At 36.2% G+C, this 72,089-nt stretch overlaps 5 protein-coding genes across 10 annotated transcripts; 1 reads left to right on the top strand and 4 right to left on the bottom strand.

The window, feature by feature from the left end:
* Positions 1-538: 538 nt before the first annotated feature.
* Positions 539-1,173, bottom strand: LOC109160176 (calcium-binding protein CAST-like). Its single transcript, XM_019308389.1, has one exon. The coding sequence runs from the start codon at positions 1,136-1,138 to the stop codon at positions 596-598; it is 543 nt and encodes a 180-aa protein (XP_019163934.1). The 5' UTR covers positions 1,139-1,173; the 3' UTR covers positions 539-595.
* A 14,277-nt stretch (positions 1,174-15,450) lies between these two features.
* LOC109160220 (F-box/kelch-repeat protein At1g55270) lies at positions 15,451-43,718 on the bottom strand. Of its 4 annotated transcripts, XM_019308459.1 has the most exons (5): positions 43,485-43,718; positions 43,262-43,403; positions 39,042-40,305; positions 18,426-18,429; positions 15,451-15,461 (listed from the first exon to the last, which is right to left on the bottom strand). In XM_019308459.1, the coding sequence occupies exons 2-3, from the start codon at positions 43,322-43,324 to the stop codon at positions 39,055-39,057; spliced, it is 1,314 nt and encodes a 437-aa protein (XP_019164004.1). In that variant the 5' UTR covers positions 43,325-43,403; positions 43,485-43,718; the 3' UTR covers positions 15,451-15,461; positions 18,426-18,429; positions 39,042-39,054. The 4 variants fall into 4 exon arrangements, 3 of the variants coding, with proteins under 3 accessions (XP_019164004.1, XP_019164003.1, XP_019164002.1); XR_002050712.1 differs by lacking the exons at positions 15,451-15,461; positions 18,426-18,429 and adding an exon at positions 38,582-38,823 and having other exon boundaries at positions 38,901-40,305; XM_019308458.1 differs by lacking the exons at positions 15,451-15,461; positions 18,426-18,429 and having other exon boundaries at positions 38,582-40,305; positions 43,262-43,392.
* On the bottom strand, positions 16,232-17,794 carry LOC109159858. Its single transcript, XM_019307967.1, has one exon. The coding sequence runs from the start codon at positions 17,792-17,794 to the stop codon at positions 16,232-16,234; it is 1,563 nt and encodes a 520-aa protein (XP_019163512.1).
* On the top strand, positions 25,824-28,108 carry LOC109160222. Of its 2 annotated transcripts, XM_019308463.1 has the most exons (6): positions 25,824-25,926; positions 26,017-26,109; positions 26,192-26,332; positions 27,639-27,723; positions 27,838-27,913; positions 27,970-28,108. In XM_019308463.1, the coding sequence occupies exons 2-5, from the start codon at positions 26,072-26,074 to the stop codon at positions 27,880-27,882; spliced, it is 309 nt and encodes a 102-aa protein (XP_019164008.1). In that variant the 5' UTR covers positions 25,824-25,926; positions 26,017-26,071; the 3' UTR covers positions 27,883-27,913; positions 27,970-28,108. The 2 variants fall into 2 exon arrangements, with proteins under 2 accessions (XP_019164008.1, XP_019164007.1); XM_019308462.1 differs by having other exon boundaries at positions 25,824-26,109; positions 27,973-28,108.
* Positions 31,647-33,079, bottom strand: LOC109160221 (INO80 complex subunit D-like). 2 transcript variants are annotated; one of them, XM_019308460.1, is made up of 3 exons: positions 32,897-33,079; positions 32,838-32,864; positions 31,647-32,603 (listed from the first exon to the last, which is right to left on the bottom strand). In XM_019308460.1, the coding sequence occupies exon 3, from the start codon at positions 32,566-32,568 to the stop codon at positions 31,834-31,836; it is 735 nt and encodes a 244-aa protein (XP_019164005.1). In that variant the 5' UTR covers positions 32,569-32,603; positions 32,838-32,864; positions 32,897-33,079; the 3' UTR covers positions 31,647-31,833. The 2 variants fall into 2 exon arrangements, with proteins under 2 accessions (XP_019164005.1, XP_019164006.1); XM_019308461.1 differs by having other exon boundaries at positions 31,647-32,684; positions 32,838-33,079.
* Positions 43,719-72,089: the final 28,371 nt, after the last annotated feature.

Below are 72,089 nucleotides of genomic sequence, written 5' to 3' on the forward strand. Positions count from 1 at the left end.
AGTTTACAACATATATCCACTCTCTCTACCTCACCTTAGCCATGTTAGGCTCCTCTGTCTTCGTTGTCGCATAGGAATAACTCAATCCTGTGCTTGTATTTTCTTCCAAAATATTCTATCGGGTTAAATGTGGAGGCCAACTTTTTTGGGGAAGAAATCATGCCATGCAGAATGAGGATAACCATAATCAAGCTGACTAAGAATACAAGCTTGTAATCATAAGATCACGAGTTCAAATCCTAATTTTTCGATCAACTATAAACACAATTTAGATTGATTTACTAGGATTTACTAGGATCAAAAAAGCTGAATTGACTCCATGCCTACCTTCGAATTGTGGCAGTAGCCGGTAGGTTTCCCTCATCCCAAAAGAAACCATGCAGAATTCATATTTGATCAAATTAAAACACGTAATAATTTTGATATTAATTTCCGGTATTACACCCTGAGTATAAAAAATTAAATAATTCAAATACACAAATCCAAAATTTTTACAAAAAAATTAATTCAAAAACAATATATATAGTAGTACGTGTATTTAATCCTATGTATAATCAATGATATGACAGATGTTCTTTTCCCTGATTGAGTTTGGTCAATTCTTTTGTATGACACAGCGCATCATATCCTTAAACTCATTGAAATCCACAAGCCCATCGCGATTCTGATCATACGACGCTATCATCTGCTCCACTCTATCGATCTCATTGCCGCCGGTGGACTCCAGCAATCCCAGCTTGGTAAGCACGGCCTGCAGCTCCCTCGCCGATATAAATCCATTGCCATCCTCATCAAACACCCTAAAAGCCTCCTTCATATCCGCCTCCTCCTGCGCCTTGGAGATCACCGCCTCGCCGTCTCCCCCCTCGTCGGCGCCGAAGAACACGTTGTCGAGGGAGCGGTGGAGGGCCTCGAAGTCCTCGAACGTGAGGCCCACATTGCCGGCCTTGATATACGACCGGATCATGGAGTCGAGCTCGGAGAGATCGGTCTCCAGGCCGAGGAGGTTCAGCGGCTGGTTCAGCTCGTCCACCGTGATCATCCCGTCGTTGTTGCGGTCGAACATGTCGAAAATGCGGCGGAGGCGGACGGAGTTCAGGCTGGGACTCCGCAGCCGGAAGGAGGTGGAAGTGCTCATGGTTTTTTGGCCCTGAACTTCGCCGTCGGTTTCCATTTTTGATCAATGAAAAGAGAATATGAGAAACTGAGAAAGTAATGAGGAGATTAAAATGAGTTTATATCAGAGGAAAAAAGAAGTAGAAGTAGAAGTAGAGATCCCGCGCATATAACGCTGTGTTTCACTGCTTGTGATCTTACACCACCAAATATTTGATAATTACCATCCATAATAATATAACTAATATTTTCTACTATTTTTGTTTTAAATTGGTTTTTCTCCAATATCTCAATTAAAGCTTATATGGTTTTAAATTTTTTTGTTAGTAAATTAAATCTTGTTTGCTACATGGTATAGGGAATGCAAGTAGTTCTAAAATATATAAAAAAAATATTACAAAAACATTATAGTATTCATATTATATGCATTACAAATTAAACATTTATTACATACGGAGTACATAGTGTATTTATTTTATAAATTATCTCTAATCATAAGTACTAATAATGATGTTATAAAAATGAACTTTTAATATACTAAAATGAACATTTAGGTCAGATTAACGATCATCCTTACAAAGTGAACCTGTCCCCGATATAAGATTGACCATATTCAAAGAAAAATTATAAGTAACACCCAATAGCAAAAAAAAAAAAAAAAAAAAAAAAAAAAAGTTTGTAAAGACATTCACAAATCAGTTATCCTCCTTTGTTTCTGAGTTCTCTAAAGCACCCTTCAATGCTCTCCTCCTTTTCTGAAGATATATTTGGAGAAAATTTAGTGGTTTAATTTGTTTTTGGAATCAAAATTATCCGATCCTCAGCATACATTTGCACCTATGAGTCTTTCAAGAAAACATGCAGAATTCATATTTGATCAAAGCACAAACCCATAAAACTTCAACTCATAATAATTTTGATATTAATATATCATTTCCATCCCTTCCAAGGATAAAGGCTACCGAAAATATATAATAATTTAATAAAAAATATTACATACACATTATGATCATCATATATTTATTATGTAGAATATCTGTAGTCACACAAATTTTAGATAAATCTTGTTTACTACATGCTATAGGGGTGCAAATAGTTTTAAAATATATAATAATTTAATAATAATATTACACAAACATATAATATTGAGTTCATTTCATTTTTGTCCTAAATTTATAGGTGTCAGTCCACTTTTAGTCATTCTTTTTCATAACATCTCATTTGATCCTAATATTATTGTGGCATGATCATTTTTTGTCATCCATTAACTAAATCGCTGAAATACCTTACATACAAGGACATTTTGATCGTTTTTATACAAAGTGGGTTGACCCACTATATTTTTATTTTTATTTTTTTTTAAAATGTATAATTGAATACCTAAATGACCTTGATTTTATGGAATTTAAATGATTTTGTTGATGGAGGCGTAAAAAATAGTCATACCACAATAATAATACTATGACCAAAAGGAGATGTTCTGAAAATAAAGGACTAAAAGTGAAACATCACCTATAAATCTAGAACAAAAATGGAATTAACTCTTATAATATTCATATTATGTACATTACACATTGGGCATATTATTACATACTATATTTATTTTACCGAATATTTCAAATCTTATAAGTTTTGAGTTCACTAGTGCAGATCATATTCAACAAATTATATCATGAATCATGATCCATATTGTATGTGGTAGATCGTTGATATATGTTCATTTTTACTATATTGTAAGTTTATTTTTAACTAATACATTTTTTTTTTCAAAAATTCAACGACATTTCAAAAAACCACAATCCAACAACTCAGCAGAAACATAAACACAATCTAACTTTCAAACAAAACAAAACAAGACAATATTTCAAAAAAACTTCATTCAAACAAATCTTTTGAAAAAATCTTTAAAATTGGGGCAGGTCCATTTGGGGCTTTTACCGGCCTCAGTAGCACCAGCCGCGACTCTTTCCACGATCGCTTTCATTTCCCGTCGACTAAGAAATTCATCTGGGCTGTGTGAATAATCTTCTCCGCGGTTTCCATGTCTTTTACCACATAACCTTCAAACACTTTTCGAACTCGCTTAGTTTCATTTATGACTCCCTTCAAACAATTTTTCACCTCCTCTAGATCAGGATCTTCAGCCTCCGCCTCCCTGGTCAAATTTGGTCAAGAAGGGTCAACTAATACATTAAAAATGAAAATTCAGTACACTCAGAACAACCTTATTAAAAAAGAACTACTAATACACTAAAAAATTAATCTTTAGAATACTAAAATGAACATTTAGATTAGTGATTCATGGTATAAGATTGACCAAATTATATATAGTAGCCAATATCTGTAAGCAAGAAAAAAAAATGTGTGAGTAAAAAAAATGATAATTCAAATTAGACGATCAAGATAATGTTATTCTTGTAACTGCTCTTTTCGCTATTTTCTTCAAGCTTGATGAATTTATACCATTTTTTTACATGATAAGAAGTAAAAACCTAACTCAACCACCAATCCCTTGTTCTCTTAATTTTTATTGTTGAACTCAAACACACTTACCATTTTTGTTTCAAATAACAAATATGCTACCAATTCAAACCAGGCAAGTTAAAGCCTTCTATTGTGATTTAAACTCTTAAAATTTAGTTTGGTAAAAAAGGTTAAAAAGTTTATTGAGTTCTTCCAAACTTTTTATTTGAACCAACATTATTGAAAAGTAAGAAACACACACTTAAAATCTCATTATGAACATTTTCAATTGGTTTTCTCCAATATCCCAATTAAACATACTAATTTAATTTTAAAAGTTGGTTCTCTGTCTATCCCCATTAGAGCCACCAAATAACATTTTCATTTCTAATCTCAAATCAATTTCAACCATTTAAAGAAATGGAAAAAAAAAAAAAAAAAAAAAAAAAGAGAGAGAGACATTGCATGACATTTTTACAACCACTCTTCATCCTCTTGACATGAACCACAAATTAAATACACAAAATAAGCATGAATAAATTTCAGGTAAAACCAAGGTGCAGATTGCAATGAAGCAAGATAGAAGAGTTAAAATCTGAAAGTCATGTGCATAGCAAAAACTCTAATTAGCTTATCTATGGAGTTTGGGAGATAGAAAATGGGATGTTGACAAAAGATATAATGGTCGACCTCACCTTATAGTACTTGCTCATGTTAAATGCCTGTAAAACTGATCAACTTACTTTTTGTATATTTTTTCTTTTTTAAAGTTCAGACAAATTAAATGTTATAGATTTGCCAAAGACTTGTGGTCAAGCGGCATGAAGTGATTCTTCCAAATGGAAGGTCATGGGTTCAAGTATTTGTATGGACGATATTGACTCGTTGGGCTTCAGTAAGTTGAAAAGTATATATGAACAGATACTATGTAACAGGGTAATAGTACTCAAAAAAATGTTATAGATTTAAGGGAGGGGTTCCCGTGTGGTTGTGCGAAGAACGAACTTTAAGCATTAAAATGACGCACCTTAAGAACACAAACCACGCACCTAAAGTTTTAAAAATGGTTCACTTTAAGTTTTACACAACCGACGCACCTTAAGCATACAAATCACGCACCTTAAGGAGGAAAACAACGCACATTAAGAAGGAAACACACGCACCTTAAGTTTCAACAACTACTCACATTAAGCACAAACTCACACACCTTAAGCACAAAATTCACGCACTTTAATCCCAAAAATCACTCACCTTAAATTTGACTTAGATACAAAAATTACAAAATTACCACTGCGTTTTTTTTTTAAAATTAATTTTGGTAATCTTGAACATTGACTAAGCAAGATCAATAGCTCAGATTTAACCGTACAACCGCACGAGAACTTAATTCATATAGTAAATATATATATGAGTATTTCAATTTAAGCATGTTACTAGCTAAATTTAAATAATATTTTGGGTGTTGGGGTGTTTAAATATTATTATTTGAAGTGTAGTACTAATTTATTAAAATTTGTTAAATAATTGGTCAGGAAGATGAGAACAAGAATTTTTAATTAAGGATAGTTTTATTATTGATAAATTCAATTTACCAATCATATGGATATATGTATTTATAAGAATACAAAGAAGTTTGTCTACTAACCCATTGAGTCGCCGTGATTTACATCCTCTCACATGCTCTGTTGGGTCGGAGTGTGGGGGCCCTTAGATTGGGGATTCAATTTTTGGGGTAAGAATACAAAGAAGTGGTTCTGAATGACAAAAGATAAATTTACAATAATACAGAGAGAGTGAAAAAAGAATTATATTATAACTAAAACACAAAATTCTAATAATTTAGGAGCTCTTTCATTTAAAAGTGTTCTAAAGAGCCATCTTCGGTTTAACTGGGAGGCCTATAAGCAACCCCTAACTTTTTTTTGAAAAATACATGGGTGCTTCATTAGAAAAACGCTGATATAATGTCTGGTGGGTGGCTATCCCAATTGGTAAGGAATATCCCGACCGAGATAGCTTCACCACGACCGAAGAGTCTGTCTCTTTCTCCTTGTCTTTGCAGGTAACAGGTCGGGCTCCACGAGAAGAACCCGGTCGTAGACCGACCGGAGTTGCCCGAGCGACGGTGTCGACCACCGAGCGGTAGCCCTTTGGCGAAAGAGCTGACGAAGGACACGTGGCGGCTCTTTACATCGACAGGCAGGGCACCCGGGAGGATGACACGTGGTGGCTACGTGGAGGACATGCCGAACGGCTGAAATCCTGTCCCCGGCATAGCGGCTATAAATACCCACAGTAGCTACAGTGTAAGGAACTTTTGGACGATCGATAGGCTGTTGCTAGAGAATCCCGACCGCAGTCAGTCGGTACTCAGAGCAGCCAAGTAGCCTGAATCTGGAAATGAGATATGCCCTTCAATAAACAAAGGAAACTAGATGCTTCGAGCAAAATGAATTCTTGTTTTTTTTACTAAAGAGTTATGGATGGCTTGACAATTCCCAATTCGAATCGACCAATCCGATATATTTTCCACGTTATAGGAGTATGTCTATGTTTCTACTTTACGAATATGATCTTTTTTGGGCATTTCTAATAATATCCAGCCTTATTCCTATTTTGGCTTTTTTTATTTCCGGGGTTTTAGCTCCGATTAGCAAAGGGCCAGAGAAACTTTCTACTTATGAATCAGGTATAGAACCTATGGGCGATGCTTGGTTACAATTTCGAATCCGTTATTATATGTTTGCTCACTGTACTTAGGGCCTTTACCGGGATCAATAAAGATTTTACTTGCTTTAATTGGTCTCGTGCTATTTTATATTGCTTACGTAGAATTAGCAGTATCATTTTGGCGCCGTCTGTGGGGACCCGTGCAAGAAACCAACGTCTTGACGAGCACCCGATCACCATATCGACATGTATCCGTGGGCACACAACAACTTCGCCGACGACCAGGCGGATGCGGCGAGCTCCTCCGACCACTATGCTACCCAACAGCAGGGTCAGACAATGGACCTCAACCTCAATCTCTCACCACCACATCCGTCGAATACATACCCGGCCGCCCAGCAGCCGGTGAATTACATACAACCGGGATACCCACCACCCGGTCTGCCATACCAGCAGCCGCCGATGATCTATCCCGCCCAGTATCCATACCCGGTCCCACCTCTACCGTATGGGTACTGGCCAGGCCAACCGATGTGCTACACTTCCCCGATTGGTTATCCACCATATACGCCAGCTTATACAGCTCCAGCCGCCGCCCCTCCAGTACAGCCGACCGCACAAGTAGAGCCGCAGCGTCAGTCCACTTCCCGGGCTCGACGCTCGGCTCATTCGCGGTTGGGGTCGGGGGGTGCTGATGCGATGGAGGCACCAGCTCAAGCCGTTCAAGCGGTGGACCCTGAAGAGGTTGCCCGAGCGGTAGCTTTCGATCGTCTCCGACCAGAGATGCGCCAGCGTCTGGGACCCCAAGACCCGAATCGCGGGCAAGAGGACGTACAAATGCAGGAAGCTAGCCATGAGGCTTCATCCGGGTATAGCGGGTCGAGATCTCACCGGCGACGACGCGCTCGGGATACAGCCCAAGCCGTTCAAGCCGTCGAGCTCAACGAAACCCGAGGATTGCTCTACAACCTCCAGGCGGAAGTTGCGCAGCTCAGGAGTGCGTATCCTACAGCACCCCCGGCCGACCGATCGACCCTACACCAGACGCCTTTCACAGCAGCGGTAATGGCTCAGCCTTACCCGCTCGACTTAAAGGTCTCGGGAGAGAAGAGTTACGACGGTCGGACAGATCCTGAGGCTCACGTGAATGATTTTTTCAGCAATATGATGCTGAAGGGCGTTTCAGACGCCGTGATGTGCAGGGCCTTCTACTCAACCCTCACCGGTCGGGTGGCAGAATGGTTCCGAACCCTGCAGCCGGGGTCAATCGACAAATTTGAGACCCTGGCGATCAAGTTTGTACGGAAGTTCATTACTTCCAAAGTGGTGAGGAAGTCCTATATGTACCTCGAAAAGGCCAAGCAGCTCGAAGGGGAAAGCTTGACCGACTTCCTCATCAAGTGGAAGGCAGCAGTCGGGGAGGTCGAGCCCATGGATGATGCGACCGCCACTCACATGCTTCACATCTCCCTCCGGGCGGGGTATCTATACCAGGATTTTATCCTCCACCCCCCGACCACATATGAGGAGGCCCTCCGAAGGGTCACTGATTACGCCAACGCAGGTGAGGCGAATGCCGTCAAGCGCTTGCAGGAGGTCGGCTCTTCGTCCCGTAAACCGGCCGGCCGGGCGGAACATCGGTCGGGAGATGACCATCCCCGATCCCGCACCAGGCCTGGCGAGTTTACGGCCTTAAACCGATCCGCGGCGGAGGCCATGCAGTACGCTCAGTCCTGCAATCTCATCAAACTCCCCCATCCCGATCGAGACGGCCCTGACAAGAGTAAGCACTGTGCTTACCATCGATGCGCCGGGCATGACACCGAGGAGTGTACCCACTTGCGCCAATTATTGGAAGATTTGCTCAATTTGGGAAAATTGGACAAGTGTGTGGGAAAGAGAGAAGACAGCAAGAGAAATACCGATCGGAGGGATCACAGACGATCTCATCACCGCTCTGATCGGTCGGGCCAGGACCGAAGAGACGATCGAAGGGACGATCGTCATGATGACCGACGGGACCCTGACCCTCCGTCCGGTAGCCGCCCGTCCGGAAAACCAACCATCCATGTCATTTTTGGTGGGCTGGAAGATGCTTCCCGACCGCGGACAAATTGCCCGGTCGCAGTAGTGGATTCCCGGGAGACCGGGAAGAGGCAGAAGATGGAGCCCATAACCTTCACCCTCGAGGACCAACCCACCAGCAGTGATCACGGCATGGAGGCGCTCGTGGTCACGATTGACGTCAAGGGGACGGATGTCCAAAGGGTTATGGTTGACACGGGCAGTAGCGTGAACATCCTATACTTGGACGTGTTTGAGAAGCTTGGCCTTGACAGGAAGGAGCTGACTCCGGTCGGTGTACCACTGTCAGGATTTACCGGGGCTCTTATCTACCCCGAGGGAAAAATAACGCTCCCGGTCGAGATCGGCACGCCTCCAAAGTCGATCCAAACGGAGCTGGAATTTGTTGTGGTCAACCTCCATTGCGTCCACAACATTATTTTGGGCCGACCCGCCATTATGAAGATCGGCGGGATAATTTCTATGCCTCACCTATGCATGAAATTCCCCACCCCCAACGGGGTCGGCGTGGTCCGTGTCGATGTCCAATCCGCCCGGAAGTGTTACACCCGAGCGGTCAATAGACGTGACTCCGGTCCGTCTTCCCGGGTGAACACTATAGCCAAGGAGGAGGCTAAGGAACGGAAGGAGCAGCCTGAGCCTTCCGAAGAAATTGAAGAAGTTCCCCTGTCCGAGGACCGCCCGGACAGGAAGATTAAGATTGGCCGAGCCCTCACTCCCGAGCTCCGAGCGGAAGTTCTGGCCGTGCTCCGGGAGTACGCCGATATTTTTGCATGGGGGCCTGAAGACATGCCCGGGATCGATCGGTCGGTCATTTGTCACAAATTGGCCGTCGATCCCGCAGCTAAGCCGGTCGTGCAAAAGACACGACACCTCTCCTCCGATCGCCGCGAGTTTGTAAGAGAAGAAGTAAAAAAGATGGCGGCGATCGAGCACATCCGTCCGGTGGTCTATCCTGAGTGGGTGGCAAATATTGTTCTTGTTCCTAAGCCCCCAGCATGGAGGATGTGCATCGACTTTACGGACCTCAACAAAGCCTGTCCGCTCGACCCGTATCCTCTACCGAGCATTCATCAGATGGTCGACGAGACGGCTGGGGCCGACTTAATGAGCTTCATGGATGCCTTTAAGGGATACCATCAGATCATGATGCACCATGAAGACGAGAGCAAGACAGCCTTCGTGACCCCGGATGGGCTGTATTGTTACCGAGTGATGCCGTTCGGCCTCCGAAACGCAGGAGCGACCTACCAAAGGATGGTCAACATGCTCTTTGCTGATCTGCTGGGCCGAACGATGGAAGCTTACATCGACGATATGTTGATCAAGAGTCGGGACCGATCCGACCACACTCGGGACCTTCGGGAGTGCTTCCAGATCATGAGGAAGTACCAGTTGCGGCTGAACCCGACCAAGTGTACATTTGCGGTTCAGACCGGCAAGTTCCTCGGCTATATGATGACCAAGAGAGGAATCGAGCCTAACCCGGCCAAAGTAAAAGCGATTCTGGACATGCAGCCACCTTCCACCGTTCGGGAAGTCCAGCAATTGACCGGTCGGTTGGCAGCCCTCAGCCGGTTCCTCTCCAAGCTAGCCGAGCGCGCTTTACCTTTCTTCAAGGTATTGCGGAAGGTTAATGGGTTCGTCTGGGACGAAGAATGCCGAGCGGCTTTTGACGAGCTGAAGGAGTATCTCATGTCACCGATCGTGCTCTCAAAGCCCGAGCTCGGAGAAGAGCTAGACGTGTACCTCGCCGTCTCCGATCGTGCAGTAAGCGCAGTTCTGTGCCGAACCGATCCGGAAGGGGTCCAGCGACCGGTGTACTATGTGAGCCACGCGCTACATGGTCCCGAGCTCCGGTACTCCCGACTCGAGAAGGTCGTCTACGCCCTTTACATTGCCGCGAAGAAGTTGGCTCCCTACTTCCAAGGTCGAGCAATTCGCGTGTTGACCGACCAGCCGATCGGGCCAGTCCTCCGAACTGCTTCATCATCAGGTTGCCTAGTCAAATGGGCGTTAATGTTGACCCAGTACGCGATCGAATACCGACCAAGACCGGCTATTAAAGGTCAAGCTCTTGCGGATTTCTTGGTTGAGTGCACCGCCCGGGATACCCGGCCTCCTGAGGTTGCGGATCCCGAGGCTGAGTGGTGGTCACTGGCTACAGATGGGTCGAGTAGCAAAAAAGGGGCAGGAGGAGGAGTGGTGGTCACGAGCCCGGAAGGATTCAAGATCTATTTTGCTCTTATGTACCAATTCCACCCGACCAACAACGAAGCCGAGTACGAAGCATTCGTTAATGGCTTGCAGTGCGCTCGGGACTTGGGGGCTGAATACATTCGAGCTCAAACAGATTCCGCGCTCGTGGTCGGGCAAGTCCTCGGGGACTATGAAGTCAATGGTGAGCGTTTGCAGTTGTATCGAGACCTTGCCATGGAAAAGCTCGCTCAGTTCCGGGGGTATACCGTCCGACACATACCCCGGTTGGATAACGCCGATGCGGATATCTTGTCTAAACTGGCCCAAGACGCCCCGGAGCACATTTCGAAGATAGCTCGGATCTTGGTGATCCCAAGACACAGTATTCACCGTCTACCGGTCAATCCCATCCAACCGGTAGATGACAATTGGATCACCGATCTGAAGGAGTATCTCGAGCACGATCGCCTCCCCCACGACCCGCAGCGTGCTCGAAAGGCCAAGCTAAGAGCCCCAAGGTTCCAAGTCTTGGACGGTCGTCTGTATAGGCGATCGTATGGAGGCCCCCTCATGCGTTGCTTGACCGCATTTGAGGCTGAGTTGGTCATGAAGGAGCTACACTCGGGAATTTGCTCTTCACATCAAGGAGGTCGATCCCTGGCCCGTCGTATCATGTTGATCGGGTACTATTGGCCGTCCCTCCAGCTAGACTGTGAAAAGTTAGCTCGGGAATGTGAGACGTGCCAACTATACGCCCGGATGCCTGGACGACCGGCAACGTTCTACCAGCCAGTCACGACCGCAATTCCTTTCGCAAGGTGGGGGGTAGACATCTTGGGCCCCTTTCCTCAGCTCTCCGGTCGGAGAAAGTTCGTGATCGTCGCCATAGATTACTTCTCCAAGTGGATAGAAGCCGAGCCTTTAGCCACGATCACATCTCAGCAATGTGCTCGCTTCCTTTGGCGCAATGTCATTTCCCGTTTTGGCGTGCCCGTGCATCTCATTAGCGACAACGGTCGCCAGTTTGTGAGCCAATACTTCCAGAATTTCTTGGCCACGATCGGGACGACTCACGTCCGGTCGTCGGTCGCTTACCCACAGGGAAATGGACAAGTGGAGAATGCTAACCGGACGATATTGGAAGGTCTGAAAAGGAAGTTACACTCGGCCGGTAGTAGTTGGGCCGATGAGTTGCCATATGTTTTGTGGACTTATCGGACGACCCCGAGGGAAGCTACTTTGGAGACCCCGTTCGCCCTGGTTTACGGAGCCGAGGCCCGACTTCCGATTGAGGCCTGGATTCCGACCGATCGAGAGAGAACCTATAATGCGGAGGAGAACGAGCACGCGATGGCCGTGGACCTTGATGGGATCGAAGAAAAAAGGGAGCTAGCCGCTCAACGCATAGCCGAGTATCAAAAGCGCGTCAAGAGTTCTAAAGATGTTCGGGTCAACCCTCGTTATTTTCAAGTCGGAGACTACGTTCTACGACGAAGGGAGGCCAGCCAACCTCTAGAGGGCGGAAAGCTAGCTCAGAACTGGGAAGGGCCGTACATCATCAACGCTGTCATACGGCCGGGTACATACCGACTAGAGACAACGACTGGTCGGCTAATCGAGGGGACTTGGAATTCCGAGCACCTCGTTCTTTTTAGGCATTAGCCTATTTTTTGTATTTTTAGACGAAGTGGGGGCTTGACCTGCGAGTTAGTCCCGGTCGTCATTTCTATGTAAATTTATGGTTGTAAAATTAATTCAACCGCCTGCGAGCGGGAAAGTTTAATGTATATACGATCGATGATTGCCCGACCGTCTGTATGCGGCGGCCCGATCGGTTATTTTCTTTCACCTTCGTTACATGCAGATCAGCTCAACATTCATCAACCGGGCGAAATCTATCGACCGGTCAAAACGCGCTCCACATTGGCGGACACCCAAGTCATGCCACTGATCGGGGAAGCCAGGAGCTCTCAGCATTATCCCCCGATCTGTCCAACTTCTGTCCACTATTGCACCCACTCGTGCCTCGAGCGCACAATAGTGTGGGGGCTGAGATAAGGAAGTATTCGCAGGCCCGTCGCTCGGTTACATCCCGACCGTAGAGGCTTGTTTCCAAAAATTTTTCGACAAAGGCCCGGGGATCGGGTACACCCGATCGGTTGGCCAGATTTGACGTCGTAATATCAAACGCACAACCAGGCCATAAGGTCGTAAGGTCGGGCGTCGAGTGGGTCGAACCAGCGCAAGATCGGGCCACAAGGCCGCGAGGTCGAGCATTAAGGATCAGCACTTACGCGATTAAAGATAAAAGTGCGAAAAGAAAGAACGAGCGACGCAAGATAGAACAAAAAATAAATTTTATTAACAAACAAAAAGGTGCCCGGTACAATTCGGGACCGGGCTCCCGATCGGTGTTTCTTACAAAAAAAAGGAGGCAGCCTAGCCTATTTCTTTGCCTCCCGGGCTCCAGCAGCCGCTTCCTTCCCGCTTGAAGGGGCCGCCGACGACGCTCCAGGCTCGGCCGCCTTGGCTTTTGGGGCGAACGGAGAAGGACCGGGATCGGCTAGGTCTGGGGGTAAGGCCGAGAGGACCAGCTGAAGGTCTTCCCCGTCCAGGGCCTGTTCCAACCGAGAACGGACTCGTTCAAGCATCTTCCGCTTCCCGGCCGTGAAGCCCCAGCGACCGAACGAGACGATCAGCTCTTCCCCGATCTCTGTTCCCCGGGCTGCTGTGAGGAAGGCCGAGCCCAAGTCCTTGTCTTTGAAGGCTGCCCGCGCCAGCTCGCTCGGATTCTCGAGCTGAGCCTTCAGCTCCTTGGCCTCTCCGATCGCCCGGCTGGCGACCTTCTCGGCAAGAACCCGCTCCTCGTCGCCCTTCTTCAGGGCCTTCTGGGTCTTCTCCAGCTCGGCTTGGAGGTCCTTGATCTCCTTCAAGCGACGGGCGGCCGTCTTCTTGTGGTGATCAGCTTCCTCGGTCAGCATGGCTCGACCTTGTAGGAGCTGGGCGGCCCGGGAAATCTGCAAAACAAGAGACGTTCGGTTAGCCCGATCGAAAACACTTGGGCAAAGAAAGATTATAAGTTGGGAAACTCACCTCAGCCAGGTCGTGGCCGATCTGTTCAGCCACCTGGGTCGGGGTCATCTTCCCCAGATCCGCTCGGGCTGGCGCGGCGTTACCGATCCGTGCCAGCACGGACGTAGACTCCCTCTCTCGCCCGACCGAAGGGCTCGGGCTGTGCTGCTCACGGCGGCGCTTCAGGCTGCCCACCTCGGTCGCGCCCTGGTCGGCGACCTTCTCCTTGCCCCGGGCGACCTCCACCCGGGTGACCAAGACGTCAGGCTGCTCGACGATGAAGCCCTCGCCCGTCGACACGGTCGAGGCACTCAGGGGTCGGGCAGTGGGAATCTCCTTTTCCCCGGCTGCTTTGGTCTTGGTCTTCTTCTTCCCGCCGAGGGAGATCTTGGCGGGCGGGGGAAGGGCGGTGTCTTCATCACCAAATTCTGCCATGGCTGCAATAAAGGAGCTAAGTTAGTTTGATCAAGAAATGAAGCAAGGTCGGGAGGAACAGCTCGAGCTAAACCTTTCTTCTTCCGTTTCGACGGCTTGGCGACCGTCACGCCCATCGGTACGGGAAGGTACTTCTCCTTTAGCTCGTACGTGGGGGGCGGGAGCTTGGCGGCTGCGAGACTTTCAGCCGTCCGGAAGATTGTGTATTCGTGCACCTCGCTCGAAATCCGGCTGACCGTGTCCCTCAGCGCTTGCGTCTCGACCGGCACCACTTGCTTTCTAAAGTGGCTGCTCCAAGTGCGATCGACCGGGAGGATCCAGGGGTCGTATTTGATGGAGAAAATTCTGTTCTTCCACCCCTTGTTGTTCCCGGGCAGGCCTTTGATGGAGCACATATCTGCTCGGGATTGCAGCATCAGGAACCCACCCCCGTAGCGGCCCGGGAGAACCTTGATCTGGTAGATGAAGTTGAACAACTCCATCGTGCATTCGGCCTCGTGCCGAGTGCATATCTGCGGGAAGCAGGCGAGGATCCGATGCGCGTTCGGGCAGATCTGGGCCGGGACGACCCGGTAATAGGCCAAGAAGGCGTTCAGGAGGGGGGTGAAGGGAATGGCGATCGGGACCATCAGGGAGTCGTAGTGCATCCCGATCCACTTGCCCCGATGCCTGTCAATCACGTTTCCCAGCTGCCGGCTTGTGTCGAATTCTACCCGACCCCGGAGTATTTCAGCAATCCGAGCCGCTTCGCCTTTGGTCAGCAGGCTCATCTCTTGCTCGACACTCTCGCTGTTCAAGAATTCGAGCTCGACGGCTGGTGTGGCCGGCCCGGCCGGGTCTTCTTCGGTCTGCTCGAGGGTATTTTCTCGGTCACCTCCTCGAGGAGCGGCTTCCGGGTGGTCCCCAACCACCCGGGTAGGCGTTTCCCTAACGCCCTCGGTCGGAGAACCCCGCCCGCTTGACGTGGTTCTCTCTTCCTCTTCTTCGCTAGGGCTCCCCGATCCGCTGGGGCTAGAGCTCGACGTCCCGGAGGAGCTTGATGCGCTGTTATGCTCGACGGCTCGATCGGGGGCTGGCGTTGCTCGGGGGCTGGCTTCGGGAGTGTGGGACATAATGTCCACTTCCTCGTCGCTGATACGCTCGACCTCCTCATCGTAATCCGTGATTGAGGCGTTTTGACTATCCGAGTCCGACATATTTCTACCTAAAGGTCGGTCGGGAGTTAGTACAGGGTTCGGGGAGTTAGCTCGAAGTTAGTGCTATCCTACTTCTACGCTAAGTAAAGAGTAAACAAAGAGTAAAGAACTAAGAGCTTACCGAGTGAGGAAACTTTGAAGAAGGTCTGAAGTTTTGCTTTGCTTGATCGCCTTGCTGAGATGCTCTGCTCGGGATTCTTAGAGGATACCGACTGAAGCAAAAGAGTGAGGAAAGTTCAAATGAGGGCCTCAAGGGCCTATTTATAGGAGGGCATTTAGGCGGGAAATGGGCCAACTTGCCTGACACGACCCGCGCTGAATCCGAGGCGACGGATGGGATCGCCGAGGCCGGCAGAGGCCGACACGTGGCGTAGGAAGGAATGACAGCTGGCAGGTCGGCTTGGTGGCTGACGGTTGGGCTTCTTCATCCTGTCCCGTTTTTTCCCGACTGATCAAAAAGGCCCGGGCTGGGGGGCTCTTGGTAAGGAATATCCCGACCGAGATAGCTTCACCACGACCGAAGAGTCTGTCTCTTTCTCCTTGTCTTTGCAGGTAACAGGTCGGGCTCCACGAGAAGAACCCGGTCGTAGACCGACCGGAGTTGCCCGAGCGACGGTGTCGACCACCGAGCGGTAGCCCTTTGGCGAAAGAGCTGACGAAGGACACGTGGCGGCTCTTTACATCGACAGGCAGGGCACCCGGGAGGATGACACGTGGTGGCTACGTGGAGGACATGCCGAACGGCTGAAATCCTGTCCCCGGCATAGCGGCTATAAATACCCACAGTAGCTACAGTGTAAGGGACTTTTGGACGATCGATAGGCTGTTGCTAGAGAATCCCGACCGCAGTCAGTCGGTACTCAGAGCAGCCAAGTAGACTGTACTTAGGGCCTTTACCGGGATCAATAAAGATTTTACTTGCTTTAATTGGTCTCGTGCTATTTTATATTGCTTACGTAGAATTAGCAGTATCACCAATACATAGCAAAATGTTGCTAATAGGCCGTAGTAGCTAATGCATGAGCTAAATAATTATCTGATCTAGGAATAAAATTAAATGAACAAAACTGAAATAAAGTGGCAATTTGCTTGCAGCCGTCAATAGCATAGCCCACATAGGAGCGAAACGCGGCAGTTGGTGTAGCAAGATAACGTTGCAATGTCAAGCAATCCGTGTATAACTCAATACTCTGCTCCCCTCTCTCCTTCAACCACGATAAAGCCTCTTTGCATGCCAAAGCTTCGGCCATAAGAGGTGTCAAACAAGTTGGCAACGGTGCATTGAAGGCCGCTAAATACTCTCCGTTCGCATCGAACAAAACAGCCCCTACGGTGGCCCTTCCCGTATCGTGTAAATACCCTGCGTCGACCCGACATCTTCTCAAATTCGGCACAACATTTCCGGCCATCAAGGCGGTCTCCACGTGGGCAGCGTCGTGGACAGTCTCGGCAGCGTGAGCTACGGCATTGGCGGGCAGTGCTGCTGGCGGACGGATTGGGCGTGCCTGGAGCCATGCATCTTTGGCGGTCACGGCGGCTCGGAGTAGGGAGTTTGGCCGTGGCAGGCATGCCTCCCATACGGCTCGATTTCGTGCTCTCCAAATGTTGTATAGAATTGATGCTGCATATAACATTCCATCAGAATCTAAAACATTTTGAAGTTCCTCAAACCAAACATGAAAAATATTCGTGACAATGTTGGGGATTGTAAGGTTAGATTGTTCCCAAATGTTTCTTGCATAGTCACACATGACTAAAGCATGCATTGTATTCTCTTGTGATATCCCACACATGGCACAATAAGGGCTCACATCAACCCTCCTTATAAGCAAGTTTGTAGTAGTGGGCAATATATCACAAATGGCTCTCCAAAGAAACATTCTCCATTTCGGGGGTATCTTGAGCCGCCACAAAGATAACCAATTCATAAATTCCCCCCCTTGACTCTCGTAGTCCCCCACTATCCGCCTGTATCCACTCTTCACAGAATACATACCTTTTGGGTCCCCATGCCAATACCATGTATCATTATAGTCTAGGGAGACAGGTATCCTCATAATTCGCCCTACATCCTCAGGTTGGAATAAATCTGTTAGTATGTCATTATCCCATGTTCCTGTCTGTTGATCAATTAATCCCATTACTCTGGTCCCTTGTAATTGTACTGGCATTTCCGTTTGTATCATATGGTCGTGCTCATCCTGCAACCATGGGTGGGTCCATATAAATGTTGTTTCCCCATTTCCTATTCTTCGTCTGACCCCACTACAAATTATACTCTTTGCTGCCATAATACTCCGCCAACAAAAACTGAGGCTATTTCCTATCTGTGTATCAAAAAATGTTCCCTTAGGGAAATACTGGGCTTTATAGACACGAGCCACTAAAGAGTCAGGTTTAGTGAGCATTCGCCACGCCTGCTTTCCCAACATTGCCAGATTAAATGCACGTAAATCCTTAAATCTCAATCCACCATACTTCTTTGGGACACACAGTTTATCCCAAGCCTTCCAGTGTATTCGTCTATCACCTCCCGAGTCCCACCAATATCTATTCATGGTCCTCTCAATTGCCGTACATACTGATAGTGGTAAAGAAATACACTCATTGAGAAGGTAGGCATGGATTGTGCTACACTTTTCAATAGTATTTCTTTCCCTGCTTGGGATAGTAATCTTTTATTCCAAGACCCAATCCTTTGGCGTATTTTATCTTCAATATAAGCAAAAGCTGCCTTCTTATTTCTTCCAACAAAAGAGGGTAGACCCAGATATTTGCCAAAATTCGGAGCCTGTGTTACCCCCAAAACCTGAGCCACATTATCCCTGTCAATAATTCCTATATTCTTGCTATAGCAAATACTTGACTTGTGGTAGTTGACCACCTGTCCAGATAGGTTCTCATATACTGACAGACATTTCTTCACCTCATTTGCCTCCTCCTCCTTAGCTTTGAAAAATAATAGACTATCATCCGCAAAGAATAAATGAGATACCTGGGAGGCCCCTCTTGCCACTCTACATCCATGTATAAGTCCTTCCCTGTTTGCCTGCTGCAACATAAGTGAAAGTCCCTCTGCACAGATAATAAATAAGTATGGGGATAACGGATCTCCCTGTCTCAGGCCACGAGTAGGTATAATTGGATCACTCCTAGAGCCATTCATCAGGATACTGTAGGAGACCGTAGTTACACATTTCATGACCAAATCCACCCAGTTTCTGTGAAAACCTAGCGCCATCATCATGTTACGAAGATAGGGCCACTCCATCCGGTCATAAGCTTTTGCCATGTCTAGCTTAAGTGCACCCCATCCCCCTAATCCACACTGTTTTCTGTTCAAAAAATGGCCTACCTTTGCGGCTAACAAAATATTATCTGTTATCAACCTATCTGGAATAAAAGCACTCTGCGACTCAGATATTATCCCATCCATCAATGGTTTCATTCTATTAGACATCATCTTCGCAATTATTCTGTAGACCACATTACTAAGAGCAATAGGGCGCAGATCAGTCACCAACTCCGGATTATTCTTCTTTGGAATTAGCACAATATCCGTATTATTTAAATCAGATGGGAGCTCACACGTTTCAAGACAATTAATCACAAAACTCGCCACATCCCCTTCCACCACATCCCAAAAATGCTGGTAAAAACCCGGATTCATTCCATCCGGGCCCGGAGCCTTATCAGGATACATTGCAAATAACGCATTTTTTACTTCCTCTACAATGAAGGGTTGTAATAATGAGTCATTCTGTGCCTGTGATACCCGTTTCTCTACCTTCTCAAAAAACTCCTCCCCTGTCCCCGGACTCCCAGAGGTAAAAATATTATTGAAATACTCCAAAATATTTTTCCTCATAGGTTCCCCTTCTAACCAATCCCCATTGTCATTCATTATCTTAGATATAGTATTCTTTTTCTTACGATGTGAGGCATACCTGTGAAAAAATTTCGTGTTGGCGTCAGCCTCCTTGAGCCAGTGCTGCTTGGCTCTCTGCCTCCAGTATGCATCCTCTTGGGCTTCTGTTCTGCTTAAAAGCTCCTCAATGTGCCAAAATTCAGCAAGTGAGGTCATGTCAGTACGACCCCTCAATCGTTCCTGGTCCCTTTTCAGCATTAAAATTTGTTTCCCATACTTATGGAACCGATCTCCACCCCAGCGTGTTAACCGGTTTCCACAGTACTGAATACAATCTTGCAAACCCTGCCCCCTCCCCTCGTTCCATGCTTGCTCGACTACTCCCCTACACCCATCATCATACAACCAGGCCATCTCAAAACGAAACTCCCTCCTTGTCGCTCCACTCGCCTCTACTCCCTCATAAATTCCACAGAAAATAGCGGAATGATCCGACTTCCTGGTTCTCAAATTCGTAACCTTAGCATGGGGAACCACGTTACGCCACTCATTTGTCACCAGCACCTTGTCGAGCCTTTCCTCAATCCAATTCACAGTTCCTTTCCCCTTCTCCCAGGTATATGGGTACCCCACCATCGGCAGTTGCGCTAACCCACAATCTTCCAGTGTTTCTCCAAAACCTCGTAAAAGGCTATTCGGATGCGGATTTCCTCCCCTCTTCTCGTATTGATATAGTAAGTCATTAAAATCCCCCATCACGATCCATGGGAGATCCGATTTCACCACAAGAGTCCTCAACAAGTCCCAAGACTCGGCACGACGACTACGTTCTGAGAAGCCATAATAACATGTCATCCTCCAGCGTGGATAACCTGCCATAGTTACCTCAATATCAACATAGTTCTTCGAGTAACTAAGTAGTCTTGCCGTATTATTCTTCTTCCACAATAACGCTAATCCCCCACTTAAGCCATCATTATCAACATAGAACAAACCCTCAAACCCCAACGTTACACGAAGTCGCTCTGCATGATCTTTTGCCACTTTAGTCTCCATCAGAAATACAAAGTCGGGTTGCTTACGGGACACGGCAGTTCCAACTCAGCGTACTCATTGGCTTGGGCGGGTCTGTGATCCAGAACCCGCCATAAACAAGTTTTTTGAGCTGTCTACCATTGTTACATCGGCACTACCCCCTTCCTGCTCCCGGCGGCGTTTAGCCACCACAGCCACCACATCCTCACTCTCCCTCCTCTCCGCCTCATCTCTCGGGTCTTCCTCTACCGTCGGTCGCCGTCTCAGATTTCCCGACGCCGGTAGACCTTTCGGCTTGCCGCCAAGCCGGATCAACCAAGGACCACCCACCTCATGTGGCCCCTTATTCCCTCCTACCCGCAAATCCGCAGAGTACGGATATTGCTCCACCGGTATCCTTGCTTCCCGCGCTTTCAAACAGAACTTATAAGAGTGCCCTAGCATACCACAACAAAAACAAAACGTGTGCAGTCTCTCATATTTGAAGTTGACCCAGCACGTTGTCTTGTCTCGTTTGAGCAATTTCATCCTTCTTTTTATCGGTTTATCCACTGGGATTGAAACCCTAATTCGAAAATATGTTAACCATGGAGCCCCAATAAATCTTTCGTCCAATTTCACAAAAGTTCCAACGAAATTTCCAATCTGTTCCAGAATCTGTATCCCCGTATAGCCCAGTGGTAGATCATGCACCTGTACCCAGAGATCAATCGTGTCCAGCACCACATCAATCGGTAATATCCCATCCGGAACTCTTTTGCAAACAAGTGAATGGTTATTGAACGACCACGGACCCTCATCCAACACATACTCCACATCTGTCTCATGGTAAAAAATAAAGAGAAACAAGTTCGGTTGAATTTCCGAGACCTGCACCCCCCTTACCGGTTGCCAAACGGATGCCATTACCTGCCGCATGTACTCCACTTTTATGATCTTCGTTGTTAAAAACCTGCCTACCATTCCCCATGTCTGCTCCGTCTCCGATAGCCCTCCACCGTCCGCTGCAACAGCCAGAGCGAACACAGCATCCTCCTCATCATCGAGGACGATATCCGCCCAACTTCGCGTTATTGCTGCCACATCCCCTTCGCCCGTCGATGCCATCGGTTGTACTCACGTAACCAGCGTCACAAATCGGCAGTCGCCGATCGGAAAACCAAGAAAAACCGTACGAAACCCTAGCGGAGGAGAAGAACTCTAGAAAACCCTAGAGAGAAACTTTTATACACCCAAACCTAAGTTAGCAACCCCTAACTTAATTAAATTAAACTTGACATTGAGGTCTAAAAGTGTTCTAAAGAGCCATCTTCGGTTTAACTGGGAGGTCTATAAGCAACCCCTAACTTAATTAAATTAAACTTGACATTGAAGTCACATGCTCATTGAAGGATAAGTTCATCTGGGACCGAGGCCCCATTAAAAATCTTCTATTGTGTGTGTGTGGACGCACATTAAGCATTAAACTGACACATTTAAAGTACACAACACACGCACATTAAGCACACAAACAAAACACCGGCCTTCAGAACACAAACTCACGCACTTTAAGCACAAAACTCACGCACCTTAAGCACAAACTTCACGCACCTTAAGCACAAAACTCATGCACCTTAAGCACAAAACTCACGCACCTTAAGTTTCAACAACTACTCATATTAAGAACACAAATCTCACGCACATTAAGCACAAATTAAAACACACGCACCTTAAGCACAAAACTCATGCACCTTAAACACAAAACTCATGTACCTTAAGTTTCAACACTACTCACATTAAGTACATACCCACGCACCTTAAGCATAAAACTCACGCACCTTAAGCACAAGACTCACGCACCTTAAGTACAAAAATCACGCACATTAAAACCGCACAACCGCACATTCACCCGCACTTGTGTGTTAGTGGAAGAAAGATGATAAAAGTCTTACGTTCTTTTACTTAAGAAAATGTGTAAAATGGAAGAAGAGAATTGTTCGAGTTAAATGTAGCTTGTAAAATTGATCAACTTGCTTTTTGTATTTAAAAAAACAAAAAAACAAAAGTTTAGACAAATTAAAATGTCAGGAGATTTATATAGTAAATATATGTTTGTGTATTTTAATTTGAGCTTGTTACTAAATTTAAATAACATTTGATTGTTGTAGTATTTAAATATTATTTTTAGTATTTACTTATTAAAATTTGTTAATAATTGATCAGGAGCTCTTTCATTTAAAAGTGCTCTAAAGAGCCATCGTCAATTTAACAACTAAGTCTTTTCAAAAATTAGGTAAAAAGTCTTTTTTTTTTTAAAAAAAAATTTAAATCAGTCTAGGTGAAAAATTAGTTTACTGATTCTATAATTGAGGGGCCAATAAGCAACCCTTAGCTTAGTCAAACTTGACTTTGAGGTGCTTATTGATGGATAAGTAGTTTAGCTGGTACCCAAACCCCTTAAAAATCTTCTCAAGATATAAAAATATATTCCAAGTCTCATGGGACTTAGCGTAGTTGAGTTGTTACTTAATTTAAAGGTTATGATTATTGGAGGTGATAGTGTGGAGGTTTGAATTTTACTGAAAATATTTATAAAAAAAGGTTTAATAATGATGAAAGGTTTGAATTGGATCCCTTATGTACACATAAAAATTAGAATTTGAGCTAATTGCGTGATTTATGTTAAAACTTATTATTTATATGTTGTGTTTTTTTTTTTTTTTTTTTTTTTTTTTGAAAACTCAAACAAGTTTACTTTTTAGTAATATGTATGTATATCACGTACTTATACGTAAACAATTCACATAAAGTTCATTTGTAATATATTAAAAGTAAATATTTTTCCACATTGCAACCTGAACCTTAGTTCGTAGTATAATTTGCCTATGGGGTGAAATGGCCCCTTCAACCATGCGTCCTGTGGTCTCAGCCTACTCTTGGGCAAATTATGCTGTGCATCCGTATGCACCATGCATGGTGCATACGGATTAGGGATGGCAATTTCAATCCGACCCGTGGATATCCACCCGAATCCACCCCGCATGGATCGGGTTTTTTTGGGTGATGGTGGGTGGTGGGTCAGGGGTGGGTCTTAAAAAAGAAAACCTGCGGTGGGTCGGGTTGGATTCGGATTCTATGTACAAGACCCGCCTAGAACCCCACCCGACCCACCATGTGTGTGTGTGTATATATATATATATATAATAGTAAAATAAATACTAGTATGTAATTATTTATAATAGTTTATATAACTCCGTGTATCTTTTTACTATTTTTTATATCAAAACTACTAAGTTTATTTTTAAAAATTAACAATTTAGTTATTATATTTAAATATTTCCATTATTTATGTTTTAGTATCACTAATGGATTTTATTTTTTTATTATGTGTAAATAATTTAAATATTATTTTTTGAAAAACATAATAAGATGATAAGTGGTGGGTACCCGTAGTGGGCACCCGCACTCGGTGGGGGTGGGGGTGGGTTCTGAAAAAGTCCACCCGATGCAGGTTGGAGGTGGGGGTGGGTTATAAGGTGGGTCGGGTGATGGATGTAGCCCTCCCCGACCCACACCCGACCCATTGCCATCCCTAATACGGATGCAAAAACGACGTCGTTTTATTAAAAACGCGCGTCTCACTTAAAAAAAAATTTTAGTTTTGATTCCCAGCAACAATATTATATTGTGTATAATTTGAACTAAAATTTCAGAATCGATAAACTAAAATTCCAGAATCTATGAACTAAAATTTCAGAATTTATAAACTAAAATTTCAGAATGAATGAACTAAAAACTCATAATGAATGAACTAAATATCCATAATGAATGAACTAAATATCCAGCATGAATGAAAAAAATCAGTTTCGATTCACGTCTAAATATCCATAATCAATGAACTAAAATTCCAGAATCTATGAACTAAAATTCCAAAATCTATGAACTAAAATTTTAGAATCGAAACTGAATTATTTTTTTAAGTGGGATGCGCGTTTTTAATAAAACGACGTCGTTTTTGCATCCGTATGCACCATGCATGGTGCATACGGATGCACAGCATAACGATCCCTACTCTTGTCCAAAGCCGACCTACTGAACGGCTCAATTGTTATCTTGTTTCGTATGTATATAATTATATAGTAGAATACACATAAACTTCTAACATAATACACATAATCTAAAATAATACACACAAATTTTTAACATAATACAAATAAACTCTTACATAATACACATGAACTCTTAACAAAATACACATAAACTTTTAACATGATACACATAAACTCTTATAATACACATAAACACAAAAAAGTTAAAACTGTAACGGGATTGGACGGACGGAACGGTGTTCGTCGCGCCATCGCGTCAACTCCCCACCAACACTGCTGGAAAAATGACATTTTCCGTCCACTTTTCTGACCATCCAGAAAAGTGGACGGTAAATTAAGTTTTTTTCTAAATTATTGACCTCCCTATATGGTGGTCGGAATCTGGACAGTATTTTCGATCACTTTTAAATGGTGGTCGAAATGTTATGACCATTATTTTTTAATGGCCAGCTTTGACAAGCTTGGTGGTTGGAATTCAGATTATATATATAAGTCTCTGCTCAGTAATTCTAAAATCCATAAAGTAAAAATCAAATCCGAAATTCCCTTCGACCTGCGTGGCTCACCTCCGTCTCCTCTAGTACTACCTTCTCGGCTGCTCCGGCCTGGCGACCTTCGTGTCGGCTTCTCCTCCGGCCTTCACCGGACCACCGCTCCAGTCTCTTGTCTCCACCACCACGGCGTCACGGCTCCACCGCAGCACCGTGGAAGTGTTAATCTGCTCAACCGCTACAGCCTCCAGTACTCCCTGAGTTCAGCAGTTCATACGACCTTCGTCTCCACCGCCATTGTAAGGTTTATAGACTCCTTTGAAAATCTCTGTAAGCAGAATAATGGTGTTATTCCCCTCTTTACTTGTGATTGCTGGATTAATTTTTGAATATTATATGTTTTTCATGATACAATGTGATACTTCATATTTGTGATTACAGAGAATGTATATGTTACTATTTATGATACAATGTGATTTACAACCTCCAAATCTGAATTCTCCGTAAGCAAACCTCCGTATGTGTTTGAAATTTTGTAGTCAAATCAAAATGAGATTAATTTTTGAATTTTTTTTTTATATGATGGAAGGTTTATGGCTTTGGCAGTTTTACTGCATTTTTTATTCTCTTTTTTTTTTTTTTTTACTTAGATTACAACTCCCTAAGAACTCAACATTATTGTACAATTCAATGCCTTGTAAACAGGTCCAAATCCACCATCTCCAATGTCTCATCAACAATCTTCTTCATCAACTGCAGATTGGTCATTGGTTGGATTTTCATTTCCTTAGGTAATTTACATTTGGTGAAACCATGGAAGGTTCCTAGTTAAGAATACACATGTCTTATTGTTTTGAAGGACTGTGCTTTAATTGTAATAATGGTTATATTGCTCCAGAGTCTTCTTAAGCGAAGGAGCTGTAGATTGCAAATTGGCATTACTTTCTTCTCTGTGTTAAGTTGTCAGGGGTCTGCCATATAAGTAGTTTATCCCGTTTAATATGTAGTTTGCTTCTTTTTCGGCATTCATATAGCGTGTAATTTGGTGATCAATTATTATGGCAACTCTCTTCATTGATGGTGATACTGAGATTGCTTTTACTAGGATGGCATGTTATCTGGGTGAAGAATGGTAACACTGGTTACGATGAGATCCGTGCTGCCATCAAGGAAGCAAAGGCTGTTAAGGACAGCCCACAATGATCAAGGTTTGACTCTTTTGCTCAGAATTGATTTTACTGAAAAAGTGATTCTATTGTCTCCCAAGTTTGTTCTTTGCTAAACTCCAGTGCTTGCAGGTGACAACAACCATCGGGTTTGGCTCACCAAACAAGGAAAACAGTTACAGTGTTCATGGAAGTGCATTTCCATGTGCCTGATGATGTGAAGAGGTACTACTCCATCATATACAATTTGAACACTAATATGAGCAGAATTACAGTTAGATAATATGCTGATGATGATTTCCTGCAGCCATTGGAGCCGCCATGTCCCAGAGGGTGCAGCAATTGAAGCCGAGTGGAATTCCAAATTCGGTGAATATGAGAAGAAGTACCCAGAAGAAGCTGCAGAAGTGAAGGCCATGAAGATCTTGTTTTTCACTCTGTATATAAGGTTGGTCTGTTGTTTTTCACTCTTTGCAAGATCTTGTTTGTTTGGGTGATCTTTTCAGTTAATGGTTTTGCTTGTTTGAATTTGTGGCCATTTTCATTGATATATATTCCTAGTGTTCTTCAACAATGAATAAATGATAGTGCTGTCCTTGCTTTTAATCTGGGTTGTAGTACATTTTCTTTTTACTTCTCTGGATTCAGATCTCTATGTTCTTTTATTTTTCTCTCAGTTTCTGCACCAACTTATGTGTTGGCTTTGTTGTAGTCATATGGACTATGCAGGGTTTAGTAGAGCATTGCTTTTTGAGATTATTTACACAGTACTTTATAGATCATTGGGTTCTTTTGATTTAGTACTGGTAATATCTATGTAATTTTGACATATTTGTATTCTAAACTAGGATTCCTGCAGTTCTGCTTAATTCACTACAAGTAATTAATCATTGTTAATTATCTCTTATACATTTGTTGTTGTTGGTTTTTTTGTTTTTTTTTTTTTTTTTTGTTTTTTTTTTTTTTTTTGTTTTTTAAATAAAACTTTAAAGTTCCATTTTATATCTCAAGCATTTGGTTTGACAAGTTGTAAAGATAAGAAGAAATCAAGAAAGGCATTTGCACACATAATCCATGCATCATCTAGATAGAAAACTTTAGAAGAAGAAGAAGCACATACAAATTTCATATACAGTGACAGACAAATCCTTCTGTGCATGATTGATAGAGGGGTTAAGAAGAACATATACTGAGCTTTCATTGATATCCATCAGCTGTGTTAATAGAATATTTGTTAATATGACTTAACATAAAATTCTGAAGTTAGAAATTTTACGTTCCTAGTTCCTAGGGTACAAGTTAAATGAGAGTATCTCCATCATCTGTGACACAATTCCATTAATATTTGCATAGGGGTTCTTTACATTTTTGAAACTCAGTGAGTATATCCTAAATGCACCCATGTTAAGCAAAAATTTCAGAAAGACCATATTCTGTAAATCTAATTGCTGCTACTCCTTTTCCAACCTTTTTCTAGCATGGTAAATAGTTTTATATTCTGGAATTATAGAGCTGTGTTTGAGTTTCACTAAACTGCCCAAGGATCCATTGGATGCCAATTAAGGTACAGTATCCAAAACATAGTTATCCCTTACAAGTTAAAATATGCAGGACTTAAAACTCAACCAATGAATAACAAAAATCAAAATTAAAATAAAAACTTGAGAATTAAATTTAACATATACTAACAGAACTTATTATAAGTATGATAGAAAACTCACAGCTTTGTGTGTGCATATCTGATTCATTGACAGAATGGCAAAACATGGAAAAACTTCAGTTGATGTTAAAGCTCTTACTAAAACAGAATATATGAGAAGAAAAAAGAAGGTATCTAAGGTATTATACTCTGCAACTCTTGTATTTCTGTTCTGATATACTAGAATGCTATTTTTTGAAGACTTTATTGTTCTTTTGGGATATATGCTCTCTGAACACTATTTTTTATTGCAGAAAAAACAAATCATTGAGGTCTTCTATGCAGGGAAGAAAATGTGAAGCTCGAGATTTGGAACATCAAGATTTTGAGGTATATTTGTTTTGACATTTTTGTAGTTGGTTGATGAAACTTTTAAATTTTTATAGCAGCATGATAGCACTCTGATATCTCAACATAACAATAAACGCAAGGGTAAAGGAATTGCTCTTTCACAATCTCAGGATTAGATATTGCAACCTACATCAGTGGCTATTTTAGAAGAAGATAATATGCAAATAAGAATGATACCTATGCCGAAAAACGCAGCAAGTAATTGTGAGATTTCCTATTCAATGTTGCTTTAATAAATAACTATTCAATGCTACTGTTGTTGTCATCATGCATTAATTAAGAGCTCCAACCACGCGGTTTTCTTTATAGCTTGAGTCTAATTCACAAAATATCCAGGTTTATTTTGGCATACCAATTCTGATTCAGTATATTGTTACTATATAAATTAATATTTTTGTGTGAATTTGTATAGGTGAGGCCGAAAGACAAGAAGAAGGGGAGAAGACTGCCTAGGATTCATCATCCACCTGCAACACCGAAGAAGAATCCGTTTGATGGTGGTTAGTAGGTTAAAATTGAAATTGATGAATCTTTGAGCTGATGATTCAAGTGAATTTTCTGAGCTTATTTCAGTTATAATTTCTGATTATATGGGGAGAGAACTGCCTAGGATTTGCTTGTTAGTCTTGTTACTTAGTTGAAATTGTGACTGTCCATTGACCAATCTGTAAAATTTTGAATTGCAGTTCCTCTGCATAGATGTGAGGGCAGTGATCACTATAAGGAAGAAGATTAGGAAGATGCTTGTTGACAAGATTGAAGACCAGTTGGTGCTTCTTACACAAAATTTTATTAAGCTCTTCCTCTGCACTAATGTAAGTTGAGTTTTGATTTCAAAAGTTTGGAAGACCTCCATCAATAAATAGAAGTAATGGTCTTAAATTTGAAACTGAGTTTGGAGGATTATTCTGCATCTGTTTTTGACAAGCCACATAGTTTGTACATTTAGTTAGATTTGCTTTGTCATTACTCTTTGTAATTTCTTTCTTTTCTTTTTTTTTTTTTAGAAAACTCTTTGTAATTTCTTATTTATGTGGTATTGTAGGTTGCTTAGGGGATTGAATCAAAGTTAAATTTCGGAATTTCATATTTTAACTTCGTTTTACATTTTCAACGGTATATTCATGAAAGAATTATCATCAAGCGGATGAAATTTGTATATGTTTTTTAGCAAATATATATGTTTTAATATATATATATATATATATATATATATATATATATATATATATATATTCATTTCACTACGGAGGGATCTTCTGTAGTGAAATGATTTTTTTTTATTGACTACTTCCAGTTTTCCGACCACCAAAGTGGACGAAATTTCCGACCACCGGTGGTCGGAAAATCTGGACCCGCCCGGCTATTCTCCTGGCCTTTTTTTCCGACGGCATTAGAAAAGTGGTCGCTATTTCCAACTACTTCTCCAGTGGTTTGAAATAGCGAGGGGGATTTTTCCGGATACCCAAATTGGTTGGAAAAGAGGTCAGAACAAGCGTTTCCGACCTAATTAAGGCTATTTCCGACCACTTTTAGGTGGTCGAAAATCTGCAGATTTCTAGCAGTGCAACTTATAAAAATGACGTCGTTTTGGACCAAGGCGTACAATGTATTATGCACCCTGGTGCACGATATAATTTGCTCGGCAAATTATGCTGTAAGCACGTGCCCACCATGCACATGTGCGCACGAATATATATTCATAATTTCTATAGTGTAGATCCAAAAATTTCTACAATCTCGGTGAGCTAAAAATTATACTTTAAATTCCAATTGTTGAACCATGTTTTCACAAATCAGTGCAGTATAGAAATTATGGATCTACTGTATAAAAATTATGGCTCTACTGTATTTAAATTATAGATCATACAGTTTTCAAAATTATGAATCTAAAATATAAATTTTAGCTCACCGAGATTCTAGAAATTTTGAATCTACACTATAAAAATTATGGAGCTACAGTAAAAAGAATTATGGATATAAATTCGTGCGCACCATGCAAGGTGGGCACATACTCACAGCATAACGATTGTAATTTGCTCTAAACGGCTCTATGAGATGAGTTAGTTGGTCCAAAGAGGGATATGCTGAATTCGGTGAATTGTATTATTGGACATGTATTGTTAGTCATTATTATGTAATTTGTGAGTGTTCAACTTAAGACTCATAAGACCAACGGTAAATGTGTAAAAGTTGAAATAATTATTTATCAATCCATATTAGATTTTTTTTTCTCCCTAAGGCTCGAACCCACAACCTCTTATATGAGAGTGCAACTTTGGTGCATATTAGATTATTTATGCATAAACGAAGACAACCAGAATGAATAATAATAAGCATGTACCTAATTCTCTGAATTTTAACATTGTTATTTTAAATTAGTTTTTTTTCCAATATCCCAATTACACATAATATTGTTTTAAAATTGGTACTACTCTACTACTCTCTCATGTCTCCATTAGACACTCAATAACATTTTCTTTTCCAACTTCAATCAATTTCAACCATTTCTAGTCATGAAGACAAGAACATGGCTTAACATTCTACAACCACTCTTCAATCTCTTGACATGATCCACAAACACATAAAACAAGCATGAATAAATTGTCGAAAAGTTTTGCTTAAAAAAGACATTTAAAGTAATCAATTTTGTGGTATAATTTCCAGAGGGTCCACCTCCAATTTGTGTCAAGTTTCTTGGGTGTTGGCTGGGTTGGCCGAGTTTAGCCCATGCTTGATTCAAGACGCGGCGCTGTGACTTACCATGGAGGGGTGTGGTTAAATGGTTAATGTCCACCTACTTATCACCAATTGATTTTAAGTATGGTATGACAACGAGATAGTCAAAAAATTCAGTGTTTAATTGTGGTTGACTTACAACAGCCACATGATGGATGACCCCACTAGAAAATGAACATGGTGCAGTCCTAAGTGAAAGATTTAATTTGATATATTATACCGTCCATGTATTTACAAACTGCAATTAACATATTATATGTCTTCAGTTAATAAATATATTGTCTGTTAACTACAAACATCTTAATATCATTTTAGATAAGGGTCGGCAATGCAAAATCAACCTTCTACAATTTGTTGAGTCAATTGCATAGTTATAAATCAACAATTATGTAGATAGATGTATCCTTTCCATCCCTTCCAATGATACAGGCCATCGAAAATATATAATAATTTAAAAAAATATATTACATAGACATTATGATCATCATATATTTATTTTGCAAAATATCTGTAATCTGTAATCACATAAATTTGAGGTAAATCTTGTTTACTACATGCTATAGGGGATGCAAATACTTCTAAAATATATAATAGGGATTAATATTAAAAAAATTAAAAAAAATATTACAAAAACATTATAATATTCATATTATATGCATTACACATTAACAATGTTATTACATACTATATTTATTGATATATAGCCAAATAGATATAAATGATTCAGCTTTACATTTAGAAAACAGTTTTTAAACATGAAAAATTGTGCTAGTAAACATATTTTCAGTTTTCTATTATTCCATTCTCCAGTTTTCTAAAAATATGAAGAAATTCTCATGTTAGTAAACCAGTCCAATATCTGTAAGCAAAAAAAGAGTTTGTAAGGACATTCACAAAGGACAAAGAGACATTACATGCTACATTGCTACTTCATGCTGATCCCTTCCTATTCATGAATGTGACAAAATTGAACATTAATAAAGAATCAACCGTTCAATCATATCAAATGAATTGATCAGAAAAACCCAATGCACAAGTCTATCTATTTGCAAATGAATTAAGCAGAAAATATTAAAGAAAAATCCAATGCACAGGTCACCTATTTGCAAATTTGTTGAGAAATATACAGTCAAATCCATGAGAGTAAGCCAGGCCGGCCATCAAGAGCAGATATCCTCCTTTGTTTCCGAGTTCTCTAAAGCAGCCTTCAATGCTCTCCTCTTGCTCTGAATTCGGTTGACATACTCCACAAGTATGACCTGTAATTTCGGAGCAAACTTAGTGGTTGAAGATATATTCAGCCCTGCCTTCTTGAAGGCCCTCGTAGCATATTTGTCCACCATCTCTAAATGGGTATGGCAGAGAGAAGGAACCATGGATCTCAAGACAGGATTCCCACAGAACATCGGCCCCGTTGCAGTAGTTTTCTTCACGTAATTGCAAGCCTTGTAGAGCTTCTGGTTGGGGTCTGATAGGATATGCGCATGACAGAACCTCGTCAAAGCCATGGCCTTCGACTTGCACGTAATTACCCCACACTTATTACTGATAGGATTGTTGGAATTGAGGTTGGGGTTGGGATTCGGGTTCTCCCCTGTCCCTGTGATGGCTATGTTATTCTCTTCATTGTCTTCCTGGAAAGGGCTTTTCCCATACTCCCAATAGTACTCTCTGTGCTTGAGCTTCAGCTCCTCCATCAAAGCCCAGTAGTGATCCCGGTATATATGGGCCAGCTGCTTGACCCGACGGCGCCGCCGCCGCAAAACCTCCATCCGATGCAAGAATTTGGATCGAGCCAAAACCGCGTCTTCCTCAGACCCGTCGATTAAAATTGGCGAAGGAGAGACGGAGTTTCCCGGCAAGGAATTGTTTGGCATAGAAACGGCGTCGGGCATGTTGGAATTCACAGATTTTGGGGTTACCGGCCCCGCTGTAATTAATCGGATTTCTCAGTACGATTTTAGGGTTTAAGCTACGACAGAGATTTGAGCCGAGATAAGATCAACTCTATCTGAATAACAAAGCAAAATTTAATCTATTAATTCATAACTTTCCGATTAAAATCTTCCATCAACTATAATCAACTACATACGAATACTAAAGCAAAATTTAATCTATTTATTCATAAATTTCCGATTAAAATCTAACATCAAGTATTCATTACCTTTCAGGCTTTCTGTAAATTCTGGCGTAAACGGCGACTGGCGACGCAGATCTCTGGCGGACGGACGGCAATTGGCTGGGCTGCTTGTCGCTGCAAAATGGCGGCCGGCGGTAATGGCGAGACGACGAGGGTGAGAAGTGAGGCCGAACCGCAGAGAGCAATTTCAGAATAGGATTTTGTGAGCTTCTCAGTTGTCTGCTAATGTTAGTGCTTAGCGGGTTGAGGTCCTTCGAAGATTTAGGAAGACCAAATTTTAACTTTAATCGCCAAACATTGTGTCATTTGTGTGGTCAAGCTACCACGAGCACCATAATTGTAGCTTTTTCAAATAGGAGTTCATAGATTAGGAGAGTCAATAATATTCAAAAAAAAATTACTCTGTTTGATAAATGGTTGTTGGTTGATAGTTGTTAATTGATTGGATTATATGGTATAATTAGTTGATAACATTAGTTTATTGTAGAAAAATGTTTAGTAAATTAGTTGTTAGCTGATAGTTGATTTGTATAATTTCTTTTTTCAAAAAGTTAATTGAAAAAGTTGTTTTCACCAACTTTTTGAATTTTAGCATTTTAGAGTTACAAAAAACTTATTAACCAAACATTTATATTGATTTTTTAACCAAGTCAAACAGATAATAGTGGTCAAATAAGCCAAAATTGACTGATAGGCTAACTACTTTACCAACAGAGCCTTAAATCTTGTTTGGTAAATGGTTGTTAGCTGATTGGGTTAATTAGAGGGTATAACTAGTTGATAATATTAGCTGATTGTAGAAATGTGTTTGGTAAATTAGTTGTTAGTTGTTAACTGTTTGGTATAATTTCTTTACTCAGAAAGCTAATTGAAAAAGTTGCTTTAAGCAGCTTTTTGAATTTTAGCATTTTGAAAATTACAAAAAGCTAATTAACCAAACAATTATATTGATTATTTTAACAAGACACCAAGTCAAACAATTAATAATGGTCAAATAAGTCAAAATTGATTATAGACTAACTACTTTACCAAATAGAGCCTTAATTTTATTTATTGATCAGGAACATAGTGAGGGCACCGACAAGTATGTATGGATAGATAGTACATTGCAACTGAGTCAATAGTGCTAAAAATTTTTTTTTAATATTATTTACTAATCAGGAATAAAGTGTTTGTTACTTATAAGAAAAATAGGAATAAAGTGTTTGTTACTTATAAGAAAAATTGTAATATATTTGAGGAAAAAAATGTAATATTTTTAAACTAAAATAAAAAGTATTACATTTTTTTAAATCAAAATGTAAAACTATTACATTTTTTTCAAAAGTATTACACTTTCTTTTATAAGTATCAAATAATTTATTCCCGATTGATATTACATTTGCATATTCAACCCGACTCGCCTCACAGACAAAGATTCGTGAGTTAGTCCCACGCAAGTTTTTGCCTTTATTTCTTGTCACAATTAGTTTTTCATTTAAATTCAATTGTTTGATAAAAATGGCGAATATTTAATTTCATCATTCAAGTTTCTTTTTTAATATTAACTTTTCTCCCTCTTATATATGTAAACTCTTATAACTGAATGATAAAATTACGTGTTACTCTTTTTTATTAATGATGGAATTTAAATAGAAGACTAGTTGTGACAAGAAAATGAAAATTAAGGGTATAATGAAATATAATTAAAAGACGGTTAAGAAATAAATGTGGCAGTATCATAATAATCGGTGACAAAAATGAAATTTGCTAGGAATTAAGAAATTAGGATTTATAAATTAAGACATCTACTAAATATATCCAGCATAACAAATATAATAAAAGACAACCTTAATTGGAATAAAAAAAAAAAAAAAGTGTTAAAAGTATAGATTGTATTGATAAATTATACTTTGTGTTTTATTCATTATACCTCTTACATTTATTTTTCAAATTTACCCATTTATCTTTATGAAAATTAATCAATTCTCTTATTATCAATTTAATGCAATATTTTTTTTCTTTTTATGTTAATGATTATGATAGTTATCAATTTAATGCAATATTTTTTCCCTTTTACGTTAATGACTTATAATGGAAAGTAAAGAACATTCTCTGTATTTGCAGTTATAATAGTATATTATTGAAATTTTTACCAAATATGATATATCTATACTAGTATAGTACTCGTGCGATGCACGAGAAAGATATTGTCTAATTGTGTGAAAAATTTAAGAGATTACTATATTAAAATTTGCAAATTACAAAGCCGATCTTTAAAAAAATGTAAAGACAAAATAGTAACAATAATAAAATTACTTTAACATACAATATTCAAAAATAAGTGTCACAAAATTACAAATTATTGAAGATTTCGTGGTATACCACGTTGGTTGTTGATGTAGCATTTGTACTTAAGTTGTTGGAGACAATATTTGATTTTATTTTACATCCACATAAATTCAAATAATTTATAATTATTTTACCGATTTGGTTCATATAAAATATTCAATATTATCTACAAAAAATAAAATATTCAATATTTGTCATATTTGAAATGATTTTGAATAATATTTGATTTTATTTTACATCGTGGTATTCGCAGAAATTTAAAATTACATTGTTGATGAAATGATGAGTTAATTGTTACATAAATACTGCAATTCCGTTAAGAATTTTAAAATGATTTAGCATAATTGAAGTTATGAAATTTGATGAAATTAATTAATTATTATAATATTAAATTTGGTAAATTGGATCCAATCCGCAATGGTTATCTCATATTTGGAATGATTTTGCATTTAAAAACGATATAAATTTAGTTATCTCATATTTGGAATGATTTTCAATAAATATTTGATTTTATTTTACATCAACATAATTTCAAATAATTTATAATTATTTTACCGATTTGGTTCATATAAAATACTCAATATTGGTCATATTTGGAATGATTTTGAATAATATTTTATTTTATTTTACATCGTGGTGTTTGTAGAAATTTATAGAGTGAATTCCATTTTTGGTCCTATTGTTATAGGGATGTTTTCAATTTTAGTCCACCTTAATTTTTTTTGCCACTTTATAACCACTATTATTGAATGTGTTCCACTTTTAGTTCCATCGTTAGTATTTCCATCAAGAGGCCGTGTAATCTAAGAGTATTTTGACATTTCTTCTCATCCAAGACTACGTTTGACTAAAGAAATGAGAATATTAAACCTAAAACCTAAAAAACCTCGTCGGCCCATGTTGGAACGAACGAAACGATGTAGCTTTGGCTTCCCATTCTCGTTGTTCGAAGAGCCATCTTCGAATATCGGAGGAGGACGACGACGAAGCACATAGATTAAAAGAGAAGAGACAAACATAAAAAGACCAAAATACCATTTGATTATACGGCCTCTTGACGGAAATATTAACGGTGGACTAAAAGTGGAACACATTCAATAACGGTGGTTGTAAAGTGGCAAAAAAAATTAAAGTGGACTGAAATTGGAAACGACCCTATAACAGTATGACCAAAAATGGAATTCACTCAAATTTATAATTGCATGTCCTTCTTCTCCACATTTGATGAAAATGAATCATCCAGTCTACGCTTAACGCTGTGGTTGGAAGATCCAGATTCAATTTTTTCAATTTCAGCATCTTGTTGGGGTTGTTCTTTTACTGGTGACCTCACCCCCAGAAGATAATTCCTTAAAAAAAATTTAAAAGTGTACATAATTCTTTATTGACTAATATTTACGAAGTTAGAAGAATAAATATAAAAATAGTTTATTATATTACAATGAAAAATTACATCAACACTGTTAACTTGTCCAAGTTGTAATGCGGAAAATGCATCTGAATCCTATAGAATAAAAGTACATATATTATTTACATTTTATTATTTAAAAGTAATAAACTATAAACTATTAAATTATGTATACGGGTACCCTGATATATTAAACTTTTATACACTCAATATGTGAGACCTGTTATTCAATTTAATTTTGAGTTAATACCCAAAATCGTCCTCGACTATAGTGACTTTTCTCAATTTCGTCCTAAACGATTTTGGTGACCTAATATCGTCCCAGACTTTTGTGTTTCGCTCAATTTAGTCCCAGACTTTTGTGTTTTTGCTCAATTTAGTCCCTCATTTGTTATTATGTCCATTTGGTGTTAAATAAATAGACAATTCAGTAATTTTAATATTGGCATCTCTTTACTCATAGACATGTGAACTGCGAAATCTCTTCTTTTTTTTTTAACGAATTACTCCTAAAACTGCGAATATAAAATTTGATTTGCAGGTCCGTGAGTAATTCTAAGTGTAATTCATACAAGAAAGAGGAATTTCGCACTTCACAAGTTGAAAGTAAAGAGAGATCAATATTGACATTACTGAATTGTCCCTTTATTTAACACCAATTTGACGGAATAACAAATGGAGGACTAAATTGAGCGAAACACAAAAGTCTGGGACGATATTAGGTCACCAAAGTCGTTTAGGACGAAATTGAGAAAAACCACTATAGTCGAAGACGATTTTGGGTATTAACTCATTTAATTTTATACACACTGCAATGTTATTACACATAACTAAAGTATAATTCTAATTCAACTATAGTTTCATTGGATAATATACACTCAAATATGTAAAACTGTTATTCAGTTTCATTTTACATTCACTAAAAGATCATTACAATACAACTAAAGTATCATTTTGATATAACTACAGTTGAATTTGACAATATACACTCAATATTTGACACATGTTATTCAGTTTCATTTTATACATACTGTAGTTTCATTTTAGCACAACTATAGTATCATTTTAATTCAACTACAGTTTCATTTGACATGTTATTCAATTTTATTTTAGATATATGTTATAGTTTCATTATAGCACAACTAAAATATCATTCTAATTCAACTAGAGTTTCATTTTACAATAGAGTAAGTTTCAATTTTGGTCATGTGACTATATGGGTCCTATTAATTGCAATCCACGAGTTTCAAAAGTATTAATTTAGTACCTTAATTATGCAATTTTTATCAATTTTGGTCCCTCCAGCAAAATTTCATCGAATAAAAGGGGTTAAAAATTGACTTTGCTTAATTCGGACCACAGTTTAAAAGATAAATTTGCCCCTCAGATTAAACACTAATTGATGAATTAAGTTTTTTCGACGAAAGTTGACCGGAGTGACCAAAATTGATAAAAATTACATTGTCAAGGTACTAAATTAACATTTTTGAAAGTCGTGAACTGCAATTAACAGGACCCCTATAGTTACAGGACCAAAATTAAAATTTACTCTATTACAATATAAACTCAATATGCAAGACATGTTATTCAGTTTCATTTTACATACACTATAATTTCATTTTATTCTGAATACATCGTAAATACGGAATTTGTTAAATATAATACTTTAGAAAAAAAAAAAAAACAGTGCCGTTTTAAAACCTTGGTCGACCGTATAACAATTGTCAAAATACATTCTTCCCTTCTCTCTACTATTTTTTCTCCCAGTCACCAAGCTCAAAATCTGACAAAAATGAATAAAAATTCCTATTGGGATGCTTTAAATAGGTTTAAACAAACAATAATGTAAATGATATATCTTTTCCTATCTCTTCCAAGGATAAAGGCCACAAAAAAATATATAATAATTTAATAAAACAATATTACCTAGACATTATGATTATCATATCATATGCATGTAATTACATCCTGCATTTATTTTACAAAAATATCTGTGTAATTATATAAATTTACTTCTCTGCAAACCATATTCACTGCAAAATTATATATCAATCACATTTTATACACAAAACTGCTGAAGCAAGAAAAAGGGGTTCATAAGTACTCATACAAAGCTGAGAATTCAACTAAAAATGGAACTTTATGACTAAAGAGAGACAGATATTCACAAAAACGACCCAAGAGAGATTACATGCTACTGCTACAAAACTATGGATCGAAGAGGATATACAAATGCAAAGCTATTCGATCTCGATCTTCCTATTCATGAATCTGACAAAATTGAAAAGCTAATGTTATCTGTTTTCGATATATTTCAGCATGCCAAAATCATCAGATTATGAACTTACCACTGTGATCAGCATGCAGAACCGAACCTCTAAAGGAAGAAACTTCGCCTCGAATTCTGACCCTACACGAGGCAATATCCTAGTTGCCAATTGTATCCATCTTGACAGGTAGAACGGGATTTAGGGGAAAAAGAATGGTTTGAGACAGATAGTCTCATGCTTGGAGCACCTGACAGTGCACAATGTGACTCTTCAATCCACTTCGTCCTGCAATGCTCGACCACAAATTGGTGAATAGGTTTCTGAAGTGGCCTTTTCCAGCTATATTCTCCCAAAGGTGAGGGTTATCTTCCACTTGCTTATTCGGGCTCGAAATGTCAACCAAGCTTATGCTCATGTTGTTCCGAATTATACACAGTTTGCCGTTAAGGGGAACGAGGGCAGCAGCTTCTAATGCCCGGGAGTTCCCGAGATGAAGCTTGCTATCGATAAATCTGTTCCAAGAATTCGTGGACTCATCATACACTCTAAGCTTACAACCATCCCGGCAATCCAAGGCATATAGTCTACCATTCATAGAGATACTCGGGTTGCGCCAACCAGCAACCATCCCGTCATTGACGGGAGACCATGTATTCGTCTCCGCGTTATAAGCTTCACTTAAGACCTCTCGGTGGGATCCCAAGCCTTTCAGAAACCACTTCCCATCATAAATAACGCCAATGAAGGGCACCATGGCTGTGCTCATATCAGCAATGAAGCTCCACCGGTTCCTATTGGGGTCATAGACCTCTGCAGAACGAAGGGTTCTTTGTATTCCTTCGCATTCACCACCAGCGACATAAAGGCAATTATTAATCACGCAAGACCCGAAAAAGTGTCGTTTACGCAGCATGTCGGGTGCCCTGTGCCATTTATTCGTTCTAGCGCTATAAAAGATGACCCGTCTCATGGACCCCTTAATTGGGTCTTTCCCTCCGAACAAATACAGATGGCAACCGCTAAGGACAGCGCAGCCAAATCCAAGGGCATCGCTATACTCACCCGGAACAGGAGGGAGAGGTTGCCAAAGCTGATAGGTTGGATCAAACGCGTGCCACGAAATCCGCCCATCACGATCTCTTTTTATGACATATACCCACTCTTCCGCCATTCCAAGACTTTTCCTCAGAGAATAAAAGAAGTTCCCAGCTAGAAGGCGATACCACCTTTTGCATACTAGACGGAGCTTGTTATGTTCAACACGAGGAACCCGTATCAAACAAGCAATCGCAAGATCATCTGGAAGGCCAGGAAGAAGAGGCGGTTGCACTCTCGACCTCTCCCTCCGAGAGCTTTTGCTCTTGTGTGCACGGGGATTGATATCTGGCTGAATACAGAGTTTTGAACCTGGTACAAATTTTCTCGCACCAGCAACCGTTTTCAAGCCTGAATCAACCTTGCAATAACATGATACTGAATCAACCTGCACATGATCCAAGATAACATGATAACCATTAACTATATGTGTTATAATATATGTAAAACAAAACAAACAAACAAACAAAAAACAAAACCTTAAGGATGCTATTTCTAAGGAAAAATGATAATATCTAACGTTTTGCTCAAGAAATACAAAAATCAGCATTAGACTGAAATGCTTGATCTGAAATATGATGTTGAACAGAGTGTCCCAATAAGAAACTGTTTTATCAGAGTCATACAACTTTATAGTTAAAAATTAAAATGAATGCATTATTAGATTTTGCATTAGTATAAGGGGATCTAAAAGATTTTATGCCTCTATGAGAAAATTTCATAAAGAGCTAAGAAAAGTAGTGTAATGTTTCAAGTATAAATTTTAACATTAGGAATTTTATCATATTGATATCACTAAATCAGTATTTTTAAATAGGCACAACTATGATGCAAGGTAACAAGGTTGGTGATACTCTTAAATTGTGCTTTTGTTTGGTTTTCAATCACAAATCTCAAGGATCACTTATAGAGGTATCCTGTGGCGGGAGGGAGTGAAGAATGCCAAGTGCATCGGGATTTCGGGATGAAAAGTAAAGTGATGTTCGACCACAATATAACATTCATGGAAAGTCTAGGCCACCACACAAGTCTTTAGAGCCTCACAGATCGAAGTAATCCCAGCACATATGCTCTTACCAGAATACCAGCTTCACTGTCCAAACCCTTGGGACATTTTTAACCAATCCTATAGACATAAATTAACTAACAAGAACATAACATATGTTGCAAGGGATTCAAAGGCCTTCTACGACTCTCAAAGGTCAACCATTCAGTAAAGTCACATGAGAACAACTTAATTTTTTCATTTTTTTATGCACAAAACAGTTATAGAAGCACATGTTTCTAGAACTGCCTTCGCTTTTTATAAGGTGCTTACCATTCTTAGGCATTACTCCGTTACTCCTTATTAACTACTTTCTATCTTAAACATCAAGGTTGAGGCCCATCCCAGTTGTTTAGGGAAATTATACCATGGACCAGGGTCTACCTTGCATTGTAGACCCTGGTCCAAAAATAACCTTCAGATTCTGTATCTATAGTTGACACATTCTTTACCTGCAGTTGATAGTTTCTGTACCTATAGCTATCATATATTTATATTATGTGTCAGCAATTATCAAGTCAGATTTTGTATCTATAGTTGACACATTCTGTATCTGTTGTTGATAGTTTCTGTACCTGTAGCTATCATATTATGTGTCAGCAATTATCAAGTTATTTGTTTACATGTACAGAAACTGTTAACTATAGGTATAGAATGTGTTAACTATACTGAAGGTACAAAATTTTTGTATCAGGATTCACAATTCAATATGAACCTTGGTTCATGGTATAACAATTGTGTTGTTTATTGCAGGTGATCTGAGGATAGGGACCCTTTATTAGAATTATTTAATAAAGTAGTTGCTCAAAATGTGATATATCACCACAGTACATTTATTAGAATTATTTAAATGAATGAAATATCATCTTTTAAAGTTAAGGTTGCAAAGAATTACATTTACAACTAAAATCAGGGGATTCCTCAATCAAACCATTCCAAATTGCCCCTACACGGCTACACTTACAGTTAGACAATAATGTTCATTGGGTTTTAAAGTCAGCTACACATGAGCAAGAAACGCATATGAATGTCATTCCATCAAGACCCGGATTATTGCACCGAGAATAAATCTGAAAATGGCAACAATCAATGTTTTACCGAATTTAACATTTTACCACCATAAAATTTCAGCCCTTTCAAGTTTCGATATGCCAAGGACAGAGTGGTCAAAGACCAGATCTATATGAAGTCATCAGAACTAACATTTTGTAATGCCAGAAATGGCATGGAAGATGCTTGAAGTAAGATCTTTGTCTACATGGGAGGTAGAGAATAAACTAAAAGCAAGGATAGAAAGATAAACCCAAAATATTATAAAGAATTTGCACTGTCATTTATAAGTACTGAAATTTCGGGACTGCAAATGAAGACTAGTTGAGTAAAGAACCAGGTTTACCAGAAAGGAAAAAAAAAAAAAAACCCTTTTTTGGTCAAGTAAGCGGGTAAAGAAAAGAACTTAAGATGAGCATTAAGGGATCTCAAAAACCACAAAATTGTGCACAGAATCAATCCTTTCATGTATAACACTTCTCATCACTAGTAACATAAACGACAAATTGACATGAAACTAGCCACTCTGAGTATACAATATACGGGTTCAAGCCAAAGCAAGTTAGCTTAATTCTGACCCCTTAAACACCACAGTTCCAATATCAACAAAGGAAAAAGTAGGATCAGTATATATCCCGCACGTATACCTCTCTCACAAGGTGAATACATCAAAGTCAACTCATATCATATCTACATGTTCCGGTCAGTTTGTGCATCTAAAGTAACACACTCTTATACACACATGGAGAAAAAGGCAAGCACATATTCTCCTGCCACAACATTGACAATTGATCATAGAAACAAGGTCAAATCGGGTTTTCACCGCCATTAATTATCCTTTCTTCAATGAAAACACACCCCATAACAATACTAATCTTCTCAATTCATTATGTTTGAATGCTTGGTAGGTCCAGAAATACCAGAACTGTAACTTGTTAAGTCCATCACAAACATAAAAACTACTCCATAAATGAAATATAAAATTTGGGAAAGTTTCTAAAAAGCTATCACATTATTCTTCAGAGAGGATTTTGACTTGACAAGTTTCATATTCAACAAAGAGAACTTTAACTGGAAAGTACTGGGAATAAGAATAAAATAAAATTCGAACAAGAGCCACACAGCATACGCCCAACAACCACAAAGAAATTCTTGCAAAGGTTAATACCTTTGTAGAAAATTCGCATCAAGAAATCTATAAAAAGCCATTAGTTAAGAGGAGAAAGAAAAAGAAATTAAGATATCTCACCAGTGGAGCTTGAACTCTAAACCCCCTGTGCCCATTTGGAGACCTCTCAATTGTTTGGTCCATTTCTCAGCAAAACTTTCACATAAAAGAGCTCAGATCAACCAACCCCTTTTGAGCTACAGTCTTCAAATCTGATCCAAAGCTGAAAAAAAGAAACAATTTTTTTTTAAAAAAAAAAATTATATAAATATGAGAAAAAAAAAGGGGGGGCCTTTTGGTGTACCCTTTTTTTCTCGAAATCTTCAAATGCAGACAAGAAACTAATAGGAATTGTGGATGGGAGTTGGAACTAAATAAGGCATCTGCTCTTCTTCTCACTCTTCAATCACTCCCTCTCTCTCTCTAAAAGGGGCCTCTGAAGACTATGTTTAACTGAAGATTTACAGCTGGACTATGGTCTCTCACCACTGAAATTAGATTTCAGATTTTGGTTGTAATTAATGCAGACACGACTAACATTAATATATTTTTTCATCTATAAAAAACATGATTTTTTAGTAGTATTATTGCTGTAATCTTGTGTCATCAGTGAGAAGATTAATTATATATGTGGCCAGAAGAGGACAAGAAGTCATCAGATTTTTTTAATGCTCGCATTTAATTAATGGGTCAAACCCCGAACCGGCGGTCTCTCCCCATCCGCCCTCCTTCTATCAAACTTTTCCGCTATGATTTTTTTTAAAACAACTACAATACTGAAAAGACAACATATTTAGTTTGTGCAAATACCAATTTTGATCCCACGAGTATTAGCAAAATGACGGTTTTAATTCGCATGTTTAATACCTACCAATTTTCATTCATGACTATTGTTTTAGTACCAATTTTAGTTCACGATTATTATTTTAGTATCAAAATTCATCACGTCAGTCACCCATCTATTTAAGACATCCCGAAATCTAACAATTTTAAGGACATTTTCATCATTTTCAACTTAAGATTTCAATTTGAGCATAAATAAATGAATTTAAGCCCTAAGATCGATCCCAATTCGCAGTTCTCCTCCTCATCCTACCTTAATTTGAGAAATAAAACTACGAATTGAGATAGATCTTATTGTGGTAGTGTTCGAATCATTTGCCATCAACATAATTTCACACACACACAAAATTTGAAATTTGTTTTCCAAATGTAATTATCTTAGTTATTATTCGTATTGTGAAAATTATAATATAGATGAAATACAGTTAAGAATAAATCAATGAAATTATGTAAATTCTCTCTATAAGTTTATTTGAATATGCACATAATTAGAGATTATATTAACCATACAAAATTATAATTTTAATTTTAATTGTAATTTTGTATTCTATAAAAATAATAAATACTTGACCAATGAAAGCTCAAAAATATTTTTATATTAAATAATTTAAAATATTTTAGTTTTTCTATTTTTTATTTATATTTATAATAACATTTTTTTTTCCCGTGCATCGCGCGGGTGAATTACTAGTATATATATATATATATATATATATATATATATATATATATATATAGAGAGAGAGAGAGAGAGAGAGAGAGAGAGAGAGAGAATTTCATTTTTGGTCCTACTATTATAGGGGTCATTCCAATTTTAGTCCATCATAATTATTTTTGCCACATTGCGTCCACTATTATTAAAAGTGTTCCAATTTTAGTCCACGAAAAATCTAAAAATAGACTAAAATTGGAACACTTTTAATAATAGTGGATGCAATGTGGCAAAAATAATTATGGTGGACTAAAATTGAAAAACCCCTATAACAGTAGGACCAAAAATGCCACGAAAAATCTAAAAATAGACTAAAATTGGAAAACTTTTAATAATAGTGGATGCAATGTGGCAAAAATAATTATGGTGGACTAAAATTGAAAAACCCCTATAACAGTAGGACCAAAAATGAAATTCACTCACATATATATATATATATATATATATATATATATATATATATATATATATATATATATATATATATATATTAAAATCCTCCTATTTCATTTTCCCGCCTAAACTGTGGTAGTAAAACTGTTACGACTCCAATGTTTATCCTTGCCCAGGATATTTTTTCATTGAAGACTTGCAAAGCTATTAGACTGCAATTGGTGCGCACCTATATGAAATCTCATAAAGAATGAGGAGTGATTCCATAAAATCTAGAGAGTGCATGTTCCACGATCAAGAGATATTTTGTTTTCAATCTTGTTTTTTTCTACAACTCCAATGTTTATCCTTGCCCCGAATATTTATCCATTGAAGACTTTCAGAGCTATTAGATGGTGATTGGTGTGCACCTATATGAAGTCCCTGAGAGAAATGGAAGTGCTTCCATAAAATCTAGAGAGTGCATATTTCACGATCAAATGCTATTTTTTTCGATTTTACTTTTTTTTTTCTAGAACTCGTGTTGTATATGAAATTGGGGAAAAGATGCATTACAAAGCTGCTTCCTATACTGCAAAAATAAACTGCAAAACAATACTTTTCTTTTTTACTCCATTGTAGGGAACTTCATGCTCATATACTAAGGGAGAATGTTGGTAGGTACTGTAAGCTTTTCAAAGAATGAAAAGTTTATGTCATTAAAAATTTTATGGTGATAAGTTATTTCTATATTTACAAAAAATGCACTCATTATTTTATGTTGTAATTCAACTATGCTGCTTTGGTTAAAGAATAAAAAAAAAATGACAACTTTCCTAGACAAATTTATTTATTGAAATCATTTTCATCTTTGAAGTTTGTAGATGATAAACAGTTCGTTGGTAAGTTTCATTTACAATTTTAATCACATCTGAATTCCTTTTCTTTTTTTTTTTATTAACATGTTTGACGTTATTAGTAGAGTCGTTGAGATATACTCCCTATTGGATAAGATCATTGCAGATTTGCAGGGAAGCCTTCTTAACTTATTGATTTTCTAATTGTACGTGGATACAAAGTAAATTATCTAATTTTGTTATTTTTATTGTATTTTGTATATGTATTTTTTATTAAGTAGTTTATTTGTTTATAGGGACAATCAGTTGAAGGCTACAGTGTGAGATCAACATATACCAAGAGTTGAAACCTTTTTTTAATTCCTGCCTTGCAAATCCTATGGTTGTTCTTATGCAATTGTGTAGAGTTAAGAATGATACGAAGAGTTAATCTAAACACAAGTGTTTTATTTTTATTTTTTTTATATTTGAAAGTATTTGAATAAGGACAAGTAATGAATGTTCTTTTTGATTAGCCGATTATGTCAAGATATGTAACTTTTGATACACAACTCATTTTCAATCAGGATTTTCAGAGTTTTGTGATTTTCTGGAAAGGTAAATTTATTATGTTTTAATCATTATCATAATATTTTTATCATTTATTTTTGTACATATTTTGTTTATTATTGTCATTTTTTTTCCAGTTTATGTGTTGATTAGATCATTCTAAGAAACATTATTGATATTTATGAGATGATTGAGGTAAACAGTAGCAATAAAATATATTTTTTAAATTGATGCAGTGGCATCAAATTTTATAATCATCTTTTGCCACTTTTTTAAATGATTTATTAGTATAAATTGTCACACTTTAAAATGTATTTTTTTAATGTTAATAAATAAATTAGCTTAAAATAATACATTAAAATCCAAAAGATAAGCAAAGTATAATCTAAAGTATAAAATAAAGCCAAAGTTGTACATGTTTGCAAAGTGATGGAGCATTGTAATAGTCTCAGTGCATCCAAATAAAGACATCATTTAACTGATTATTTCTTTCTTATCTCACATTAAAGGTTCAATACTGCAGATATATATAAAGTATTAGTAATAACATTGGTACTGCTAAATGTGTATATAACTAATTATTTATTGATTTAGGAATTAATATTATTGGTCAAATTTTACTTTCAGATATATTATAAATAATCAACCTACATTAGTACTATCTTATCTTCATATGAACAAAACTCATCATCCTTGAAGTGGTGAAAACAATTAAGATCCCCTCACTATAATTTTCCTCTCTGTAATCACAGTTTCTTTCGTATAACTTAAAAAATAAATGTTTCACATATAATAGTAAATAGAATTATAATATAGTAAAAAATAGGAATTAATATTATTGGTAAAGTATATATTAATTGAAATTGTACTTATTTTTAGTAAATCTTTTTTTTACACTTCTGGAAGATTCTTTTGAGCCTTCAACATGTGTGCATGTGCACATACAGAACTATAAACTGCCATTTTTAGATTGAATTCATCTTTCATGCGTAGTTGTATTTTCACCAACTAATTTAATAAAGCTTATTCTGTAAGCAAATGTAAAATGGATATTAACTGAAATCTTGGTAATATTGTTTCCATATCCACGTATTAACGTAATAACATAATACCATATAGAAAAGACATATTAGTTATATTCTATAATATAATAATATTTTTAGTAACATTATTATTTGCAAATTCTCCGTATTTTTTTTTTACGTATTTATAATACCGTGTAGAAAAGACATTAATTAATTAGGTAATAACATAATAGTATAATTGGTAATATTATGTATAGTATTACTGTGTAGAATTTTTAGATGTTTATCACCAACTAATTTAATACAACTTATTTTGTAAGCAAATGTAAAATAGAAATTAACTAAAATCTTGATAATATTGTTTCCATATTCAATGCTTTCACGTACTAACATAATACCCTATATAACCAATTTAAACAATTTATAATATAACCAATTCATATATATATATGCTACAACCTCACGGTCAAATCTATACTATAATTAAAAACAAAATCCTATTTACTTGATTTCCTACCCAAACAATATTAAATAGTAAAGGTAAATTAAAAAAAATGAAAAAAAGAAACATAAATATTTCACAATAATATTCTACATCATCAATTAAAAATGGAATGGAAATTAGGTAAATTAGAAAAAGAAATTAATATTAATAATTCATTGAAAATTAAAAATGAAAAAAAAGGAATTGAAGTTAGGTTAATTGGAAAAGAGAATGAATATTAATAATTGACTGAAAATAAAAAAGATATCCATAATTGACTAAAATGGAAAAGGAAATGGTCAGATCATTGCATTTTAATTTTTCACAATAATATTATACAGTATAATACATCAAATCACAATTATGTCAAATCTTTCACAATTTTACTGCTTAAGGTCTCTCATTTACGGTTTAGATTTAAAATTTAGCTTTTTCGTTGATTTTATAGAATTTACCAAGTTTGCATATTTAGTTGTTAAAAATTACATATTTAAGTGTTAAAGTTTGCACAGTGGAGTTGATGATAATTACGAAACTGCCACTATTTTTTTTTTAAAAAAATCTTATTAGATCCGTTGAATTTTTTCAGATGTAAGACTGAGATTGGTTTTTATTTCTCTCTTATGGAAGTGTTCTCACAAGATCCATAACAATCTTATATTACCGAGGAAGTATTGATCAGACCACAAGATCTCCTGAACATGCCCTAACTGTAGGAGGCACCTTTAATTACCTAACTAATATTATATAACTTGAACTAAACATAAAACATGCACTCTTAAAAGAATTGTACTTGGACTTGTAGTCAAACTCAAATATTATTAATAAATACACTTTTTAAAATATAACTCATTGACAACACTTGTATTCTGCTTTAAATATTTCAGTTTATAGTGCCTGAACTTAATAACACTATCATTGCTTGAAGAACAGATGCAATCAAAGAAGGAAACCTATGCATGATTAGTGAATTGGGAAATGTGATACACTTATAGGTTCTTTAGAAACAATTACGGAGTAACACATTTTTAGTAAGTACGAACTCTATTTTTTATAAGAGTTTTTTTTTTTTTTTTTTTTTTTTTTTTTTTTTTTTAGATTTAAATTTTGGATAAAAGAAAAGATAGACAATACACTCCAACAACTTTGACTAACAATTCTATTTTTTTCAACTTGACTGTAATTGCTACTTAATTCTAATTTGTGGGTTTAAGGGCAAGTCCAACCACCTAGCTAAACCTTTGAACCAATGAACATAGAGTTTTAGTTATAGCAAACAAACCATGAAAGAAAATAAATTTTATCTTATAAAACCATCCATCAATCCATGATCCGTGGTTGCAAGTAGCTATCAATTTGGATTACATGCATCGACTAATAACACCTTTAGTCAACATTATATGTTTTGTTTTTTTTTTGTTTTTTTGTTTTTGTTTTTTTTTTTGTTTTGTTTTGTTTTGTTTTTTGGTGATGTGTGAAATTTGTAACGTAGACACTACTCTAAATGTGTAATGGATTAACTCTACTTCTATAATAACCTGCAAACTATACAAGAGAGATAAACTGTAATAGAAAGATTATGTGCAATTAATGGTCCCAACGAAAAGAATATTGGTAAAAATCAAATTCATGATATTTAAATACGAGAATCATGTCCTACCTACTTGGTCATTTTTTTCGAGACAAATAGACAATAATGTTATAATGTTTAGTTTCTTTGATCCTCAGCTCGATTGTATTTAATACACACAAGTCATATTAAAAAATCAAGTTATATGAATTTTTTTTTTTCATAATAACAAGCTAAGTATATAATATATTATTAAATATATCTCGACCTTAATTAAGTCAAAATCTCTCAATGTTATACGTTGTCATACCTTACTATCTCATCAATTCAAGTTATATATATTTTTAAAATTGAATTAAACCAACGTTCAACAATTTTATTTTATGTATTTAAAGGCCACACCACAACGACCATTCTCAACTAACTAATAACGATACCCATGGGTTTCAAACATGTGTTTTGAAACTTTCAGTTGTGAAAACAAATTAAATGCATCATATAATTAATGTGTTCGATCTCTTACGCATAGTCTACTTTTTTTTTTTTTTTTGGTCAATGTTAATATATATACGAATCCCTATCACAATAACATCATTTATGGATTGGTAAATTAAATTACAAATTCATATTTTTATTGATGAGACTATATATAATAATTTGGTTCAACTCCAACCATGTTGGTCGGACAGTTGACTTGATAACTACAAGATTCTAAATTCGACACTTTATGCGAGTTGTCTATTAGCCTTCTTGCTAAGACAGGTTAATTACCTCCTTGTGGTCCATGCCGACTAGGGTCACATTCGGTATAATAATTTATTTCAAATATATAATTTTTAATTTATATTAACATTTTAATATATAATTCCATTGTCAAATCCACAAAATTTAAACATCAAAATTAAACAATTTGAATACTTTTTATTCAATTTTTGTTATCAATTTCAAAAGAAAATTGTGTGCTTTAAACCAAGCTAATGCTATCTTATCTCTTTTTTTAAAAAAATTATATATATATATATATATATATATATATATATATATATATATATATATATATATATATATATATATATATATATATATATATATATTTATAGCATTAGAGAACCATCACCATGTAAAAACTGTAGACAAATCTAGGCCTCTATCTTAGGTTTGTTTGTGGCTGAGATTTTTTAGATTTATTTACTTTTTTTTTTTTTAATATTTATTTACAGATGGTTGCTTTGGTAATTTTGGAGTGCGTTTTGAATCATGGACATGATTTAGGAGTTTAAAATTTATGATAAATTTGGATTACCTTGTTGTACTATCATTCTTACTTTCTTAGTATGGGTTCTTTCTCCAATCGTTATACCTGCACCACGGCGCACATAAGTGCCTCCCCAAACGACGTCATTTTGTTAAGTTGTGTAAGAAGTTGACGCGATTATGTACATTCTAGTATACAATTATGTACATTTTTTATACAATTATGTACACCCGAAACAAAGAATTTATGCGTATTATATTAAGAGTTTATGTGTATTATGTTAAAAGTTTATGTATATTATGTATTATGTTAGATTATATGTATCATCTTTTTAAAAAAGAGTATGTGTATTTTGCAAATTTTTTAAGAAATTTTTTTTTAAGAAAATTAACCGTGGACACAGGAAAGCGGAATTCTAAAAAAAATAAATAAATAAAATTCAAAACGACGTCGTTTTACATCAGGATGCACAATGCAATGCGCGCCCTGGTGCACGATATAAATTGCCTTCTTTCTCTATGAGTTATAATATTTTCTATTTTTGTGATTGACCTATGTGTATTTTTCGTTGGTGACATGTAATGTACTGGTGTGCATTGTGGCCTCCGCAAGTTTGCATTTGCAATGTCGGTTATGTAAATTTTGGGTGATTTAGAGGAGGAACAAAGTCCTCCTATAACAAGTGTGCATTTGCATGATCAGTGGTGTGCACTATGGCCTCTGATCTGTATGTGTGAATTTACAAGGTCGGCAGTGTTCATTTAGGGTGATTTAGAGGAGGAACAATGTCCTCTTATAAAAAGTGATGACTGATCATAATCACTCATCAGGGTTCATAAATGGTTGAGGGTATTAGTAAAAAATCCGAGGTCAATTTTATAATTATGACGAACTTTCAAGTTTGTAATATTATGTGCACTTTGGCCTCTGTATGTGTGGATTTGTAAGGTTGGTTGTGTGCATTTAGGTTGATTTAGATGATGAACAATGTCCTCCTGTAAAAAGAGAGGATTGATCATAGTCACTCATCAAGATTCATAAATGGTTGAGGGTTTTAGTAAAAAAAATAAAAAAAATAAAAAATAAAAAAATAAAAATAAAGGGATTGTCAATTTTATAAATATTGCAAAATTTTCAAATTTGTAATATTATGTACACTGTGGTCTCCGTAGGTGTGCATTTACATAGTCGGTGATGTTCATTTTGGATGATTTAGAGAAAATACAAGGTCTTCTTGTAACATGTGAGGAATAATCATAGTCACCCATCAGGGTTCATTAATTGTTGAGGGTTTTAGTAAAAAAAAATACGGGATCAATTTTTTAATAATTATTGCAAATTTTGAAATTTGCAATATTTATAAAATAGATTTTTGAGTTAAAGTGTGCATTTTCACAATTGGTTGTGTGCATTTTTTGTTAATGGTGTGAATTAGAATGGGTAGGCGTAGAATGAGAGGAAAAATCAGACTTTATCCTTATTTAGATAGGAGAGTGAATTTTTGGCTGGACAAATTTGCCCTTTTAAGTGTGATTTTGGGGGTTGACCGTTGATTTGTTACGTGGGAGGTAGTTCTCATATGAGCATTCTTCTAAAAGGTTGAATCCCAACCCTAAGGGCCCCCACACCCTGGCCCGACAGAGCATTTGGGAGGATGTAAATCATTGTGACTCAACTGAACATGAACCACAGAGGCTAGATCGGTGCTCACTGCGCACAAGGAGCCCCCCTCACTTTGAGCATGACCATACACATACGCGCGCGCGGAGGAGGGTTTAGTGAGAATAGATTCCTAGGTAAAAAGTACGTGGTGATTAATCTGATCCATCTATTTGGATAAATCAACAATTGAGAGTTGTTGAAATATAATAAGGGAAAAATGGATAGCATAGAATATTGTAAACTTGAAAGTTTACAATAATTATAAAATTAAACTCGTGTTTTTTTTTTTTTTTACTAAAACTCTTAACCATTGATGAATCTTAATAGCAGACTGTAGTAAGTCTTCATTTTTTTTATTTTTTATTTTTATCGGAGAGGTTGTTTTCATTTAGACCCACCCTCGCCGGAACACCTCGTGGTTAGACAAAAAAAAAAATGATAATGTGGTATGGAAGATTCTATTCACACCACCTATTTTACTATTTGCATCACCTATTTAATAGGTCAAACCACTTTATAGGTGGTGCTAATTAAAAAGTGCTATTTGCACAACCATCATTTAATGTGGTCAAAGACTAATATTTACTTTATATTTTTTTTTTACAATCAAATTATTAATTTAGAAAAAAGAAATAAAAAACAAGTTAAACCCCTCGCCTTCTCCGGTGAGAAGGCGAGGGACTGCCTTCTCATCGGAGAAGGCAACTGGGCTGCCTTCTCACAGTGGGTTGGTTGCCTTCTCACCGGAGAAGACAACCCAGGTAGACGCCTTCTCCAGTGAGAAGGCGATGGTTTCCTTTTTTTTTTTTAATGAATTAAATTTTGAATTAATTAATTATTACTTAAATCTAATAAATGCAGTTTTATTAAGGTGGTGGAAATAGCATTTTGATCACCCATTAAGCTATTTGCATCACCTATGTATTTATTATAAATTATCACATTTTTATATTTTCAATGTTCTTTATACTCCATTTTAGTCAAAGGGTGGTGCAAATAGCAACACCATGTGGTATACAAGTGTAAAAAGAAAAAGTACTTACATGCATGTTTAATGCACAAACACACTTGAGCATCTACATCAGTTTGGGTTTTTGCACAACATTTAAGAAGCTAAGGCTATCCTTATCCCAAAAATTTCTCTCACTTTCTAAAATGGGCCTCACTTCCACATCATCAATTTTGCATATAATAAAATAATATTAAAAGAAATAATAAAAATAAAAACAACATCAAAAGCTGTGCAGGTTGTCCTTTTCAGTAACTTTTGTAGCTTTCTCTCTCATTAGCAAATTCTCGATCTCTCTTGTTTCTAATTTAGCAATCTCTCTCCTATTTCTATACACATCAGCATAAAAAAAATTTAAAAAATGTATTCTCTCTCTTCCATGTAATTTAGAAAGGAGTAAAATTTCTGGAATGGGGTTAGCCATGTAAAGGTAAAAGCTATATATGGTTTTTGCACAACATTATATTTAAGAAACCAAGTAGGAGAGAGAGAAGAAGAAAAAAGAGGAAAAAGCTGATATGGCACAAAAGAAAAAAAAAATATTTTAACGGGCGTTGTATGTGCTCGAAATGCGAACATCTGCGCATTTTCTCTGATTATTTTTCTCTCCCCGGATACCCACAAAAAAAAAATCAATAACTTGCAGGAAAACAAAATATATTCTCTCTGATCTCATTCTTCTCTATCCTCCACCCCATGTTGGATCGTACTCCACAAAAAACTAAGAAAAAACTATAGCCGGGATGTTGAATTATACCAACTTTATCCATTTTTTTAGAATGCATTAAAAATTCCCTTAATTTACATGTATTTTTTTTTTCTATTGAACAATTTTTATGGTGAAAGGGAATATTTATAATTATTTCACAACGAAAATGAGGTGAAAATTCAAGAAATTGAGAAAAAAAAAAAACAAAAAACGAAAAAGAATGCATGCAGGCCCGGATTTTGGGCTGTGCAAGCTGGGCTACCGCACACGGCCCCAAATTTTAGAAGCTCAATATTTTATTTTTACGTAGTTAGTTTAGAAATAAAAATTAAAAGTTTTTAATTAAAAATAAGAGACTTTATAAAGAAATGGTAGGAACATGTATTTGTTGTATTTTAACTTTGAGGTCTAAGGTTCAAAACTTGTGCACACTATTATTATTATTCCATAATATGTCTATTTTTACAGATTTGTTATAATCTTTAAATTATAACAACGAATATTAGATAGTGCAATTGATGGAATGAGTTGTATCGATTATGTTTTTTTATGTTATCTTGCTTGAATTCGAGCAAATAATTGCCCAATTATCCGTGCAATGTGCGTGCGATGCACGAATAAATTTTTTTTTTTTTTTTTTGTTATATATTTAGATAATAAAATTACAGTATTAGTTTTAAAGATTTAAATTTTGGTAGGGCCTTGTTTATTTACCCGAACATAGCCACAAAAATCTAAAATGGGCCCTGAATGCATGCACAATATAGGATATTTGTATAGGTGTATGTACATATTTAGCATAACCCTACCAGCATCCGCAAGTAAATCCAAGACAATTAATTCGACAGAGACTAGCCTTCATATTTCATGAATACCTCCACCTACACTTACCAAATACCAATGGAACATCTCCCCCTAAAAGAAAACCACAAATCCCCTTCCTTCACTACTGTATAATAATGTCTCCTCTTCCTACTTCTTTTCTACCCCAACTCAACAATACTACAGTTTCTGAATGGACATTATTAACAGTCATCGTCCCTCCCCATTTTTTATGACTTATATCTTATCTTAATAATTTTTTGTTCGATTTTATCTTTTACTAAGTTTTTTCTTATTACATCAAAAGTATTAGGCTTTTGTTGCTTTTCCACCAATATTCTAGAACAACTCTTCCCCTCCAATGTTGCATAAGGCACTAGGCGGTAGTCGAGGGTCCAGGGACGCCTAGTGCCTAAGCGCCTCTTAGGTGGTCGAGTAATTCGAGAATATCGTCTCTACTTTTTCCACTCAGGGCGGTGAATTGTTAGAATATTATAATCCCACAAACTAGTCAACTACATATGCTAGATGGTTAATTAGTTGTGTACATGACTAGAGGAATATAGAAGATGAGCAACCAAGCTGGCAAAAAAATCACGCTTGAGTTGGGCGCCAACTAGGCAGAGTTAGGCGTCCAACTCAACGCCTAATCGACCGATTATTCGGACAGTAAACTAAAAGCCACCTAGCGCTGAAATTACCTTAGTCTCGGCGCGCCTAGCTCCTAGGCGGCCACCTAGGCCCACTTTTTAAACATTGTTCCCTATTCGCTTATTTCGCTGATTTTGAAGATTTATATATTGGTCTCTATATAATTGATCTTCTCCGAATAGAATACATCCATTCTTGATGGCAGAGAGTATTGACAAGACATTATCACGGTTTATAAAGTTTCTTTTGTTCCTCCGTTGTATGACAAAAAAAGTTGATCAGTACATTTATTATCTTCTTTGGGGGTAAGAGATAACTCGGTTTGCCACTTATCCCTATTCCTTGTTTAGAAAAGACAAAATTTTTTAGATCCAAGAGTGTCCACAACGTCAATAAGCTAGTGGAGAATTAAATCATAGTAACTCAGCAACCATTAGGTAGAGTGACCTGATGCCCCACATTGGGTTTAGTTCTCACACAACGATTATCAGAGCTCAATTATTGTGTCCACTTATCCTATCCCTATTGGTTGAACTATTGCTTGCATGTGGTCCATCAATAAGGGCCGATTCCCCCTAATATGGCAAATTATGCCCTGGAAACGTGTTCACCATGAATGGTGAACACGGGTCCAAACGGCACCGTTTTTACGTAAAAAAAAATAAAAATTCGCGAATGTGGTGTTAATTGCGCGCGTTTGGTCAAATTATGAATTTTCTGTTATGAGATTATGAATGTACTGTAAATTCATAATCTCATAACAAAAAATTCATAATCGCATAAAAGAAAAATATTTATTAAATTATAAATTTTCTGTTATGAGATTATGAATTTACTGTAAATTCATAATCTCATAACAGAAAATTCATAATCTCCTAACAGAAAATTCATAATCTCATAACAGAAAATTCATAATTTCATAACAGAAAATTCATAATTTATGAATGTTGAAGAAGCTTGCGCTACAGAGGAGCAGCCATGGTTTCGGACGGGAATGTGTAGGCATGGTTCCAAAGTGAATGTGCATGCATGGATTCATAATTTATGAATGTCCGAAATCATTGCGCACCTCAAATTAAAGTGAAACCGCGAAATGTAAAAATGAAGAAGAAAAATCACGCGATTAATTAAGGAAAAAAAAAAAAGATAACGGTGCACTAACACCGTTGGGACCGTGTTCACCAGATGGTGAACACGGTTCCATGGCATAACGATTACCCTAATATATACTTTGAAGTTAAACTAAATTCTTTTATTTACTTTTTTTTTTAAAATAAATATTTTCTTATAATAATGATTTGATTTAAATTTTATATATTATTTAATAATTTTTTATATAATTTAAATAGATAAGTAATATTAACTATGGAAAATGAGAGTTTTAGTCCATTAATTATGCTTAAATTGTAGACTCAAACCATAAATTATTGTTTTATACAATTTTTCCCCTTTAATTATGTTGAAATTAAATGGTTGTTTCAATTCATCACTGTTGGGCGTCGCCCGGGTTGGCAGAGTTCAGCCCCTTCTCGATTCGAGACGTGGCGATGTGGCTTACCATGTAGGGATGTAGTTAAATGGTTAATGTTTACCTACTTATCACCAATTAGTTTTAAGTAGGATATGACAACCAGATAGCCAAAGAACTTTGGCTAAACGTGCTTGACTTACAGTAGTCACGGATGGGTGACCCCCTGAAAAGTAAGCATAATGCAGCGTTGAGATCCATCAATTGGTATCAGAGCCGAGGTCATGTGTTCGAATCAACGACGAGGCGAAAGCCGAGTCTAGTCCCGAATGGGATGTGGGCGTAGGTCAGGCCAAGTCATGTCCCAGGAGGGGATGATGGGTGTGTAGGGTTACGACCGAGTCAGGTATGCTACGCAACTGGGCTTGGTGTTCAAAGGTTGTGGCAGGTGCTGGGAGGGGGATTATTGGGCAAATGCCGGATTGGCCAAGTTTAGCTCCTTCTCGATTCGAGACGTGGCGCTATGACTTACCATGGAGGGATGTGGTTAAATGGTTAATGTCCACCTACTTATCACCAATTGGTTTTAAGTAGAATATGGCAATCAGATAGCCAAAAAACTTTGTGGTTAAGCGTGCTTGACTTACAATAGTCACGAGATGGTGATCCCCTGAGAGGTAAGCATGCATAATGCAGCACTGAGATCCATCAATTATTTATAAACTTTGTTAACATTAAAAATTTATTTTGATTTGCCAAAGTAGTAGAGGACAAATTAGCCATTTTGTAAAATTTTCTCAAATATAAAAATATAAGCCTTTCATATTGATGATTTCAAGTGAATGTTAGGTTTATTATAATGTTGATTACACGAGAATACCATAATCTACAATTTCAGCATATTTAATGGACGAAAACCGTCATTTTCCCTCTTTTAAAAAAAAAAAAATTCAGGAAAACGAATTCCATAGTCTCTTTATATATTTTACTAGTATTTGTCCCGTGCGATGCACAAAAAATATGTTATAAAAATATACACTATATGAGGTTTATTCATATATAAAATTTTTGTTATTTAATAATTATTATGTGTGAATTCCTATGATAAAATTATGAACATAAATATATTTACAATTAAAATAATATTTAAGGTGGGTGATTACTACAAATCTTAAACTATATTAAAAATTTAGTACATAGTATTTAATATTATAAAATTTTAAGAACTTAGTAAACTACAATAGTAATTGAATTACAATTTTAGAGTCACCACGTATCAAAATTTTTAGACCTTTGAGATTTCTAACTCTAGATGTAGCAACATACAATTGACCTTTAAAGACCAAAATCACAATCTTAGTTAGAACATTGATTTTTTTTTTTTTTCAAATACTATCGAATTAAGTGTGTAATCAATAAAAGATGAGAACTAATAATTCGAGAATATAATCTTAATGTTACTAAGCCTACTTCACGTCAATTAAGTTGGAGAGTGTTGTTGGATAGTATCCGATGAATCCACGAATAATGCATCTTTGTCTCCGTAGTCCTCAATATGCACATTAACAATCTTAAATATTAAGCCACACACATAGCTATGCTATATATTAATTTCAAACTTATAGACTTTGGGGTTGCATGCATGCTTCTTAAAGCCATATGGCTTTAAGATGTGAAAATTAAATGTTGCATTTAATTTTCACATCTTAAAGTAATTTTCACATCTTAAACCCCATTTAATTTTCACAAGACTTTCACATCTTAAAGTCATATGGTCTTGTGAAAATTAAATGCAACATTCAATTTTCACAAGACCATATAGCTTTATTATATATAGGATTTTCCACACTTTGAGAAAAATATATAATATGACTTTCTATATTACACTCACATATCTTTATTATGTAAGAGCAATTACTGAGTCTTTATACTAATTATTTTCATAATTTATTTTTCACTGATAAATAAAATAATCAATATCTCAAGTAATTTTTGCTCATAAAATTTAAATACAATTCATTCTCAATTCGTTTTAATAAACTAAATCAATTGTTAAATTATTTATCATGAACATAATTCTCAAATTTTTTATCGCATTGAAATTTCAATCATGTCACATTGAAATTTTAATCTTTAAATTATAGACAAAAAAAATTAATTTCTAATTATTCGTTATGAGAAGGTCAAAACTGAAACATGATTAAAAATCTAAAAATTAGTTATACTTGCATTAAATAGTTAATAACTAAGTTTATTATTTTTTTAGTACAAATTTATTATTTAATAATAGGAAAAATTCATATCATATTTTTGTGTAATTAACATTACAACAAATCCAACATTCACTTAAAATCATCAATGTGAAAAGCTTACTTTGTTATACTTGAACATTTTTTACAAAATGACCAATTTGTCCTCGAATAATTTGACAAATCAAAATAAATTGTTAATTTTAACAAAATTTATAAGTAATAGATTGAAACAACCACTTTCAACATGCATACTTTATGGGAAAAAGTTGTATAGAGCAATAATTTATGAATTGAGTCTACAATTTAGGCATAATTAATGAACTGAAATCGTCATTTTCCCTATTAACTAATACCAGTAAGTCATCTGTGCGATGCACGGCTATATAGTTATGGTTATAGACTTATAGTATAATTAAGAAATATAAAATGATTAATATATAGTGACTAAAAGTAAAATAACTTGATGAAATTCAAAATACAATAATCTTACAAATGATTGAAAATTTCTTTGTAAACTACATTTTGTCCCAAAGTAAAATCACTCAGGCATCAAAAAACGATTCACTCCCAAATTCGGTTGTGTATTGTGGGTTGCACAACGCATGAGGCAGAACTGTTACCTATTTAAATGTAAAAGGATTAAAACTATCAAACATAGGGCTGGGCATTTCGGTTCGGGTAACCCGAACCGAAAAACCGATCAATTTTCTGTTTTTTTTTTAATTTATTAATAATAATAGATATATAATGTATTAAATGTCCAAAGTGAGGTTTAAACCCTTAATCATTTAATTATAAAACAAGAGCTTTACCCATTAAGCTATAACTACATTTGCATCTATATTTACATTTGAATGGTAATAAAGGTATACATTTTTCATTAAATGTTGTACACTTCAATTATAATGGACAAAATTATCCCTAATACATTATTGTTAGACAAAAGTACCCTTACACCGTTACTATTTAATTCTAACTTTCATAACTCTATCATTATTATCATACACATATATCTTTTTCCTTTTCTTTAATTATCATTTTATTAAAATTATTATATAATTACTTTAATTATTGATTATATTTTAATTAAATTTCTATGAATGGTAAATATTATGAGTGTGTGTATATATATATATATATATATATATATATATATATAGGCACGCACACACACCAATATATGTGACAGGGTACTAGATTAGTATTATAGATATTTTATTTATTTATTGTAAAAACAAAGTATAAATTATATCAAAATTGTTTACATTATTAATAAAAAATATATAAATTTTGTTCATCTCTATAGTTTTCAAATACGATGATTAAAATTTACTACTTCAAGGAATTCTAAAATATAATTTGAACTATAACTTGTAATTATTTGCATTTATCAATTTTTTAATTTTGGGCATAAGTTTTCACGCGCTGCGCGTACAAAATGCTAGTATTATATATAAATATTATAATAATTAATAATCTCAACTCCTCAAGTCCTTAGACCTCAACTCTAAGTCGTAAGTCCCAACATTTGGTTATTTAATAATTCTTATTTTTCAAATATTAACTATGTAGATAGATGATTCTTCATCTTGTCATCAACAAAACACTTCAAGTGGCACTCCAAGTGAGCCAACTGAACAATCGATCAGACAAAAAAACAAACGTTCAAATAGTTGACTTTCACCAAAACCGAACCGAAATCGAAACAAACTTTTTCAAATCGAACCGAACTTTATTGTTAAACCGAATTGTTTAATTTTTTTTAAAACCGAAAAACCGAAAGTGAAAAAAACCAATCCGAAATCCGAAATGCCCAGCCCTAATCGAACATATCAACAATTTAAAAATTAAAGAATAAATACATATGTTGTAAGATAATAATTTACCGTTCGTCAGATTATCAAATGGTTGTCTAATAAAATTAGAATAAACCGTGGTCCTGTTGAAATTAGTCTAAATTTGGTAAATAATTTTTGTACTTTATATTAAGAGATCAATAATACCCCATTTATATTATGAAAAAAATTATAATAATAAGAATAAGTAAAGAAAAATATATACCAGGACTATGTGGTCTAATGGTATCCGAATTGGACTTCCAATTGGAAGATTATGAGTTCAAGCCTCAGTGGAGGCGTTATTGGTTCTTCGTGTTTCAGTAGGTTGAGAAAGTATATGAACAGATACTACAATGTAATAGAACCAGTAGCTTTCAAAAAAAAAAAAAAGTAAAGAAAAATATATAAAATAAAAAACTAATAACAACAATAAATAAAAAAAGATTGTACCATGCATGATATATACCGCTTAGAGGAGTGTGAAATGATACACTTTTTGTTGACATTTTATGAGATTGAGAGTTGATGGTGAAAATATGTAATGTAGATATGTATCACAATATGTAAAAATAAATGAAGCGCCAAAATAAGTACACAGCTGAATTTTTTAACGCAGTTAGAGAACACCTCCTAATCTGCGGGGCCACGCCCAAAAACTTTTTCACTCAAGATCAACCCGCGGTTTTTACAATTACAGGTTCAATGAATTACAAAACTAGGTCTACCACCTATTTAAACATTAACCTCGTAAAACAACTCTATGAAAAAGTTTACAAGTACAGTTTGAACTAATTCTTCCAATTAAACAAACTGTAACCAACCTGAATTTCAACACAGCTTGTACTGATATAAAGTGGAGCTGATTTCTCCAGATAGTACACCAATCATTCCCTGTTTGGAAGTTTCCTCGTAGCGTCTTCCGAATAATTCTTTATAGCACCTTCCAGAATAATATTTCTATTTTTCCCGTTTTGGAAACTTCAATTTACTCTCAATACTATAATGTCTATTTATAGTATTATCTTCCTTAATTTTTGACCGCACAATCCAACTTCTCCCCAAGAATAGCCATTTCTCACGTAACATGCTTGCATGCACACACATCCCATGCATTCCTTAATTTCCGCATCCATGTGTTGAATATTTCCATAGCATCATCCCACTTCCACATAACTTGTTGGCTAATTTTCACATTACCACACACGTACACATACATTCTTTAATTTTCCACATGCATTTGTAGGTTTAACATATGCCAACTAGTTAATATATAAGTACTTATATTACGCATTCATAATATATAATTACATATTAAACGACTAAGTTCAATATTATAATATATATGTATATATTTAGTATAGTAATATAAACCTATATATATTACTAACAATCTCCCCCTTTGGCATATGTTAATCAAACAACCATACAACGAGTTCTCCCCCTCAATTTATACACTCTCCCCCTTAATATCATCTGTCTCCCCCTCAATTCGTACACATTCTCCCCCTTAATTCATATCATATTTCTCCCCCTTTTGATAAACATTAGCCAAAGGTAACATAACCACAGCAGCATGTATTGAACAATGCAAGAAACTTCAACTGAGAGCATGCAATTGATAAGATGTAGATAGAATCTGAAATTGGAGTGGTTCATAATAACTGGAGTATATGAGAGGTATATCAACACTGGACAGCTTTCACATCGGACTCTTCTCAGATCCTTTGGAACCATATTAAGTACCGAGTAGCCCTCTTCTAGGTAATCAGTGGAGAGGTTCATAATGGGAGTATAGGAAAGGTATATCAACACTGGACAGCTTTCACACCGGACTCTTCTCAGGTCCTTGTGGAGCCTTAGTAAGTACCGGGTAGCCCTCTTCCAGGTGAGTAGCTTGTGGAACATCGAAGACTAGAAAGCTTTCACTCCGGGCCGTTCTAGGGTTCAGTAGACCCGTAGTAGACACCGGGTAGCCCTCTTCTAGTTTATGATGCGTATTACACTAGACAGCTTTCACTCCGGGTTGTTCTAGGGTTCTGTAGAATCGAAGCAGACACCGGGTAGCACTCTTCTAGGTCAATGGGATTAGCATGCATGGGTTCAAAAATGACATATACAGCTCAAGTGTATTGTGTTTTCGGAGTGGAAAACCAAGAGCACATGTTATTATGAGTAGAATTTGTAGTGGGAAATGAGCAACAAGCTCTTGAATCAGGTTTAGAGTGGGGCTAACAAGATAGACTATCCACAAACTATCAATAGTATGCTCTAGAGGAAATACTTGCAAATTGAACAACACTACTACTGAAAGTTAAACATTACCAGTGACCTCAATAGAACTGATTTGATGAAGAGCTCGCGGATCCAGAAGAAGTATCATCATTTTACACAGGGTTGTGCCCATCACTATTTTCAGTACCAAAACCCTTCAATTTTAACAGAAGACTTCGGGCGTGAACCTCTCGATCAACCAATTTCTTTTCGCTGATGAGAAAGCAGTCATAGCTCCTTTTCTAGGAACTTATAGCCAGTTCTGTAGCATTCGCATTTGACGAGGAACTCGCATGATCAAAAATCTCTGGCACGCCTGGGTTAGCAAAATGTGATCCCATGAGAAGGTAGTGATCAATCGTTATGAGTGCTGGCTCGGCTTCAGAAAGCTCAGACTGTCTCTTTTTAAAGCCATGCATCACTAGTAAGCCATACCACCTCGACGTTCTGTTTTCAAAAAAAAAAAAAAAAAAAAACCCTTTTTTTGTTTTGTTTTTGTTTTTTTTTTTTTTTTTTTGTTTTTTTTTTTTTTTTTTTTTTTTTTTGTAAAAAAAAGACACAAACAAACAAAAAAAAAATAAAATTTTGTTAGAAATAAAATCCTAAGCTATTTTTTTTTTTTTTTAACGGAAAAAAAAATCATTTCGTTGTCAAGCAAGTTTGCTTGGATCGCCACACTTGTCGTGGTTTGTTTTGCCTGAAATGTCTCCAACCATGTCTTTCCATGTTACACCTGACTTCCTCTTCCACTTCTAACTCAAAAGTCTGCAAATTTTTCATTAAAGCATCTAAAGTTAGAGTTTTTTGATCTGTTGATTGCTTGATAGCAACAACTTGCATCTTGAACCTCGGGGCTAATGATCTCAAAAAATTTCGAATAAGTTTTTCTTCCTCAAATGGTTCACCCAAGTTTCGTGCCCTGTTTGCCAGATTTTTAATCCTTACACTAAACTCAGAGACTGACTCAGTTTCTTCCATTTTCAGACTTTCATACTTAGTTATGAGTAATTGTAATTTTGAGAGTTTAACATACCATGTACCTTCGTAATAAGTCATAAGTACATCCCAAGCGACTTTCGCAATATCTGTGGCTGATATCAACTCAAATTGATCTGGTCCAAGAGCACTATGAATAGCATTCATGGCCCTATGGTTCGCTGATGATTTCTTCTCTTCATCTAGTGTCCACTGATCAAGTGGTTTTTTCTTCTCTGCATTTTGGACCATCATTATGGGAGGAGTCCAAGCATTTTCCATAGCATCCCAACATTCTTTATCCAAGGATTTGATAAAAGCTTTCATCCTAGCCTTCCAATAAGCATAGTTGCTTACTCCTTTCAACAATGGTAGTCTTGAAATTGAGGCACCCTCTTCCATTCTGCAAAACAATACTCGAGTATCCTTAGGATCTCGCTAACAAATTAAACGACACTGCTCTGATACCAATTGAAAATATGTAATGCAGATATGTATCACAATATGTAAAAATAAATGAAGCGCCAAAATAAGTACACAGCTGAATTTTTTAACGCAGTTAGAGAACACCTCCTAATCTGCGGGGCCACGCCCAAAAACTTTTTCACTCAAGATCAACCCGCGGTTTTTACAATTACAGGTTCAATGAATTACAAAACTAGGTCTACCACCTATTTAAACATTAACCTCGTAAAACAACTCTATGAAAAAGTTTACAAGTACAGTTTGAACTAATTCTTCCAATTAAACAAACTGTAACCAACCTGAATTTCAACACAGCTTGTACTGATATAAAGTGGAGCTGATTTCTCCAGATAGTACACCAATCATTCCCTGTTTGGAAGTTTCCTCATAGCGTCTTCCGAATAATTCTTTATAGCACCTTCCAGAATAATATTTCTATTTTTCCCATTTTGGAAACTCCAATTTACTCTCAATACTATAATGTCTATTTATAGTATTATCTTCCTTAATTTTTGACCGCACAATCCAACTTCTCCCAAAGAATAGCCATTTCTCACGTAACATGCTTGCATGCACACACATCCCATGCATTCCTTAATTTCCGCATCCATGTGTTGAATATTTCCATAGCATCATCCCACTTCCACATAACTTGCTGGCTAATTTTCACATTACCACACACGTACACATACATTCTTTAATTTCCCACATGCATTTGTAGGTTTAACATATGCCAACTAGTTAATATATAAGTACTTATATTACGCATTCATAATATATAATTACATATTAAACGACTAAGTTCAATATTATAATATATATATATATATATATATATATATATATATATATATATATATATATATAGTAATATAAACCTATATATATTACTAACAGATGGAATTACCGATGTCCATATCCTCAGATAAATAAGTTGATGGTGTTTGATTGTTTGAATGTTCTCATTTTCTGAGCATAAATTCAATATATGTGCAAGAAGTAAAAGGATAGGTAAACATTTAATAACTAAAGCATTGATTAAATATTAAAATAAAGAATTTTACATAGAATATGAACAATATATATCCATATTAAAAAAAAAAAATTGTTGTTTTCTCTCTATTTCGCTCTCTGATTGAGTAGATCTAGGGTTTTGACAATACCTTAATAATTAGAGTGCTCATCACTACTTCATTGATATTTTAAACAGATATTTTTAACTCTAGTTTGTTTTATATATTGTTGAAGAAACAGGTTCATCAGAAATTCATGAAGAAACAAACAATCTAAAAGGAAGAAAGGTTAAAAAATGTTCACACTTACCTTTGTTAGCAATTATGTTTTTCCTTTTTCCCCTAATCACTGTGGATGAAGTTATCTTCCTCATTGACTTACAAAGATGATTCTTCAAATAGGGTTTGTGAATAATATTGTATAGGATTAGTTTAGGTGTATACCATGTTGGTATATTAAGATTTGAGGAATAAAATCTCACTTAATCACTTCATATAAATAAAACCTAGAGATTACCTTAAAAAAATCATTTAAAACGGCGTCACTTTTGCTAGGTGGGAAAATACCATAATCTGATTGGCTAAAGAGAAGTTGTAATAATTTCTTCAAATTTATCAAGGCACATCCTAAATATTGAACTACTAATCAATCCAAAATTATTATCGTGTCTAATTTCAAACATTAAAAACAGCTACTTATTAACTCTTTGTGGTTTAGTAAGTTGAAAAATTAGTTATGAACAGATTCTACATTGTAACAAAGTTAGTATATTAAAAAAATGTTAATTTCTTTAGTTATTTAAAAATTAAGGATAATTGTCCATCGACCTAATTACCTAAAATATTAATGTTGTTGGTGAATTGGAAAAATGACATTGACGTATTCTGGTATTCAAAGTGGGGTCCGATCTCACATTAATGAATTATGCCGGCCATATATGAAAATAAATTTATTTTAGAAAAATTATAATAAAATTTGAAAATTAATAAAGTTTTGTCTTATTAGGATCATCATTTTTTAATCATTATTTTTATTGCGTTCCATGATCGCTATGTATAAACTGAAAAATGCTTACTATATTTTAGAGTATTAATTTCCTTACTTATTATGTTTTGATTTTATTTATTAAAAAAACATATTGTCTCGTTTTTTTTTTTTCTTGACCAATTGATGTTTACCACATTAATCAATAGTAAAAATAGTTTTTTTTTTTAAAAAAAAACAAAGAATACGTATAATATAATATTTTGTACTTTATAATAAGCTCCTCAAAAATAAATTATTACTCTCTCTGTCCCATTTTATCTGTTCTACTTATTATTCATTGGTCAAATTAACTATTTATTCTTTGTTTATTTTCTGTAGTATTTTTTACTTATTTTTAAATTTGATTTTTTTTTTTTGTATTTAATAGTACTTTACTATAGTTTCTAAATATATAAATTTTGTATACTAATATTAAACTTAATATTATAAAAAGTTGAATTAAAAATAACACCAGTTAAGCTTCGTTAATCGAACCAGACACATAAAATGGGATGGAGAGAGTATTTCTTTTAGTGCATGAAAACGTAACTTTGCGCACATATATACTAGGGTAAACATTCTAATTATGTTCTAAAGTTTTAGTAATTTCATCATCCCATGATGCTTTGAGTGGTTTATGAAAAATATCATTATTTTTCGAATTTATTAATTATTTATGAATTGATTGTTTTATAACAAATTCATCAATTAAAATCATATGATACATGATTCGATACAAATGATATTATCTATATTCAATCCCTATGCTTCAACCACATGGAATTTGTTATTTCAATTTACTTAATATCAGACAAACTTTGAGAATGGTGAATTTGATTATATATATATATATATATATATATATATATATATATATATATATATATATATATATATATATATATATATATGGTTGCGATTTGCGTTTACATGAGGACAACAATATATAGAGAACTGAAAGAACAGATAATGGGCACACAACAAATTAGTATCATGCACACAATTTAATACACAATAAACACACTAGCATACATGTAAACATCAAGTTTCGAACCAAGGCTCTATTAATTACAAACCTATGCACACGACATACAAACTAATGGCACGCGACTACATCCAGCTATACCCACAACATACAGACAAATGGCACACGACTACATCTGTTCTCACAATCATCTATAATATAGTTGTCCTCATTTGAACAACTAATTTTTTCAAATATCTTTTTACCAACAGTGTTAACGATAAGCACCAACAATGTAAGGGAAACACACCACAATGAAATGCAAAAATACACCAAAAAATACACAACACACTCAAAAAATACATCATATAACTCACCACCCCTAATGGTGTATTTCGGAACACTGTATGATGCTTTTACTCACACCTAATGGTGTGTTTTTTGTGATGTGTACCTAATTTGTGCGTATTTTTGTGGTGCATTCTCTAACGTTGATGGTGTATATTTGCTTAACTATTGGTGACGCAGCACCGCCACACGGGAAGGGTCCGCCGCACCTGAACCTAACTCTCTCTCTCTCTCTCTCTCTCTCTCTCTCTCTCTATATATATATATATATATATATATATATATATATCACTACTGGAAATTATGAAATTTCCGACCACTTTTGGTATCCGGAAAAACCTTTGTTGCTATTTCCGACCACTTTTTGGTATCAACTTGATTTAAGATCACTTTCAGGTGGTCGGAAATTCCATAATTTCCACTAGTGTGTGTGTGTGTGTGTGTGTGTGTGTGTGTGTGTGTGTGTGTGTGTGTGTGTGTGTGTATATATATATATATATATATATATATATATATATATATATATATATACATATATGTCAGCTCAAATGCGGCCAGGTCTTAACGTGCGGCCGCACCATTAGATATGCAAAAACGCAGCACAATGAAATAATTTACCAATGCACCACAAGGCATAACTTATGCCACAAGGCCACAAGTCAAACCTTTCCAAACTCATTTTGGAATTTGATTTGATCCCCCCACCTCCCCCCCTTCCTGCGCACGAGAGAGAGTCTCTATACTATACGATTCGACCTCCTTCTAAAAGACTCTTGTATATACAGTGGTGCAAATCCACTTTTCAAACCGATTTGAGACAAGTGCTTTTCCACCTTCATTTTCCAACTCAATGAGTCTATTTTGAGAATTTCTCATTCACCCATTATTTATTTTGAGCATACAATATATCAATCTCTTCGTCTCACTATGAAGAACTCGAATCCACTTTAAACCAACCCAAATCGAAAGTGGACCCCACATATATTTGTACCACAAAATAGTTACTGAAATATCATTTTATGCTAAAAATACAAATAGTAGCCGACCACCACTTGAGAGTATGTGAGGTAAATCGTCATACTAGGGAGACTTGACAATAATCAAACTTGTGACCTGAGGGATCCTAGTCCACTAATGATCATAAAGAGGTAAACCAATCTAGATTGTCCTAGTTAACCGGCTCATACAAAAAAAAAAAAAAATTAATAGACCACTCTTGTAGGGAGTTGAACCTTCTGGTTATCAAGTTAACAGCCTTACCTGTTTAGTTGGGGTAATTCCAATTAAATTTGATCTTTAGAGTACAAGTAGGTATTACAAAACTATATATTAAAAAAATATGTCACTTTGGTGAAAGAATAGAAAATTTTAAATTTTAAAGGAACAGTCCGGTATAAATCCGGCGTCTTTTGCTCAAAAATAGTTCTGTATGTTTAAAAAATGAGAGGTGACAATCAATCATTTTTTAGCATAACTAGCACGCTAATTAGACTGATGTATTTCTAATTTTATATTTGGAAATTCGATTCCACCTCCTCCTATCCGCACGAGTGAAGTAATCACATCTATATAACTCAACAGTTTAAAATAATCGGTAATCAATAAGTAAACTGTTACAGGGCGTTTGGTAGGGGAATTTAAAATTCATTCCACTTAATTTCCACCTAATTTCAAAGGTCAATAAATTTCTTAGTTTGGTTAGAAGGAATTGTAATTCTATAGAATTGTAATTTCATGGAATTGCATTTTCCCCATTTTCATGGAATTAAAAATTAAAATCCCATGTCCCTCTTAGATTTTAATTCCTGGAATTTAATGAAGAAAAAAAGCTAGTGAAAAGACAAAATTACCCCTCTATTTTTTTAATCTAAAATTAATATCACAACAACAATGGGCATTTTGAACTTTATACTACTTATTCCCTTTCAATTCTCATGTATACCAAACATTGGAATTGAAATTTCCAGTAATTCTATTCTTGTAAACCAAACACTGGAATTTAAATTCTCACTTTATTCCCAGTAATTCATCTCCCATGAAATTGTAATTCTTTTCTCACGTAATTCCACACCTCCAATCAAACGCCATGTTAATGTAAATATAATATCATAATTTAATTATACGGAGGCAATCTGAACATGATCTAGATTAGTTTAAATGTAGTGAGGATTGCAGATATTGTATGAAAATTCTAACTCAGATGGAAATGTTTATATATTGTTTTCTAATAAAATAATGGCATGTTTGGTTCATGGAATAGGTCAGAAATGGAATAACATTCCTTGGAATAGACCTATTCCACCGTTTGGTTGGATCATTTTGTCATGGGAATAACATGCCTAGGAATGAGCTATTACCTTCGCAAGGGGAATAGCCATTCCTAGGGGGGGCCTTGGTATTAGCTATTCCCATGCCCTTGGGAATAACTTTTATATCACAAATACCAAAAATACCCTTTGCACATTATATCATATTTATATTTATTTAATAAATATAATGTATTATATAAATTATATATTTATTTAATTAATTATAATTTTTATCCATCAATATATATATATATATACACGTAAATAAAAAAAAATTAATTAACTGTATAAGACTCCTTAATTATGGAGCCTTGGCTCTTAAATTAAGTAGCCTGCCCATCTGCATGCCTAGCGGATAGGCATTGCAAGCTTGCCTAGCGGATGAGCATTGCAATTGAAATTATGGAGCCTTGAGACTCCTTTTATAGGAGCCTCAAGGCTCCATTCCTTACTTCTCCAACCGATGTGGGATGAGTGGAAAAATAAATATAAATATAAATAAGTATTTGTATAATAATAATAATAATAATAATAATAATAATAATAATATAATAATAATAATAATAATATAAATATAAATATAAATAATACTAATATAAATAATACTAATACTAATAATAATAATAATAATAATAATAATAATTATTATTATTATTATTATTATTATTATTATTATTATTATTATTATTATTATTATTATTATTATTATTATTATTATTATTATTATTATTATTATTATTCTCTCACACACACACATGCATATACATGTATATAAATATAAATATAAATAAATATATAAGTATATAAATAAATAAATAAATAAATAAATATATATATATATATATATATATATATATATATATATATATATATATATATATATATATATATATATATATATATATATTAATATTCAGTATATCATAATCATATTCATTATTATTATTATTATTATTATTATTATTATTATTATTTTGTATAAGGGTATTTATGTCTTTAAAACCTATTCCATTTCTATTCCTTTAACCAACCAAACACTGGAATATAATTACTAAACTCTATTCCTTCAGCCAACCAAACAACAGAATACAAATCCTATTCTATTCCTTACCTATTCCATTCCATGTGGAATAACATTCCTATTCCCTCCAAATTCATTCCGTGAACCAAACGTGCTGTAAAAGTTTTGTGAAAAATGTTTGGATTGTTCATAGTTAACATATGAGAACTGTATAAATTGTATTAGATAAACAATAATTACAATTGTACAGAATGAGTGAATATATACAAGAGGAATCATAGGCAGACTAAGATAGGGAGTCATAATCTGACTCAAATACATAGAGTCTTAATACTCCCCCTTAAGCATATGGGTATACTAGTGACCTTTAGCTTGTCTCTAAGAAAAGAAAATCTAGGACTAGACAAAACTTTAGTAAATACATCAACAAGTTGATCT

Source organism: Ipomoea nil, unplaced genomic scaffold, assembly GCF_001879475.1.
Source record: "Ipomoea nil cultivar Tokyo-kokei standard unplaced genomic scaffold, Asagao_1.1 scaffold2845, whole genome shotgun sequence".
Taxonomy (NCBI): Eukaryota; Viridiplantae; Streptophyta; class Magnoliopsida; order Solanales; family Convolvulaceae; genus Ipomoea; species Ipomoea nil.

What these genes read in the sequence shown, in the direction of transcription:
- LOC109160176 (XM_019308389.1), bottom strand. Translation starts at nt 1,138, where the DNA reads ATGAGCACTTCCACCTCCTTCCGGCTGCGGAGTCCCAGCCTGAACTCC.
- LOC109159858 (XM_019307967.1), bottom strand. Translation starts at nt 17,794, where the DNA reads ATGAATAGATATTGGTGGGACTCGGGAGGTGATAGACGAATACACTGG.
- LOC109160222 (XM_019308462.1), top strand. Translation starts at nt 26,072, where the DNA reads ATGGAAGTGCATTTCCATGTGCCTGATGATGTGAAGAG. An exon ending in TTTTTCACTCTGTATATAAG is followed by an intron (nt 26,333 to 27,638) that starts GTTGGTCTGTTG and finishes ATTCATTGACAG; the next exon opens with AATGGCAAAACATGGAAAAA. An exon ending in GAAAAAAGAAGGTATCTAAG is followed by an intron (nt 27,724 to 27,837) that starts GTATTATACTCT and finishes TTTTTATTGCAG; the next exon opens with AAAAAACAAATCATTGAGGT.
- LOC109160221 (XM_019308460.1), bottom strand. Translation starts at nt 32,568, where the DNA reads ATGCCCGACGCCGTTTCTATGCCAAACAATTCCTTGCCGGGAAACTCC.
- LOC109160220 (XM_019308459.1), bottom strand. Translation starts at nt 43,324, where the DNA reads ATGGACCAAACAATTGAGAGGTCTCCAAATGGGCACAGGGGGTTTAGA. An exon ending in TTAGAGTTCAAGCTCCACTG is followed by an intron (nt 40,306 to 43,261) that starts GTGAGATATCTT and finishes GATCATGTGCAG; the next exon opens with GTTGATTCAGTATCATGTTA.